The sequence below is a fragment of the Thalia democratica genome, chromosome 4, assembly GCF_965202585.1.
Source record: "Thalia democratica chromosome 4, ktThaDemo2.hap1.1, whole genome shotgun sequence".
Lineage (NCBI taxonomy): Eukaryota > Metazoa > Chordata > Thaliacea > Salpida > Salpidae > Thalia > Thalia democratica.
In genome coordinates this window covers 3082018-3154106 of record NC_139168.1, presented here as the reverse complement: position 1 = coordinate 3154106, position 72089 = coordinate 3082018, and the positions used below count along the sequence as shown (strand labels likewise).

At 27.2% G+C, this 72089-nt stretch overlaps 4 protein-coding genes across 4 annotated transcripts in view; 2 read left to right on the top strand and 2 right to left on the bottom strand.

Annotated features, from left to right (window-relative positions):
- The window catches only part of LOC145835124 (histone acetyltransferase KAT8-like), a 10686-nt gene extending 6117 nt beyond the window's left edge, over positions 1-4569 (top strand). Inside the window, exon 5 of the mRNA XM_082942673.1 lies at positions 4372-4569. Coding sequence (XP_082798799.1) covers positions 4372-4569 — 198 coding nt within the window. The remainder of the gene's footprint in view (positions 1-4371) is intronic.
- LOC145835121 (uncharacterized) lies at positions 3963-14966 on the bottom strand. Its single transcript, XM_082942669.1, has 11 exons — positions 14773-14966; positions 13604-14512; positions 12970-13294; positions 11943-12014; positions 11747-11754; positions 11506-11679; positions 11101-11236; positions 8687-8794; positions 7900-7950; positions 6395-6565; positions 3963-6010 (listed from the first exon to the last, which is right to left on the bottom strand). The coding sequence occupies exons 1-11, from the start codon at positions 14964-14966 to the stop codon at positions 4718-4720; spliced, it is 3441 nt and encodes a 1146-aa protein (XP_082798795.1). The 3' UTR covers positions 3963-4717.
- A 9477-nt stretch (positions 14967-24443) lies between these two features.
- LOC145834100 (uncharacterized) lies at positions 24444-27728 on the top strand. The gene is made up of 3 exons (XM_082941445.1): positions 24444-24650; positions 26014-26088; positions 27591-27728. Exons 1-3 carry the CDS (start codon positions 24479-24481, stop codon positions 27665-27667), a joined length of 324 nt encoding a protein of 107 aa, XP_082797571.1. The 5' UTR covers positions 24444-24478; the 3' UTR covers positions 27668-27728.
- A 33005-nt stretch (positions 27729-60733) lies between these two features.
- On the bottom strand, positions 60734-62671 carry LOC145835117 (uncharacterized). The gene is made up of 3 exons (XM_082942662.1): positions 62481-62671; positions 61290-62204; positions 60734-61094 (listed from the first exon to the last, which is right to left on the bottom strand). Exons 1-3 carry the CDS (start codon positions 62669-62671, stop codon positions 60734-60736), a joined length of 1467 nt encoding a protein of 488 aa, XP_082798788.1.
- Positions 62672-72089: the final 9418 nt, after the last annotated feature.

Genomic DNA, 72089 nt, shown 5'->3' with positions numbered 1-72089 from the left:
TTAATCTACACTCTATTGAATTTGGGAAACTTCTTTTATGATCTTTGATTGTCAAAAAAGCACTTTTTTGGTGCAGTTTTTTTACTTTTCCTCGTATGTTTAATTCCTTAAGAATAGATGCTGCGTTTAAATTAATCTGTTCAATGCAATTGTTTGGAGCTATCTTATAGTCGCTGGTCAAGCAGTTTTTCATGAGTCGATTGTAATCCTTTTTATCAATAGAATAGAGATTATCTGTTTTTCGCTAGAAATAATGACTTTATTTGAAGATTTTATCTTCTTAATATCAGAAACCATTCTTTTTTGGAAAGGTGATTTATATCTTCTGAATTCTATGGACTTAACTAAAAGGTAAACATCATGTTCAAAATGTTTAAGGTCTTCGCAATCAGGTGCAGAATTTCTAGTATTTTATTAAAAGCTTTTTAAATTGCCTGGAATATATAATTTTTTAATTTAGCAATTCAGTAGTCAAACAGAAGTTATTTAGTAGTTTACTTCAAAAAAGGTAAATATCAACTGAAACGGTACATTTTTTTGGTGTAAGTTTTCTAAAACTTTCCTAAGACTTCTTTTAGCATGCAAAGTGTCCTCAGACAGTCTTATACAATCATATATTTGTCAACTATAATATGTTAATTTAATGCTGTCTAAGTTGAAATTACTGGTTTTAAAAAGCTTTATTTGTACTCATAATTAGTACTTAACTTTAAAATGAAATGACTAAAAAAAGAAAAAAAGTTTTCTACGTTTTGTTTTTTTTTTCAGAAGTTAAAATAAGTGAAAACTTAAATTCTACTTTTAACAACCTTACTATCAAACTAAAGTTAACTAATATGTCAGGAGTTCGTCTTTTCTAATTTTGGAAGATTAGCTGCAAATTTATGAAAGTTGAAACAAACTTAAAACTTAAAAAATGGAATAAATTGTAGATTGTATGTAATTGTCATATTTGTATAAAAAGTCATAACGTTTCTGTCATTTGTTAATAAAAGAAACTGTTTACCAAAGTTCAGTCTTACAGAAACAATTGAAGTTATTTAAAATTATTTGACGAACGAACTTATAAGAAGTCTACAAAACTTTGCTTTATTTACAAAACAGCTTTTTAGAAAGTTTAAGAATACTAACATTTACTGTGCAAGTAGTTTAATTTTTTGATATTGTAAGCATTTTAAAAGTATTTTATTGCCATAAAAACTGAAAAGAAAACTATTACAGATGTTACATAACCAAATACGAGTACTAAGTAGACCTCAATAATAAACTGAAGTAAAAATGTGTACTTAACTAATTTAAAATTGATTTGACAGCCTGAAAATAACAAAAAGAAAAACTTTTTTTTAAGTATTTAGCACATCTTTAAAAAATCCTATTTAAGTTTTCTTAAAACTCACTAAAAAAACTAGTGAAAATAGGATAAATAATACTTGGAATTTGGAACATTTTTTTGTCAGATGTGTACATTAAAATAAAATTTTCATAATTTTAGTAACTTTTGGTAACCAATCTAAACCATAAGCTTTCTTAACTAATCAAACTGAATAATAACTTTAGTGATAAACTACTAATCATCAGGTTTGGTAAAACATTAATGGCTTAATTTTAGACTTACCCTTCAAAATATTTTGTTTGTTAATACTAACAGAAACGTCTTAATTCAAGTAGCAAGCCATCAAACTATTATAGATGTAGATGTTTCTACAATCTGAATATGACTAGAGTGTAGTACGATGAAACTTTAGAAAATATCTATTTCTCCAATGAACGCTCTGGAGTGAAATACACTTATCAGTTAGTTGCTTTTGAAAAATATAGTAGTTTTTTTTTGAAAATTAGAAACAAGGTGCTTTTTGTTGATTACAAAATATTATACATTGAAAAAGCGTATTGTACGAGCTTATTTTCGTTTTCTGTCTACTCATTGAGATTAAATGTTTTATAATTTTGTTTTAGTTATTTTTGAAAACTATTTCAAAATTATTTTCAACAAACTCCTTGGTTTGCATGTTACTAGAAAATAGTCATTTTTGATTGGATCCAAAATATTAATTTAAACTATTACGCATAAGTATTACAATATATCTAGAAATTATGTTTAAATTTTCCTTTCAACAGTTCGAATACGGCAGTCATGTTTTAGTTTGCCTAGAGGGACTTTGCTAAATTATATGTTTATATACTTAATGATTTCCTATAAATTGTGAATCGCAAAAGCTTTTATTAGTCATAAATTCTTATTCAAGTTTGTTCACCATGACACCTTAATTAGAAATAATTACATTTAAACGTTATGATAAACAAGTACCAACTTATCAGAATATACTTTTTCTAGTTATCTCACAAACCAATACGATCTTTTGAGTATTAAACAATAAATATTAATTCTTTGGCAGATGTTCTTCAATAATCCTTACATTTAATCTAAGTCTACCATTGTGTTACTTAGAAGCACATTTATAAATATGTTCTGTTGTCAAACTTGATTACAATGAACTGTTACTTACGGTATTATTATTTAATTAAACATTATACTTATTGAATCTTTTTCTATTGTCTTAGTGAGCTGTAATTTGGTTTCATTCAAACAAATTATTTACAAACTCACATATTACACTAACAATGATTTAAATAAATTTACAGTAGGGCCCAAATCAATTTCACCCCCTGGCAGTAATCAAATAATTTACATGATAATTACTCATTTGATCCCATAGTTGTTATTGTTTCCAAAATTCTATTTAAGTTGCGTGTTGACGACAATAGAAAACTTTTGTTTACATTTAAGATTGCATATTAACTTAAACAGCTACAAAACTAGTACTATCATTTATCTATACTAAAATAATCTGATGAAAAGTATATTAGCCGTTACCAGGGTTGCCAAATGTTTTATTAATTTTTTCTCCAGGTATTCAAAATTTCTTCCAGGTTTCTAAAATTGCACTTCTAAGGTTTTATTTTTAGATTAAAGTTAAGTTTAAGGTAAAACTGTGTTAAATAGTTTAACGACATTAAATGGACATCTTAAAGCTTCTTTTACTTTATTTTTTAATAAAAAATTTAGATGATGACAAACAATTTTATCTGTACGATAGAATTTTTTTTTCAAATCCAAGCTTTACTATTATCATGTAAAAGTTTTTTTTTTAATTCTAGGTTTTTAATGAATTTTGTTCAAAATTTCTCAAAATACAGGTAAAGTGGCAACCCTTGCAATGAGGAAATATTTATTTTGTACTAAAAACACTTAAATGTTAAAATACCCTACTAAAATCTTTAAATTACATCAGCTATTTTAAGTTAAATTATTATCTTATATATTTCAATTTATTTGAACTGAACTGAAAAACACTTAAACTTAAATTACTTTAGTTTAAGCCTAAATATTAAAATCTTATTTTTTTAAAACACCAAACATATGATCAATTAGCAAAAATTTTATTCTAAACGACATTAGCTAACGATACAAACTAAATATGAATGCAAAACTATTAAGACACACTAGCTTTTATGATGTTCCAAGAAAAAGAATATGAAAACAACTCTGAAAACGAGCTTGTGCAAAATGAAGAATTTATAAAAGAATTGCAAATGAATTATCAAACAACTCTGTAATACAAGTTAGAAAAAAAATTCAAACAGCGCATTAACCTCAGTATGTACCATAAATTGGAACTATTACAAATAAAATAAACACAAATTCGGCACTGTGTAAATTATTTTTCAAACATTTATATAAAAAAAGCATTATTTAGGGTGGAAATAAATTTAAATATTAAAAACAATTTAAACAATCATTTCAAATAACAAGCATTTTATTTGATTAATGTCATACTGATAATAAAATTTATTATACTTTTTATCTTTTTGTTTTCTTAAATGTTTATTTCATTCTGGGAATTAATAACTTTTTGTTTAATTTAACTTTTTATTAATTTTTACCAACTAAAATGCTTGTTATTTTTGTTCGAACCTTATATAAATTATTTCCATATGCATTTTAGGTTTGATAGCAAGAATTAAAATTATATTATCTGAAAACATTAACTATAAAACTGAAATACTACCCAAAAATACTTTTAGCTAGAGTTCTTCAGACTTGCTTGTTATTTTTCGTTTAAAAATCAAAAAATTTCCACCTTACTAAGCACATATTACATTGTAACACTTAAAAAACTATTTAATTTCATATCAAAGGCATTCAAACTTTAGCGGAACAAATGTCTACTTAAAATTCTTCCCTAATTATGTGCACGTGTCGTGCAGGCTTCATAACAGGACATCTGGCTATCAGAGAAGAGAGCTTTAAAAAAAATTAATTTTGCATCAAAAATCTAAAACTATACTTGTGCTCAACTTTGTGCGAAGGTAGATGTAGTAGATTGTAGAAGACTGAGCTGCTTGTCGGAAGAACTTTGTACGTCAGGAACATCTAAAAAGATCAGTTTGCACAATTTGTGCCGTTTGTGGGGAATAGACTACAAAGCAATACAAGGTATAGCAGTATCTTGTCGAAAATGCGCAGAAAAAGCGTGTGGTAACTGGAGAGAAGAATTTGGAACATGACAAATAAAAATAAAAAGTTTTGTGTGTAGTGTAGGAGTTTGCACAGAAGCACTTAAAAAGGGAACAAGTCCGTTTTGTATAGACGGAAGAATGAAGCTTGTCAGAGTTGAATAAAATTTCCCCTCAACTCTGGTCCTGCGCGAAGCAGTTAAAGACCTAGATCGTCATCTTCGGGACCCGCTTGACGGGGAGGGTTCCTCGCGTTTCCCCTTCCAAGCATCTGATTGACTGCCGGCTGGTCGAATTGCACTGGCCACCTTAGTATGGGTACAAGACGTCTGTTGGCTCCTTGCTGAGCCCTCAGAGCCCTCGCGCCCCTCCTTCCGATTCTGTCCAACGAAGGTCGTTGAGGCATCTGAGGTCTCCTCGTTTGTGGAGGGGGAGAGGCGAAGGATGAGGGGGGGAACGAGTTCCGTGGGTTTCTGGCGACGAGTGTGGAGGTGGATGGAACAGAATTCCTTCTGTCGATCCTCGCATTGCCAGGAGGAATACTTGTCGTGGGAGGGGGAGTAAATTGCAATGAGGGCATACTCGTCGTTGGAGGGGGAGTTACTTGCAATGGGGGCATATTCGTAGTGGGAGGGGGAGTAACTTGCAATGAGGGCGTACTTGTCGTGGGAGGGGGAGTTACTTGCAATGGGGGCATACTCATCGTAGGAGATGGAGTAACTTGCAATGGGGGCATACTCATCGTGGGAGGGGGAGTGACTTGCAATGAGGGCATTGAAGGGTTTTGCGGGCTCTTAAATGAACTGCCAGCGAAGTTATCCGTGGTTGGGTGTTGCTGTGTGTGCAAGATTTTACATCCTCCCGGTAATCGAGGCAGTGCTGCGTTGGTGGGTGTAGGAGGAGCAAGAATATCATCCATTGAAGATCGACTGTTCTGCATAGATTGCGTGAGGAATGAATTGTCAAACGGAATAGGAGCTCCAAGCAAAGCACCAGATCTCCTTTGAGCTTGCACTGATGATGTTGATATTGGTGATTGTGGAGTGTTCTGTGAAGAAGAAGCTCGCGGTGAATGAACGGAAGGACCCGTCTGCGAAACTCCACTTGGGCCAAAGTGCACTTTAAAAATATCCCCATCTTTAGCTTGTTGTCCCCCAGTTCCAGCTGAAGTGGTTGCGAGCGCGGCTTTCAACTTATCACCAAGAATCAGCCCTGGCTTCTGCTGGGATGACTTGATTGGAGTACCTTCGTTTGGCGTGGAGTCTCTAGAAGGCAAGAAAGAAGTTTGAGTACTGTAGTTCAACCCGTCTCTGATGTGGACAGAGGGATTCAAATGTTTCTGCCCCTGGTGGTCTTCAGGTACGACAGTGGTGTCTGAAGTTGAAGGCGTTGTGACGTCACCAAGCTCGATGACGTCATCAGAAACCGGAAGTGTCTTCCCTACCCTCTTTGTGTCGTCTTTTTTGACGACTTCAGAGGAGCTGCTTGCCACCTGTTGAGTAACAAAAATTTGTTATTTATCTTCGAATTAGTTTGTAAAATGTATTGATGCTTTGTAATGCAAAGCACGTTTGAATAAAAACTCATAATAAAATAACTACTGAAATTGTAATGCAACACCTGCAGTTTATCTTTAGCTGTTGTGAAGTCATAATTAAATATGTTTCTCATTTTCAATAGTATTTAGAATGACAAACAATAAAATTAGTCATTGAAACCATAATGCAACACCTGCAGTTTATCTTGAGCTGTTGTGACGTCATAATTAAAAAAAAGTTTCTCATTTTCAACAATAGTATTTAGAATGGCAATTAATAAAATTAGTCACTGAAATCACAATGCAACAAATATAAAAATTGAAATAATAATGCAGCACCTGTGGTTCATCTTTATTCTTTTTCAATTTGCCAGCAGGCTCGGTTTTTCGAGTTTCATTAGCGGCAGGTTTCTTCACGAACCTCTTAGTTATTGGATCCCTGTACCTGTATCCCGGATCTCCTGGTTTGAACTTCCTGGGTTTTTTGACTTCCTTCGAGTTGCTGGCAGCCTGTTGGTTTAATATAATTGGTCACATGTTTTAATGGTTTGTACTCTTAACTTAATTAACAAATACATTGAAATAGCTGTATAATTACACCACAAGCTTAGAAAAACTTTATCTTTTATTTTTTGTTTATTTTTTGGCAAAAGCTAGGATTTTTTGTCTTTAATAATATTTTAACCAAGGTTATTACTATAAAAAATAACATTAGAATGCACTTAATCGGTATGCAATGCGATTGGTTATTGGTAACTTTGTTAATACAAATACTTGACTAGCTTTTTTCTATGTCAGCATGAACAAAGAACTTTCATTCTACTAAACATAAAACTCTTGAGTAACTTGATCTAAGTTTATTATGTTTTTTTTTTGTTTTATTTATTCAGTGGAACTTCAAAAAAAAACTTCTTAATGAGTTTTGAAACATGAAACTAAATATTTTAAATATAAATCAAGAATATTTCAATGTAAGATAACATCTATAAAAATTTTAATTAAAAAAAAGAAACATAGCCATCTACTAATACAGTTTTATTTCAAATAGTGTTCTTACCTTATTAGTAATAATTCAATGAATGAAAAGTTTTTGCTGATACCTCAGTAGCCAGACTCAAGACCTCAACTTTTGCTCGATCTATTGTGGTATACTAATTTGTTGAAGAATTAAAAAAGTTAAAGAACATAAAAACTAGTTTGTTATCAATCTTGAAAAAAAAATTCAACTAACAAACAGATTATAATTATTTATATTCTAATCATGCACCTTAAACAAATTAAAAAAATTAAGTAAAAAAAATAATCACTGTTTGTTAATACTGAAAACTAATTTATATTTTAACACCAAACATCACTTGAAAACTATACGAATTATTTTTGTTAAACCTAATTATAACTTTCTCAAACACATGGACAAAACAACTTATGCTAAAAATAAAATAATCTGTACTGTCTATCATGTTGGAATTAAATAAAAAAGCTTAAAACAAATTTATATATTTATTTGCTGCTAAATATCAAACCCTGTAGACTTAATATATAAGTTATTAAAATATCTAGCTATTATAAATACATGTGCTCCAATGTTTTTAAAAAAAACGAACCTTAATTGACCTTAAGTGAATACCTTACACATTATACGTTAAACTTAAAAAACTTAGGAGTAAAAAATATCATGACAAAATATACAAATAATGTGCGGTTTTTGTTTTAACGCCTCATAAAAAATTAAAACAAGAAATCGACTGTTTGAATCAAACCAAATATAAATTTTTAACAAATTTCAAAACGATTAATTAAACTTTTATTTAAGTTTTCAAGTTCAGATAATAACTTCAACTTACTTTTTTAGTTTTCTTTTGACTACTGTTAGGCTCTTTCTTGATGCTGGTTTTCTGTAAAATTTTATAATTACTTCAATGTTGTAAAAACTTGAATATTAAGTGGGAATACTTATAAGTTATAAATTTTAGTTTTGAGTTGGCATATAATAGAAGCATATTAAACTTTTATTAAGTTGTACAGCGAGTTTATATATAACATGTTCAAACAATCAAAAATATTATTGACAAAATTACATTAGTTTTTTTATCCTTTTCATTTTTACTTTCATTATTTTTTGTTAAAACCGTCTGTTAAAACGACAAGAAAATATATAACTTAACATTTTTATCATTTAAAACAATCTCTACATTAGAATTACCTTAAATTTTTTTTTTAACAGCGAATTACATAATTAATTTTTGATGATGAAAATTTATTCTGTAAATATATAATTACAGTGTTTATACACAATTGCTCAGTACCATTGTGAAGTTAATTAAAGTTTTTTGTAGTAATTTATTTCCAGTTAGTGGGAAAGAGCCAGCCAAAGTTCAAAAATATATAATGTAGAAAACTTAAGTTGTTAAGAAATACAATATAATTGTAGCATAGATATGAAAGAGTCATTTATTACGTTTTTTAAACAATATATACTTTAGTGAATACCTGTTGCTCCCGTGTAATTGAAACTTAATACAATTAACAACAAAAATAGACATAAACCAACTTAAACATTATTATTCTCTGAAAAAATTCTACCATTATATTTAATTTTTGTCATAATAAAACCAAATAAAAAACATATACCTTAGATTTGTTCTTGATTTCTTCATCTAAAGACTTAATACCATCTGAAAATTCATCAATGGAAGGAGAATAATCGCAATCACTATCATTTGCTTTGTTCTTTACAGCCTGTTAAAAATACAAAAAAGTATTCAAATAATTGTTTCAAGAAAAATAATTATTAATCTGTCATTTGCCTTGAATTTTGTGTTCTGATATAAATAAGTAATAAAAAAAATATTAAACTAATTGTTACTAGAAAGAAGAGTATCTGTCTTGAAAAAAAAATTATTAGTTCTTAAACAATAATTGAAAATATATCAACTTAATGTTTTACTTAAGTGAGCTACAATAAGTAATTTTATAAATTTGTGTTGCGTTTGTGGTCTGTTGAAAATAACTATATGAAAAAAAAAAACAGTTGTGAAAAATATAAACTAAATTGTTTACAAGTAGTTCAACTAAACTGTTTATTTGTATGTGACAGAAAACAAAGAAAAACATTTAATTTTTTGTATAAATTTTTTAAATAGATAAATTAAATTATTTTTTCAAGTGTTTCTACTAAACCTGTTAATTTAATATGCGAGAAAAAACAACTAAAAATGTTTAATTTGTTGTGGAATCTTATACATTAACTAAATAATTATTATTATTTTTATATTCAGCCTCACTATCACAAAATAATTTCCGTCATTTGCTTTTTAAGACTTGCATAAAAATCTGTGAACAAAAAAAATAATATTTGTTGAGTAAAATTTGAAAATATATCAACTCAACAACTTCCAATAAGTGTTTTAGCTCAACTGGGTTAGAAAATACATATTTTGCCAAGTTTATGAAAATCAAGAAAAGGAAATATTATTTAGTTGTTGCACATAGATTGAAACATTTGCATGATTTTCATAAAAAGTTCTTTCTTCTCATTTACAGTGAGTTAGAGATAATACATTTGTATCTAGTTTGTTTTTGAAGTATGTATCATGTTGTTTTAACATAAATTATTGTTGTTTTAGTACGAAAAAACTTCAACTGTAATAGATTGTACAGATTAGTTTACAATTCTGTAGTTAATTAGTATTTGTTAACACTTATCGCTATTTACCAATACTTTATTATGTTAACTAGTATAAACTTCAAATATAAGGAAATATCTTAATTAAGCAAATTAAGCTTTAAAAAAAAAACTTTGTAGTAATTTTTAAAATACGTAGTTACATTGATAATACTTTATAAAGAATTATACATACGGCATTTACCACAAAATTTAAAATACATCAAACTATTTTGAAATTTTTTTATACTTATTTTGTGATAAAAAATTTAATAGCTTTAATTTAATTACAACGCGAAAACTACTGTTCATTTAATAACAACACGTGTAGTAAAAAACCCCAATTAAACAAAAACACAACAACACATAATATATTGTAAATGTGTAATATTTAAATAAGCAAATAAACAAATACACACAATATTTTAAAAATTGTAAATTTGTAATATTTAAATACTTAGTTAAACAAAGACATACAATATTTAATTGCAGAAATTAACTTTGTCTTGTATCATTTAAATATTAAATTAACTATTTCAATTATTTGCAGAAATTAACTTTTTTTTTAAACAACAGTTTCAAATTGGGCTCATACCAACGCTTTTTTTTAAATTTAGTGGATTTGAATTTAATCTTTCGTATCAAAAAACAAAATACTATTCATTGAGTTTATTTCTTTACAATTGTTTCAAGATGATCACAAAGTAATAAACTAACAAGTGACAATGGATTATGCATTTTAAGTGATAGGATACCACAAAGTGGGAGATATAGCAATAGTTAAGTTGGCTAAGTTTAAATGATAAATTGAGTGGTATAATAAAAAAAATTCTCCCCAGCTTTAACAAATGTTTATTAAAATGAGGTGAAAAGTTACAAAATTTCTCTGAGTAACTGTATATTTTTAAGTTCCTAAGTGTTTTATTAAAACCTTATTTGCACAATTAAGATACTTTCTTATAATAAAAGTTAATAAAAAGTTACTTATTTTTTAACAAGTTCAAAGTTAAAAACCTTTCAGATTAACTACATAATTTCAAATGTAAATAAAGTTTCATTGAAACTTTGTTTGAACAAATAAGATACTTCCTTATATTCTAAGTATATAAATAGTTATTTGACTAAAAGTTAATAATTGCTGATTTACTACAGAGTTGTAAGCTAATCTGTGTAACTACAGCTTTACTACAGTTAAGATTATTTTGCATAAAAACAACAATTTAAAATAAATTAAGATGAAACATACTTGAATAGTAAACTTGATAAATTAACTATTAAACTGAATTTCTAAAATTCCAGGTTTTTTCAGGTTATTTCTGCCTGGATTGTAACATTCCAGGTTATAAGCGACCCTGTTTTATGACTTTACAACCTAACCAACCTTCTTATCCTTGGTATTGGACGATTTTTGGTCATTCTTCCTACCTGCATCTACCCCCTTCTTGTCAGCTGCCTGTAGACTGTTTAGGAACTCCTGTTTGGCGATTTTCCCGCTTTTTTTACTTGACGACGGTTGCCTGGGTGAATACTGAGCGTACAAAATAGAGTTTTTAAGTTTATTAATGGTAACGGCACCAATACAAAAATAAATTATAACTATTAATTGTAACCAGCTAATTATATAATGTAGTACTATTGTAATATACATTAACATTTTAAAAACAGCTTATTAAAAAATTTCTTTTAAGACAAACCCAACCCATATACCTAATAAATTACAATTTAACATTAAATTATAATTACCACTTTTATAATTATAAAAAATTAAATTATAGCTTATAATTACCTGTCTTTTTGCCTCTGGAACCGATGGAGCCCTTTTTCTTTTCCTAGTACTCTGAGTCTGTCTGCTGGGAATACTGTTAGCTGATTGGCTCTTAATGATGGGCGCTGATTGGCTCTTAATACTAGATGTTGATTGGTTGGATTCCTGGCTGGAATTCTCGGATGATTGCTGTGTCTGGTTGAGCTGAAATTTTAGAAAAAAAAGAGTTGACAGTTGGGTTGAGGCTAGAATTGACATAAACATTATAACCTGTTTATTGACATAAATTTGTTGTGAAAATTAAACTTTTAAATGCATTCAAGGCCAGTCCTAAGGTAAAAGAAAAAATATTTTAAACGATTTAATAATAGATACTTTTAAACCTGCTTTTTGTAATATCAAAAAAGTTAACTCATTACAGAAAATGTGTTGAATATTCAAATGAAAAGAAATCTTACCTCGTTTACGTTGTTAGGAGCATCATTTGGAACTAGAGAAGTTGTTGATGCATCTGCAGTTGGGGTGGGATTCTACAATAATGTGTGTTTAAATTGATTTCTTAAATTAAAATACATATGTATAATATAACATAAAACTAAGCTACATAATATGAAATATTTAGCCAATAATTGAACAATACTCTTACTGCAGTTTTACGGATTTACAGTTAGTTTTAATGGTTTCCTGGTTTTTTGAACAGTTACAAACAATTGAATTAAGGCCATAGGGGGGTCCGACATTTCTTTTTACAAAAATTAACTTTGGCTTTTATATGAAAGCTTAAAATACAAACTACAAGCCTGTTTTTATAGAATTCAAAAATATCATTTAACTTTTGAGATATTTTATTTTTTGTAAACAGTTTCCGATGCAAACGTATGGACCGCAGATTTTTTGGGGTCAATTTTCTCGGAAATTTAAAAATTCACTAAAAATCTATCTTCTCCTTCATTTTTCAAGCAATCTTCTTCAAATTTTCAGGAAATGTTCCTTTTAATATTTTGAAGAATCCTATTGTTGGAATTTTTGAAATTTTGAAAAATAAAACTTATCCACAAAAAACTAAAAAAAAGGGTAGTTTTTTGACAAAATTTTTTTTTACTCAAAATTAAAAAAATTCCTACAATAGATCTCTTTAAAGTTTAATGATACACATTCTGTAAAAATTTCAGAAATATTACTCAAAAAATGAAGGAGGAGATAGATTTTTAGTGAAATAGTCTTTTTTCGCATTTTTAGTTTTTGCCTTCCATAAAAAACCTATTGAATGCCCTTTCTTTGATTGCTTATATCTCAAAAATTACTTTGAGTTTTTTTAAGCGGTTAAAAGTGTCTGATAGCTCAGATTAAATTCTACAAAATAAGATCAAGTTGTAAAAAACAAAGTGGACCCCCCCCCCTATGGCCTTAATACTATTAATTACTATTATTTATATTAATCTGCAACAAAAAAAAATCTGATATATTACTTATTTAAAGTCTAACCTGCACCTCATTTAAAACATTCTTTGGGGTATCTTTGGGCTTCTTGGCCGGGTGAACCTCAATGTAGGGAGCGTTGACAAAATCTAACTTATCCATGGAGATCCACCTCCTAGCCTCAAACTCTGGTTTCAATTCATCAACGATACTTCTCATTCTTTCCTCACTGACAGGCTTACCAATCTTCTTCCGAGTAATTTTAATCTTCCTTAAGGTGGATATGATATCTTCTTTAAGCATGCCAGTGTTTCTGGCAACGTCAGCATATTTGACCTCTTTTGTTGGCATGTTCTCGCTCAAGTACTTGGCTATTGCTGCTTTTCTATAGCTGTAAAAAAAGTTACGTTTGTAACATAACCAATAATTACAATAAGCTGTTTAATTAATTGAAACAAAAAATGTATTATACAACTCTATTAAGTGGAAAATTTAATTAAATCAAAATGTTTTATTTATTAAAATTAATTTTAAAAAACATCACTAATCTGGATATTAAAGACACCAGATAATTGAAGTTGCTTATTATAAAAACTCTAATAATTGGAAGTTATCAAAATCATTAAAAAAATTGTTAGTTGTTAATTTATAAAAGTGATTAACTCCTATATAGTTTTAAATATAACTTTTATGCCCTCACCTTTGATAAAGGTACCATCCGCTCTCACTAAAGGGAGTTTCAGGAGTTCCGCATTTCCCTTGTTTCATTCCAATCTTGTTGCTGAGATCAATCAACCAAAACGCAAAACCCCGTCTCACAAATGGCGGGAAGACCAGAATGACTGATAGGTTCTCTTTCAAATCACGATTGTAGGCAAAGTTGCGGTTCTTTGAAAAGTAGCCTACAGCCTGTTCCTTGTCACCTTCTGTTTGTGTTAGAATGTAAAAGAAAAAGTCCCGGACAGCATAACAAATAGTCTTGCTGTCAATGAAGAACTTTGCAAAGAGGCAGAGCTGCTGGCAGTACATTTGGTGCTTTAGGCCGTCCACTTCGTAGAAACGGTAAAGAACGTCTCCTTCCGCTTCTTGGTAGATGACTCTGCCGGGTTGCTTAAAATTTTTGCATTTATTCTCTAAGTGATCATATAGAAGGCCTTCTGTCGTATGAGGATAAAAGCATTTGTTGCACAGATACAGTATGGGTGCTATCCCATGGTGCATCATGTAGTCACTCCGGTAACAGGGTGTTAAGCGTATATTTAGACCCAAGTAGACTTCTTTCTGCATCTTAATTCTTTGAGGGTCTTTCAAAGATTTCTTTTTGTCTTCAAAGCTATACTTTTTGTCATAAATATTATCTGCTGACATATTCCATGTTTCGGCAGCTTTTTGAACAATCCTACTTTTCTCCTCATTGTCAAGTTCTTCAGCGGTTTTTACTAGAACCCCGTCCAAGTCAGCTTCTGTGCACTCACCTTGTATGTGACTTTTGGGTATCCAATGAGCAAAATTTGACTTGCAGTAGTGCACATAATACTCGTATGAGTTGTCTTCTGTCATCTGACGAATTTTGATGATCCTGGCAGGTTGGTAGCCCTCGTTCTGCAGTCTGCGTTTGTTAAAATTTCATTGTAAATAAATAGTGGTGAGGGACAATAGAGATCTAAAATTTATCAAAACAATCAGTAGGAAGAAACTGAAACAGTTAAACACAAAACATGTAAAAAACCTGAAGAAGTTTAATAAAATACTTCAGTAAAAAACAAAACTAATTAAGTTATACAAAAACATATCAAACCAGCATAACTTTATAATAAATAGTTTAGTGTTCAGATATTTCAACTAAGACTTATCAAAACATTTTAAAACCTGCAGTTGTACAGTCTATCTACCACGACTCCCTCTTTTTTTCCCACGCTTTCTTTGTCATAGACCATCTTGAATTTGTCACTAGTGCAAATTGTGTTGTTTCCTTGAGTGTCCATCTTTCTTTTCTTTTGACCAGCATCTTTCTTTTCTTTTTGTCCTTGCAGGTCTTTCTTTCTCTTTCTTTGATCCACCATTTTTTATTTTAATTAACCATAAACCTTAAAATACAAAAAAATATAAAAAATTATTTAGAAATTATTTATGAGCTTTTTTGAAATTGAAAATTAATCTTTAGCTACTAATATAATTGCTAACATTTTGCTAGGAAATAAATTTGTTAATATAATTTCTAATTTTTATAACTAAAAACCAAATATGAGCAAGCAAGAGTTTATAATCAAATTTATGACCAACTTAAAAAAAACTCCTGTAACTTTAAGCTCAACTTATGTATAACTTTAAGTTTGTAAACTTGTTTTCAAGCACCTGGTATGTTCACTAATAATTTGTTATGATATATAAAATATAAAATCTTTAATTCATATAACCTAGCTTCACATGTATATAAATTTACTAATCTGATTTATACATATTTTCATGTAACAATTTATATTGTGGTCTTCAACGTAACTTTTTATCTGGAAAAACATATATGCTAAGGCAAATACAGCATGGTTTAATAAAGCAATGTAATGTTCTCTTAACTTGATTTCCTGTATAGAGTACTGTCTGTAAATAAATGTTAAATGGTCATTTTGTTAAAATATTTTATAACATTTCTTTTACAAGTTTGGCCCTACAAGAATTTTATGGTAAGTCTTGCCTGACAACTAAAAAAAATGTGTCCTTACTCTGTGGCCTTAATAACTTTCCATTGTTATAAAACTTTTTGTTTAGTACGAAGTTAAGTTGTAAGAAAATCAAAAAACTTTTTATTGTAAGTACAGTCTAGAAAAATAAGTTAAGTTTATTTTGTTTTTTGTTTTTTTTTTTTTGGTATAAATTTTTTTTTTTAATTCTTTCTAACAGAATTTTCTAAATTTTGCAAGGAAAATTTCCTTAAAATTTGAGGTAGTTATCTTAAAAAAACATAGAAGGAGTTAAATTTTTAGTGATTTCTAGTTATTTGATGTTTTAGTTTGCACCTTCCATAAGGAACCTATGTTGCCTCAAAATTTGACCAGCTATATCTCAAAAATTATTTTGATTTTTTTAAACTTGTAATTAGCACCTTGTAGCTAAGTAAAAACTTTATAAATAAGATCAAATTTCAAAAAAAAAAAAAAGTGTTCCCCCCCTCCCCCTATGCCCTAAAGGTTATAAAACATTATTAGTAATTCTTCGTCTCTGCAGTAACAAAATTTTATTACAGCAAGCAATTTAGCAATATAATAAAAAAGATTGTTAAATTAAAGCATACTCCAAAACATTTCATAATTCAATATTTTCATATTGACATTCATTTTTTAATTCTTACAGATTAAAGTTTTCATTTGTGTGAGTTAACTAGATAATGATTTTGTCATTTCAACTAAATGCATTATATTGACTATAACTACATCCCAATGGTATAGCGGGGTCCAACATTTTTTTAATAAATATAACATCTTATATGAAAGCTTGAAGTACAAAACTACAAACCAGTTTTTATGGAACTTAAAAATCTTGATTAAATTTTGAGATATTGTAAACTACATAAAAAGTTTCTGATACAAACATATAGACTGCAAATTATTCAGGGTCAATTTTATTGGAAATTTAAAAATCAATAAAAATTTATGTTCTTCTTTATTTTTTGAGTTAGAGTCCTCAAACTTTCAAGAAACTTTCCTTTTATAGTTTAAAAGACTTTGAATGTTTGAATTTTAAAAAATTTAAAAAATTCAACTTTAGATTAAAAAAACAAAAATAATAGGAGGTTTTTTTTGTATATAAATTTTTGTTTTTAAATTTTTAAAAACTCTTTAATTCAATCATTTCAAAATTTAATAATAGACTTTCTGTGAAAATTTGAAGGAGATTGCTTAAAAAATGAAGGAGATGGATTTTTAATGAAACGGTCTTTTTTTGTGTTTTTAGTTTGTGCCTTCTATTAGGAACCTATTGAGGTCGTTAACTTTGATTGATCATATCTCAAAAATTACTTTAAATTTTTTTGAAGTGGTTATAAATGTTAATGATAGCTCAGATAAAGCTATAAAATAAGATCAACTTGCAAAATATAAGTTTTATTTATTAACATTTACTATAGTGGACCCCCCTATGCCCTCAACATAGTTTTTAATTAGACCATGCAATTTTACAAACTAATTTTGTTTCAATTTCAAACATACTTATCAAATTTTTAAAAAATCCAATCAAACTTAATTGTTTGTTAAAATGACAACTTTTAGGAAAAACCTTACTAGTTTTATGGTTGATAAAAATATTTTAGTTGTTTAACGACATTGTAAATTTTTTTACATAAAATTAGAAAATAACAATATCAAAAAAATATGGAGCTTAGAGTTGTGTAGGAAGTTGCTTTGTTATTGTCAAAATTTAACTGTTATAATAATTCACAGTAAATTTACAATTTTTAAAAACTAATAAATATAAATGTAAAGCATATTATTACACCTTTGTTTCAAATGGATTTTAATTGTATATTAGAGTTAAAACAAAAACATTTCATTTTTCATTTTCAACTATTTTACGTATCTGTGTCTTATACTTATGAAATTTTTTAAACTGTTTCTGTTTAAGAAAACTAACTATTCAATTTTAATAAGCCATTTACACTTGAAACTTTTTTAGTAAATGAAACAAAAGTTCTGGTTGGAAAATGGAATATAAATTTATAAACACTTGTGCACCTTTTTAATTAACAGCTTTCCAAATAAATTTATATTGACCCTTGCAAAAACTTGTAAAAATCAAGGTTGACCCCCCTACACCCTTAATTCTAGACTGTTGTACAAATTAAGAGTCATTCACAAAAACATTCTGCTTTATACAAGGGCAGCATGAGAAAGCAATAGGGCAGTTTGAATTATTTTGAACTTTATTAACAGAATATGCAATCATGTTAAAACTTTAAAAATCTCAACATTAAAGTTTAGAGTAATTAGCATTGTAGTTAATGTCAGCACAGGTGGCCATTTTTATTTTATTTCTTAAAATAAGTTTAATCCTTGCAAACTTATCAATCTGAACTGTTTGTGAAGGGCATAGGGGGGGGTAAACCACCTTTTTCACAATTTAGTCTTATTCTATTGAGTTCTACCTATGCTAGAAGTTTCTTTTAACAGATTTTTGAAACTCAAAATTTTTTTTGAGTTATAGTTGGTCAAACTTGGAGACTACAAAAGGTTCCTTATGGGATGAGCAAACTAAAACAGTAATTAACTATGATTACTGAAATTATCTTATGTTTTAAAGATAAATACTTAAAACTTTTAAGAAATATCCCTTGCAATATTTAGAACAACCTGAAAATTTGAAAAAATAAAATTTAATGACAAACAAACAAAAAAAAACTACTTTTTTTGTTTATCTTTTTTTGTAAATCTTATTTAGTAGATTTTTATTAAATTCTTTTTAACAGAATTTTTTATCATTGCAAATAACATTTTCTGTTGAATGTTTGAGGTGTTTATCTCATAAAATGTAGGAGGAAATAGAATTTTAGTGAAATAGTCTATTTATGCTGTTTTAGTTTGCTCCTCCCATAAAGAACCTGTTGTAGCCTAGTTAAAACTCTATAAAATTAGATCAAATTTTGAAAAAAAAAATTTCCTGGTTTTATCTGATAATATAACTGACTGATTTTTTCTTATACCTAGTTCTATCAAAATGTTTTCTATTATTGAAAATTTGTTTATTGTGGAAGAGGGAAGAGTAAGTCTGATGTCCTTCTACCATCAAAAACAACAAATCAAGTTAAATTTTAAGATATGACAACATCTTTTCTTCTTATTGAACTTAAAAAATTTTCTAGATATTTATAGGCTTTATAATATTAGTAAATTGAGAAAAATTTTAAATAGGTGCTGTGAAAATGACAAAAATTTAACAAAAGTATCAACAAAAACAGGTCAACACCAGGTTTCTCAAATCAAAACTTTTTGTATTCAAGTAAATAAAGTTTTGAGAATAATATTGTGGTGCTTGTATGCAAAAATTTGAAAAAAAATCAAACTTGCCCCAGTTTACACTAATATCAAAAAAATGTTAATTTTAATAGGATTCCCTTAATTGTGCACCCTTACATTACCAGCTTCATTTAGCCACCAGACCCAACAACCCAAATTTTAATCAACTTGCTGTTATACCCTTTTTTGTACCTTTTTATATTCTAAAACCTCCACCTGGGTTGGCTTACAACCAACTTAAAAAGACTTTTAAATTTGGTTTAGGTAACTCAAATGGATTGCTTACGATTTCTTTTACTTTTTTTGGTGATTTGTAAATCATGCAAGCATTAGCATAAAAATTGGAAATCATAACTGTTTAGTCAGCAAAAAAGCTTTTCTTTGTGATATCTTTGATTTTAATCATTGTATTTTTCGATTTTTTACTTATATCAATCAAAGGGATAATGGTATGTAAAGATACTAAAAAATTCAAAAACTATCTAACTTTAAAGCTTCTAAAATTTCTGCTGATACAGGAAATCTTAACATGATTAGCTAGTTGAATGCTAATTTAAGCATTTGCATGATTTTCAAGCTACCCAAAAAAAGTAGTGGTATATGATGCTACTAAATTCAAACTAGCCTTTTTATAATACTGTAATACTTCTCATATTTTTGTATTAGTTGAACGATGGGTTTTGCTTTTGAAATGTTCAATTCAGAGATTTTTCAATGCATTGCAGGAAACCCTCCGTCATTGGGTTACAATTTAATAGCCTGTTCAACAAATCGACTAATTCTCAAATTTGCTAAAAAAAATTGGTTCAAGGACCTGGATACTCAAAAAGACCTCTCGGTCATCAAGCTGCATATTCAATAAAAAGATTAGTTTTCATATTTGTTTTGAGTATCACTGCCACCAATAATTTCAGTTCTAAATTTCATTAAAATAACTTTTTAAAGGACAACTAAGTAATGCACGTTAAAAGACCAAATCATCTAAATAGTCCATAAGTAAGGAACTGTAGAACAGCCATAATTCAACATCTATTCAATTTGTTACTACAATCAGAGCATTATAGTCACCTTTTTTAAAACCCTAATCTACAACATTTGAAAACAAACTTATCAAAATGTTTGCATTGGTAAGTAATTATAAACTTATTCTTTAGTGTAGATGTTTAACATGTGTTAAAATATAAAGTTGAAGTAGCAATAAGGCATAATTGGTTTTAATCGACCATAATTATCCCTATGTAAAACAACAAGAGGTAAATGAAACTGGTATTTTGAATATTTCCACAAAAAAATAAAGACAAAATTATTTATTATGAATCTCATATAATTCAAATGTTTTTGAATTAAGAAATTGAATGATGAATTGGTCAAAAAATTACAAATTAGCCAAAAATTGCCAAAATTTACCTTTTTTGTTCATTTTAAAAGGTGGGGAAATTTGTCAAATAATATTTTTTTAATGAGTGGTTCTTATAAAATAAAACTTACTATATTTCCTTAATTAAGGTGACATATTTCGTGGATAATATATTAGATACACTTTAATTAAACCAGTTACCATGTAGTAATTTTAGATGCTATTTTAATTGAGAATTGAATGTTTCTTCACTTTAAAGTACTTAAAAATCACAGAAGAAACAAAATGGCTGATTTCCCACCAAAAACTTTTTTTTAGTTCACTATTCAGTGTGTTCATTTAATTCATTTGTAAAAATCATGACTTATTTTGAACCTATCATTTTTCTTTTATACCTGGGTAAAAAACTTAAATGATTTTTTTAGTGCAGTTATTTAGTAATAACCAACTATTTAGCATCAGTTTGATAATAATAGGTTTGATTTTATAAGAAATACAACAAAAAGTTTTTAGTTAAATTACAAAAGTTGTTTCACAAATCTTTGAAACTGAGTTAATCTCGTGATACAGATAAATGTTATTAATTTTTTTTAAATCTAACTAAATAAACTAATAAGTTACAAAACTTTTATTATATATTAGTTAAATATTATACAAAACATATAAAATTTTAATTGATTTGAATTGTTGTGTTGTGGTTAACATAATAAAAGTTTTATATCTATTCTTCAAGACTTTATCATGCAAACTAATTCAAGATCGGTCGAAGACCTCATCAGTGCTTAAATAAAAAAACTTAAATAATAAGGTATGTAACAGTCATGGAAAAACATTTTTTCACTTATAACTAAACTAATTTTATTTTAATGTTAAGGTTGAATTTATGGTAAAGTTTATATATTAATTAAGTTTCGAAATCAAAAAAATTAGAAATATTTTAATAGGAACCTATATCTAGGCTTCTTTTCTCTTCTAGTAAGTGTTCACTTAATAACTTATAAATAAACACTGCTGAAATAAAAATGTAGTAGTAAAACATCTTTAATATGAGATACATTTTAATGTAGATAATTTCCATTGTGAGCTAAAATTTAAAGAGTTTTATATTTGTACTAAGTATAAAATTTTTAATTTTTTGTCTTATTAGCAAAAACGAAAACTTTTAAAGTTTCATGTTTTTTCTTTTTTTTGAACTTATGTAAATGAAGATGACCAAATTAAATATTTTATTCACAATCGGGTTTCAGTGAAAAAACTGCTACCTCTTAAAGTTAAATAAAATACTAAAAATCTAAATACAATATATTTAAATACAGTTTCTAAATTTCTTAAATTAAATAGTACTAATCATTTTATATCATTAAAACAACATGAAAAAGAAATAACTATTTAGTACTTATGTATAAAAGTTTTAAAATATTTCTAACCATACTAATTAAAAATACTAATTAAGAATATCCATACTATCATATCATACAATAGCAATTGTTGTTACTAATTAAAATGACTACATATTTTTTATAAATTTGAAACTCATAAAAAAAATCTGTCTTGTAGAACATAACAAATACAGATTATTATTCTTTAGTCGACTAAGATGTGAGACTAAGTAAAATAGTCAAAAACTAATTTAAGTTTGTAGTATAATTTACTAAAATTGTTTACAGATTACGTCTATAGATTTCAATATACTTCAGTTTTGTTTTTTTAAAAAAACATACTAAAGGTTATTTTATTTTTCTATAAAGTTAAGGTTTATTTCTATAGTTTTATTATGAAGATGATAACCAAAAAATACTGGAACATTAAGACTAAACTAAGAAATATCTATTAAGTAATATTAATGTAACAATTTCAAACTCAGAGTCTTTTATTCAACACGATGTTTCATTCATAAAGCAATGATCACGAACTATAAAAATTCATAAAGCAAGGCAGACAAGGCTATATAAACTGTTATTTAAAGTTATTTATTAGCAGTAAATATATTCTAATTATTACTGATTAAGTTAATTAAGTCTCTTAAATTAGCTTCTTGATTAACAGTTAAATAATTATAATTAAACTATCTTTTGAGTTATTATAAGGGTTAGATAAATTTTATAATAACTACTTAAAATATAGTATATAATAAAAATAAAAATTAATATACAAAAAAAAAACAAAAGTACAACAAACGTATGAAAGGGTAAAAATTGCGAATATAGACATGGCAATGTTGTGATTTAACGAAAAAATTAGTAAAATGTCTGCATTTAATGACTAAATTAGTTCTTGAGTTAAGGGATGATTTTTGTCATCAAATTCTATTTCCAATCTTTCTATATCACATAGAGTGCATATTCTACTCGGTTTATTTAGTCCTGGACAAGACGTATAACCAAAAGGTTCTTTTTGCACCACGTCACAGAACCAAATATTTTGAGTGCTTTTTTCTGTCGTTCAGTAAACTATAAAGTTTAAGTTGATCGATTTTATGTAATATCTTCCATTTAACATTGTTTTTGATCATAATATGATGAACTTAGCAGTCTGAATAAATGAACTTAATATTGTGGATTCTTTCAAATTTTTGTTTCTGTAGCTATGCTATGTTTATTGTATCTTGTTTTGAAGTTTCTTGCGGTGGTTCCGATATAATAAAGTTCTTCATTATTATATGTGAAAGTAGCTTTATATACGACTCTTTTGGAAATTTATTTACCTTCTACTGGTCATGAGGTTATTATTCTACAATTCCAAATTAATTCATTTTTTTCTGGTTTTTACTTTTTCTTTGACTTTAAGATGTGTTTTGGAGGTTTCGGATTCGATGTTAAGCATAAATGAAATGGTTATTTTACTTGTGTTTCTGTTGAGAATTTTGTTGAAAGGTCCGTTTTTAGGGAAAAATTTGTCTAATAACTTTAGAAGTTTTTTATTTATGTCTTTATTGTCTTTAATGTTGAGCTAAAAAGAGGGTTGTAATAGATCACTTTTTTTTTATATTTTCTTCTTTGTATATAAGCCGTGCCATGATCTTGTTTTGAGTCTATTAATACATTATTGAAACCACTGTTTATTAAGTACTCAGAGTTCGTTTTCTTTTCTGGTAGCCTGTTTGTTAAAAGCACTGCCCTGCAAACTTCAAAAAAGTTTAGCTTAGGGAGTTTTATGAGATGACCATTTTGTTTAAAAAATTGAAGCAATGAACTACAATTGCATCAGCATAATCTCATTTATCATGTGATGTTAATAGATTAATATCATATGAACTATATGAGTTTGAGAAATTTTGAAACTGTTTAAGAATTCTGATTGCACTGTTTAAATTTGAGATAATATTTGAAATTAGTTAATCTCTAGTAAATAAATATTATAGTTTGATATCATGATTTATTTGTCAATGATAGTTTTATGAATGTTTTATATAAAGTTAAATAATTAGGAGATTCATTTTTCTTATGATGGTTTAACTTATATAAATTTTAGTTTTATTATTATTATTATTATTATTATTATTATTATTACTATTACATAGTTAAAAAATTTCTGCATAAGAATTGTTTATCAGGGATCCCTAAAGTTGTAGTTACTTTAATTTAACTTGATAAAGTGGATTACAATTTAAAATAAAAAATGTTAGATGTATATTCAAGTTTAAAAAAATAATGTTGGAATAAATTTATTGAATTTAAAATTGGAAATAAACTATTGTGTCTAGATCTCTTCATATACACTTTAAATGTACATGAAGAGTATAATGTTGGTTAGGTATATGTATGCAGAGTTGCCACTTTACCTGAAAACAAAACCTGGATTATTTAAACAAAAAAAAAACCTGGAATTTGAGAAATTAAGAAACAAACCTGAAGTTTTATTAGTTTTTAGTTCAATAGTAATATTTGTATTTGACTCAAGAATCTATTAAATTAGTAAAAAAAATTTATCATCTAAAATATTTTTTATACAAATATACATACAGTATCTCTTTATTGTTGTTCCACTATTTATCACTGTTTCTTACCTTAAACTTAATTTTAACATATAAATAGACCCAAAAATGTAAACATTTGAAAACTTTAAATTATTTTGAAAAACAAGTGGCAACCCTGTGTATTTAATGTGTTACAATATTACATCACTGTTATCTATACTGTAAAATTTACATTAAATATAAATGGTCAAATTCTTCCAGGTTGTATTTAATACGTTTTCGTGCATCACAGCTTAAACCATGCGTTACGTAGCAACCTACCTGTTAGCCGTCCTGGGAGGGAACACCAACCCAAGTGTGGAGGATCTGAAGACCATTCTGGCGTCCGTCGGAGTTGACGTGGATGAAGAGCGGATGCAGCTGGTTGTTGACAACCTCAAGGGAAAGAATGTCCAAGAGGTCCTTGCCAAAGGTTTGTGGCTAATTTTTAAGTTTAATTTTCCTATTATACATAAAAGCAAACAAAGTTTTTTGCCAGATTCCTTTACATTTGAATTATTTGGTTGCAAAAATTGTTTGCCATTATTTTTTTTTTGATTAGTTTATTCAATATGATAAAGTTGCTTATTTCTTACATATTTATATAAAGAGTCTTCAGTGTTGTAAACTTATTTTTCAAATAATTTCAATAATCCAAGTTTTTACACTGTTGAAATTTTTATTCATCATCAGTAGAGGTGTTATGATTAAATTATCATTTTACAAAATTATACACTAAGTAGAATAAAGAGTTAGGTTTAATAAAATCAAAGTTTCAGTCAATTGTCATCAGTTTTATTTTCATTAGGCTATTTATAATAAATCATTTTACAGAATTCACATTTTTTCAGTTTTGTAAAACTTTTTTACATATTTTGAAATCTGAACTGAAAATTGTCATCTATTTGTGATTTGGTCAAATATTAAAATTCTCTATTAGGTACCAATTCACCTTATTTTACAATTTGAATTATCTTTTTAATGCCTATTAAGATTTTGTGGTCATTTAGTTGTTAAAACAGCACATGTATAAGAAACAAAAATACTAATGGCTATAATATATATTATAGTCTTAATTTTGAAACAATTAAATACTTTTCTTTGCCATAACATATTACAATGACAATTTGAATCCAATAAACAAATGAACAAAGAAACTTGAAATTCTGTCACTTACATGGCTGACATCATGCCAGCAAATACTTAATTCACAATTTTCACAAAAACAGTTCATTTAACATTTAGAATAACATCCAGTACATTTTGTATTAACATGGCTATAAGTCACTGAAATATTTTCAAAAAAATAAAATATTCACATTACTATATTCACACTCATTTAAATTAATTCTAGAACTAAGCTCTTACCTTTATGGCCTTTAAAGGTATTTTTTTCATTTACTCTTCCACAAAAATATTTTTTCTAAATTTAGTTTTTCATTAAAAAAATTATCAGTTTTCTATAATTCAGTATATTTTGACTAAACTTTAACTTTCCACCAACATCCCAATTCTAGTTTTTGTGAAAAGTGTCCCCTTATTAGCCTCTAGTTTGTAAATGACAATTCATCTTATTGACTGTAAGTATATACTGATACGTATACTGATATGTATAGGAATATGTGAAAAATGAAGAAGCTAAGGAAGATTTTGGGAAAAATCTAGAAATAAATAAACTAATGGACAATTTTAAACAGTAAAAACCTTTAATTTTCTTTGTTTTATATATAAATAAAATTTAATTTTAATTAATTATTTTTATTAACTTGTATTAAATAAAATTTTTTTTATTTCAGGAATGGAACTTTTGGCTTCAGTTCCATCAGGAGGATCTGCTCCTGCCGCCTCATCTGATGCTGCTCCTGCAGAAGGTAAATTAAGTTTATATAAATAATAAATAAATAAATAAGAATTAGGTATGTTATATATATATTTATATTAAAATAATTTAATTAAATACAAATATTTATTAAAATAAAAGTAATATAGTTCGTATATTATGTGTATGTATGTAATAATTTTATTATATATAAATAGATAGAGCCCATTTGTGTGCAACTAAATTATAGAAAATTGAAAAATGTTTAGATCCTGCTTGATAATTTATTAGCTTATTTTCTGCCAACAAAATCTGGTAGTAAATTAAATATTTAATTTGCTAATCTTAGTTTGTAATAAAATATGTAATAAAGTATTATAATCTGCTCAAGCAGATGGTTAGTTATTTAAACATTTTAATCTATAAAAAAATCAAATTTTGTATGGTTTTTAAATATTAATAAATAAATTTGAACCCATTTATGTACAAATAATTTAAAAAATATTATAATTTCATCCAGCTGACTCCAACAATGTACTTTTCAACCAACCAAGTTTAAAATTTAAGTTTTATATTTGCACATGTTTCATATAAAAGCTAGAAAATATAAATTTAAATATTTTTAATCTTTTCAAAAAAAAAATAATTAAAAATTGTACCTCACCACTTGTTATGCAGAATTGAATAATATTTTAATACATTTCTTTAGTTTTGCTTAAGGTAAATCATAGTTGAATAATAAAATTTGTTTTTAATAATTTGAATTTATACTAGAAATTTTTTGATGTTATATCTGGTAGTTTTTACACTAGATTTTTATACAATTTGAATCAGATCAGATTAATTAATAATTATCATGTATACCCTTTAGTGCATGTTTATTTTAATATTTTAATTTCTAGTGATGTTTTATTTAATTACATTATTATAATTACATTACTTCCATTCATGTTAAAACTTCCAAGCTCTATTTATAACAAATTGAATTTACATGCAACAATATTTTTAAGTATTAGTTATATTATTAAAAGTCTTTATATTAATTACTAAAAAAAGTATCTTTTTTGTAGGGCCATACTAATTTTAAAAGTTGTCAAGTTGACTTATTAGCTTAAAAACGTCTTTGTTTAAGAATTATCTCATTAATAACATTATATATTTATTTAATTTAAACCATAAGTTATGTTTTTGACTCCACGAAATTAACTAGCCCCATTTATATAATTCTAGATGTATTTTTTGTTCACAAATTGATGTTTACTTATACACAAGTATTTGCCCTATGACTAATCAAAATAATAACAATTGTGTAAAATAGTAACTAACAGTATATATTATGACTCCACATAAACTAAGAAAAGTAGAAAGAATTTTTCAACACAATTTCAAATATAAGAAACTTGTAAAATGCAATAATTGTTGATCCATTTACTTCAAATTAACAAATTGTTTTATACTTAGACAGTGCTTGTGGTTCCAAAAGTTCATGATACTCTTTGTAACTTGTTTTTTATTTAATAAATATTAAATTAACATGTTATTATTACGTCACAGAAGCGAAAGAAGAGGAGAAGAAGGTGGAATCCGAATCGGAGTCCGACGATGACATGGGATTCGATCTTTTCGGCTAAAATTTTTTTGAAGGAGATTATGTAGTTTTTTAACTGTTTAATAAATTACCTGTCTTCTCAATTTCGCTTGTTTTGTTTATATATTTTGATTAATTGATTTTAAGTTGAGTTTATTCTACCATCAGTTTTGTGGACAGAATTTTTGAGTCCAATTGTTGAAAAAACTACACTTGATTTTAATGTAGATTGTCATTGATATCTTGAAATGGTTTTAAACGTCATAAATTATATGTCAAAAATATTTTCCCCACGCTTTTGCAATCTCTCTACATTTTTTTAATGAAGAAATAAAAAAGAGAATCCTAGTGGTTGGTTAGCGCCCGGTCTTTCTTTACCCCCAACAATATAGAATCTATAGTCATTCACCTCTCAAGCCGCACGATTAATTTATTCCTGACCCATACTGGACCTTGTATCATTTATCACATTGACACTAGGATCTATTATGATTGTCGGTTGAGTAAAAGAAGTCGTAAATCTTTTGAGGTTAGCGAGACTATCTTTAACCAGTAAACTAAAATTCAACTTGATAAATGCGTCCTTAAATTCATTACGAACCCAAGAATATCTAACGTAAGTTTTGTTTAAAAATCCATAACTACCTCTGAATTGAACGATTCCTCCCTGACTGGTTATTGCCTACCGAAAATTTTAAAACCACATCAACCAGTTTTGTACCATTAGACTGATTTGCAAAGCCCGTTTCTCAAGTACAATGTCTTTAGTTTGTTTGACATAGTAGCACTTTTAAAAATATACATGACATCATATTTATCCATGTTAAGTGATTACTTCATTATGGCCTTACAAATCCAATACTACTTATCTCCATGCCTGGGCAGTTATGTCTGCAGGGTTGTCACTTTACATGGAAATATTTGGGCAAAAAAAACCTGGAATTTTCACATGTTCAGTAGAAAAATTTGATTTGACTCAGAAAACTTATCATATAAACAATAAATTTTTGTAAATATCAAAAGTTTTTTTATTAAAAATCAGATTTAAAGTAGCCTTACAGTGTCTTTTCATTGTTTTTCTACTATCAAACATAGTTTCTTACCTTAAATTTAAATAAAAATGGACCCAAATATGTGGACATTTAAAAACCTGGAAGAAATTTGAACATCCTGGGAACATTTTGAAAAAACTAGTGGCAATTCTGTGACTGATCAGTGAAAAAATTTTAACCAAAGGAATCTTGTCCAGTGAGCCTTGCAATATTTATTGATCGTTTTTAATTTGTGGTTATGAGTTTTCGAACACTTTTATGGAGTTACTTTGACGACAATTTTCAAATTACAGACTAAATTAACATGCTAAAGTCTAAATCCGTTAATTTCAGTTTTTTTAAATAGTTTTTAACTGCAATTGAGCAAGTTACCATTTCTAAAATTTATTAAATTGTACCTGGTGACATATGATTTATTAGGGTTGCCAAAAAACTTGGAATTGTGAGCCAAAATAACTAAAAAACCTGGAACTTTGAAAACTTTTTGCATTTAAGTAATAAAATTTTAACTTGACACAAAAAATCTATCACATAGATTAAAAAACACATTGTGGATTTTTAATTTTGTCTTACTTCTTAGCACAGTTCTACCCTTAAAATAGCTTTAAACTAATCATAGACCCGAAAATGTCTACTTTTTGAAACGTGGAATAAATTTCTCAAAAAATATTGGCAACCCTGATCTATGCATTCACCACTTTAGGTACTGTTAAGTTGGCGGCTTGTCACCTAAATATCTTGAAAATATTTTAAGCCAAACCATGTCAATTTATGATTTTTAATCTGAATTGTAATCTTTTTGCTTCTTTAAACTATCATGTCGTTTAAGTTTTGGTTTCAGTATGTAAACAAATTTTTGCAAGAAAAAATCTGGCCAGTCTAGAAAAAAGTTGCCCGCCCCTAGTATAAGGAATTAAACTAAAAAACAGAAGTTAAGAAAGAAATTTTTATCATACATCAAATTTAAAGTCAAGTGGTAGAACCTTGTATGCTTTTATCGCCATCAGAGAAGTCACTTACATCTTAATTTTTTAATAATTGTTTTGCTTTATTCACCATTATTTTGTATGTACGAAAACTAAATCAATCAAGTCGTTTGTAGTTATTATAAATTTAGTCAGGTTTGGTAAAGAGATGTTTTATTCTTCGCACCAAATGCTTTGATCGTTATCACTAACTCTAGAATGTGTAGTGTAAGTTTCTAAGTTTAAAATATTCAAATTAGGATCCGTGCACATCAAAATAAATTACGTGCACACTAGTTTGCGCCGGTGTGCACACTTCTAAGACCATTGTTCACTACAATTTTAAACAAAGTTTGTTCAATAAACATACGTTTTAATTTGAATGTAAACTTAAAATTATTTTAAAGCTCAAATATACTTCCTGATAAGTTCGTTCATTAATGTCTTAACTATTTTAAAACTTGACTTTTAACAGTTATAAAACGTTAAAATTGATAAACTACAAATAGCTTAAACAATTTTAACAGTAGAATAGAATATATTCAATTGCCTTGAGGTGTTTTTTATTCATTATTTAACAATATATTTTGTGTTTAATTTTTAGGAATTAAACAAATTAATTTAATGTTAAAAATAGAAGGCTTCAGAAACACAAGCAGTGTTTTTGTCATTCCTGTAACAATTTGTTCTACAATAGTTTTTATTTTTATTTATTTTACACCTGCGTTCAGTATTGTGGCTTAGACTATTGTTTTGGTAAAATGCACTTATTGACCTCAATATTTGTGTTGAAACATATTTTAAAACTTATGTCTTTAAAGATCTCGACTTATTTATTATCGCTCGAATTGTTTGGATCTAGGACCTGATGCACAAAGGACCTGATGCACAAAAAACCTTACGGTTATCTAGTCGCACACCACGGACACCTTTTAATGTCTTGTCCAGCACAGTATAAGGAGTATAACATAATATTCAATATTTTAAGAATTTATTTTCAAAACAATGTTTTGCTCAAAAACAAAGGTCATCAGTTATAAATAAAACCTTATTCAAAAAGAAACTTGTTTGGTTAACTTTCATTTTAAAGTTAATTGTTTTTACTAAGTATAAGTATTTTTAAACGTATCTTAAACTATAAACCAGACTTGTTTAAATGCTACGAGTTACTATGGTGTTACAGCAATGAAGCGTATAAGCTTTAGTTTGTTTTAAATTAGTAATTTCACGCTCGAGTAAACAAAGTAGTGCTTTCTAACATGTTCGCTATACATTCTAAACTTTCAAACATTAGCCATTTCAACAAAAATAATCCCTCTTTTGGTCTTAAACATAAAAGTTATAATCCATAAAAGGACAAATTCTTAATGTTAATGCACATGTTAAATGGAAGTTTAATAATGGAGTGAGTTAAGGAACAAATACGAACTTTGCATGTATTAGTTGTTTATTATTAAACCTAAGAACAAATTGTTAAAAATCAAACTATAGTGGAACATTAGTTTTTAGTTTATATGAGATAGTTAATATTTTATAATGTCACTATATGCTAATATTTGAAATGACATGATTATTACCTAGTATAATCAAACAAATAAAATTAAACCAAAATAAAACTGAATGACAAAATGGGCTGAAAATGGGGTCTAATAGGCCATTGACTATTAAATAGTTTTGCAGATTAGAAGGTCAAATTAAGTGCTAAACATTAAGCTAGATAGATCTTGATTTATTTGTTTCAAAATTGGTCTAGCTACTTTTCTGCTTCAAATATTTATAAAGTTAAGTAAGTTAAAATCCAACCAGTTTTTGCCATATACAATGTAAAAACCACTCAAAGTTCTTCATGAAGTTTGTCAAAAATTTGCTTGCAGAAAAATACAGAAAATTAACTGAAACACTTATTTAAAAAAACCTTTTTTTACCATTTTTCTTAAACTTGATATAATGCATATCAGAAAATAGTATAAGTTGTTTTAAATCTAAAAAAAAACTTAATACTTTTTTTTAGATTTAAAACAGTTTATGGTATTTTGAATTTTTTGGAGATCTCAGGATATCTTCAGGATGGTACGAATTTTATTTTTGAGTTCAGTCGGACTCTGGGTATTTTTGTTTGTCAATAAAAAACACAAAATAGTTCTTTGCCGGGTTGCCACAAAACCTGGAATCCTTGAAAAACCTGGAATTTGAAAATTTAGGGTAAAAAACCTGAAAAACTTGGGATTTTTAACAATTTTTGCATGTTTAGTAATAAAATTCTTATTTGACACAAAACATTTATCATATAAATAATATTTTTTTGTCATTATCAAACTTTTTTTTCTTAGAAAAAAATACATTTAAAGTATCTTAACATTATCATTTCAACTTTTATATATTATTTAACACAGTTTGCTACCTTAAATATACCTTTTAATTATACAAAAGAAAATCCATTTACTTCCACAATTGTAGTAGAAATTTTAAAAACCTTGAGAAAATTTTTAAAAAAACAGTTGCTTCGTCTTTGATTTTTAGAAATTATCAGAACAGATTTTTTCTAGATTTTGAATGATATTGGGATGAAAATTTTGATTTGATATCAATGTGTTGGTTTTTATTATTTATTTTGTATTTGACTTTTACCAATTTTTAAAAGTTAAAACCTTTTTAAAGGATTTGAAAAAATCAGAATGATTTCAGGACAGTTTTTTGATTGAAAAAGAAGCAACCCTGACCCAATCCCTTAATTTAAATCATTAAGGTTTTTATTTTTTTTTATGCTATTAAGGTTTAAATTGCTTACTTAGATTTAAGATTTCCATCAGTTTGGATACAGGAATCTTTTTTTAAAACATTATGGCTTCGTGGTATATCATTTCTAAACATTATATTATTTCTAAACTAATCATTTCTAAACATGTTATAAACTAATCATTTCTATTTGAATAAAATTTATTTAAGCACTGACGAGGTCTTTGACCAAAACTTAGTTTGCAAAACAAATTTTTGAAAGAATAAATATATTTCTGAACATTGATAGATATAGGGTTATATGATAATTTTCAAATAAATTGGTAAATTTAAAGGATATAGAAGGAATGTAAATATTAAGATAATTTGGGGTCAAAGCTTTTTTCTAAAAAAAAACACATTGTCAGTGAAAGCTTAAAAAAAAGAAATAAAATATCAAGACTCTTAATGGCTTTCAAGTTATGCTTTTTACTTTTAGTAATATTTTCTTAAAATGAAATAGATAATTTCTTGTTAATCAGTTGTCATACAAATATAATTATCAGTCCTTTTTTCAAATTAAAAAATAATATTTAGGGTGTGGGTGTCTTTTTTGCAACAAATTTGTTAGCATAATTTCATTTTGAAATTCTAAAACAGGTTTGCCACACATTCAGGCCAAAAACTGTGTAGGTCTTTAATAAATTTGTTAGTTTTTATGATTCAAACTTTTTTAAATTATAAACAAAATTGTTAGACTTATAGTTATAGGCTAACTCAAAGGAGTTTGATGTAACTCAGACCTACATTTTTGCACTAAAAAAAGACATTCTTTCATTTTTTAAAGTGTCTTTTTTAACACAGAGCATCAAACTCAGGAAATTTCAGGAGAATTTGAAACTTGTTTGAAAATTTCAGGATGTCTCAGTGTTGACATTTTAGGCTAATTTAAAAAATCCAAAAAACTCAGAATGACTCAAGAGAGTTTAGTTTTTAATAAAATTCTCATGGTAGATTTAAGGTTTCTAAAAGTCTTTTTGTTAAATTTTTATGGGTTTAGTCAACATTTTGTTATATTACAATTAATTTTGTTAAAAAATTGAATTTTTATCATGTGTGAAAAGTTTTAAATCTCATCTTAAAAGTTTGAAAAAACTTAAAATAGTAAAAGGCATGAAAGTCATTTACATGAAAGTCTTTTCCTCAAAGAGTGGCAACCCAGCTTAAATTTAATTATTTTTTTTACATTTAGCATTTCATAATATATCACATAAAACCTCTATTGTATTATTTCAGAAAATAACAATTTCATAAGTTTTCTATTTTTAAATTTACGTATTTTTTTAGAAAGGACTAACACTTACAAGTTTTTAATTTTTTTCACAACTTTACTTAGTACTAACCAAATAGTTTTATAGCAGCATAAATGATAAAGGCTAAAGAATAGGGACACATTTTTTACTCTCAGGCAAGATTTACGAGGAAAATTTTATGGGATCAAAGTTGTAAAATAAATGTTTTAAAACATTTTAACAAAATTTAATTTATTTATAGACAGTACTCTATACAGGAAATTAAATTAAGATAACATTACATTGCTATGATAAACCATAATTCAGGGTTGCCAAAAAACCTGGAATTTTAAAATATAGGCAAAGAAACCTGAAAAAGCCTTGAATTTGAGATATTTGAAAAAACCCTGAAAAACCTGGATTTAGAACAAAAATTACTATAGAACCAGGATTCTGTAACAATTTTTACATTTAAGTATTAAAATTTTGACTTGACACAAAAAATCTATCATATAGATAATAAAAATTGAAATCATCAACATTTTTTTAAATAAAAAAGTTATTCAAAGTATCTTTTCAATTTTTTATACAATTTAACACAGTTTTTTTACCTAAAAATAATACTTATAAATTAATGATAGAATCAAAAATGTGTACTTTTAAAAACTAGAAAAAAATTAGTAAGCCTGAAGAAATTTTGCTAAATAAATGTGGTTACCCACTTAATTGTGTTTGCTTAGCATATCAGTTTTCTGACAAAACAAGATTATTACACAAAAATAAACATTAATGAATTAAATATTGATATATACATGTGAAGCTAGATTATATAAATTAAAGTTTTTTACTTTATATATCATAAAAAACCACTAGTGGACATAAGACATAATTAAAAACTCAAAAATTAAGCATGGATTTGGAAAAAAAATTTTTAAGTTTGTCATTAATAAAAAAAAAAAGGTTGATTGCTCATGTTTTGTTTATAGTTATAAATATTGAAAATTATAGGCAAATATATCTCATAGCAAAATACTAGCCATTATATTTACCATAATTTATCAGTAGCTAAAAATTAATTTACCATCTCGAAGAAGCTCATAACTAGTTTTTATTTTTTATTTTGTTTATCAAGGTTTATTGTTAATTAAAGTAAAAAATGGCAAATTATAGAAAGAGAAAGAAAGACCTGCAAGGACAAAAAGAAAAGAAAGATGCTGGTCAAAAGAAAAGAAAGATGGACACTCAAGGAAACAACAAAAACTGCACAAGTAACATATTCAGGATGGTCAATGACAATGAAAGCATAAGAAAAGAAGGAGTCTATCTAAACAGACTGTACAACTGCAGGTATTAACATTTTTGATAAGTCTTAGTTGAAATATTTGTACACTAGACTATTTATCATAAGGTTTATGCTTGTTTGTGGTTTTCGTATAACTTGAATACTTTTGTTCTTACTGAAATGTTTTTTTAAATTTTTACAGGTATTTACATTTTTTGTGTTTAATATATTATTTCAGTTTGTTCTTAATGATGCATTATTTATATACATTTTAGTCTAAAGATCTCTATCTAATGTCCCTCACAACTAAATTATTTTGATAAACGCAGGTTTCAGAATGAGAACCACGTTCCAGCCAAGGTCACCAGAATTCGTCAGATGACAAAAGACAACTCGTACGAGTATTATGTGGAATACTACAAGTCAAACTTTGCTCATTGGATACCCAGAAGTCACATACAGGGTGAGTGCACAGAAGCTGATTTGGATAGGAATCCTGTAGAAACTGCTGAAGAAGTTTTCATTGAGAAGAAAATTAAGGTTGTTAAAAAAGCTGCTTTAGAATGGAATCTGGTGGGCGAATACAACTTTGCAGAAGAAAATGATGAAAACAAAGAATTGAAGAAGCCTCAAAGAATCAAGATGCAGCAAGAAGTCTACTTAGGTCTCAACATACGCTTGACACCCTGTTACCCAAGTGATTACATGAGACACCATGGCGTGGCACCCACACTGTATCTGTGCAACAAATGTTTCTACCCTCATACGGAAGAAGGCCTTTTATATGATCACATGGAGAATAAATGCAACAATTTCAAGCAACCCGGCAGAATCATCTACCAAGAAGCCGAAGGAGACGTTCTTTACCGTTTCTACGAAGTGGACGGACTAAAACATGAAATGTACTGCCAGCAGCTCTGCCTCTTTGCAAAGTTCTTCATTGACAGCAAGACTCTTTGTTACACTGTCAGGGATTTCATGTTTTATATTTTAACAAAAACAGAAGATGACAAGGAGCAGGCTGTAGGCTACTTTTCAAAGAACCGCAAATTTGCCATCAACCCTGATGTGAAAGAGAACCTTTCAGTCATTCTGGTCTTCCCGCCATTTGTGAGAAAGGGTTTTGCGTTCTGGTTGATTGATCTCAGCAACAAGATTGGAATAAAACAAGGGAAATGCGGAACTCCTGAAACTCCCTTTAGTGAGAGCGGATGGTACCTTTATCAGAGGTTAGGATTTTAAATATTTATTTTACTAGGTGTCAATGCCTAAAAAATTTTTATAAAAGCGATTTTTATAGATTTAGTGATGTACAGAATTTTACTTCTTTATATTTATTGAGAGGAATAATTAACTGGGTGCTTAAATATTGATTACCCAAAAATAAATGTTATCTTATTTTTATATTTTTTACAGCTACAGGAAAGCGGCGATAGCCAAGTACCTGAGCGAGAACATGCCAACGACGGAGGTCAATTATGCTGACGTTGCCAGAAACACGGGCATGCTTGTAAAAGACATCATACCTACCTTCAGGTTGTTAAAAATCACTAGGAAGAGGAAGGGTAAGCCGGTCAGTGAGGAAAAAATGACAAGTATCGTTGAAGAATTGAGACCAAAGTTTGAGGCTAAGAGGTGGATCTCCATAGAGAAGTTAGACATCGAGGATTTCAAGAAGCTCGAAGATGCCCCAAAGAAAGTCATACATGACGTGCAGGTAAGACATTCAGGAATATATTTGAACTTTTGCACATTAATATTATTGATAGTAATGGTTCAAAAAACCAGGAAACTTTTAAAAATAACTGTAAATCCATAAAACTGCAATAAGTGTATTGTTCAATTATTGGCTAAATATTTCATATTATGTAGCTTTTATCTTCTTTTATACATATTAAGAAATTAGTTTAAACACACGTTATTGTAGAATCTCACCCCAACTGCAGATGCATCAACAACTTCCCTAGTTCCAAATGATGCTCCTAACGACGTAAACGGGGTAAGATTTCTTTTCATTTTAATATCCAACACACTTTCTGTAATTAATTAACTTTTTTGATATATAACAAAAATTAGGTTTAAAAGTATCTATTAGTAAATTGTTTGAAATATTTTTTGTATTACTTTTGGACTGACCTTGAATGCAGTTAAAATTTAATTTTCACAACAATTTTATGTCAGTAATTAGGTTTTAATGTTAATGTCAATTCTAGCCTCAACCCAACTGTCAACTCTTTTTTTCTAAAATTCAGCACAACCAGAAACAGCAATTATCCAAGAACTCCAGCCAGGAATCCAACCAATCGACATCAAGTATTAAGAGCCTATCAACGCCCAGCATTAAGAGCCAATCAGCTAACAGTATTCCAAGCAGACAGACTCAGAGTACTGGGAAAAGAAAAATGGCTCCATCGGTTTCAGATGAAAAAAGAGTGGTAGTTATACACTAAGATTAAATTTTTTATGATAATATAAACGGCAATTATAAATTAAAGTTAAATTGTATAAATTAGGAAATTGGGTTGGGTTTGTCTTCTAATAAAAGTTTTTAATAACCTGTTTTTAAAATGTTAATGTATATTACAATAATACTAAATTATGTAATAGTAGCCAGTAAGGTTACAGTAAAAAATCTTGAAAACTCTGCTTTGTACGCTCAGTATTCATCTAGGCAATCGTCGCTAAGTAAAAAAGGCGGGAAAATCGAGAAACAGGAGTTGTTTAAAGGTCTGACCCAACATGCAGCTGTCAAGAAGGGGGTAGATGCAGGTAGGAAGAAGAATGACCAGAAATCGTCCGATATCAAGGAAAAAAAGGTTGGTAAGGTTGTAAAGTCATAAAACAGGGTTGCTAGAAATCTGTAATGTGACAATCCAGGCAAAATAGCCGGAGAAAACCTGAAATTTTAGATTTATTGAAAACAATCTGGAGTTTTGTAGAAATCTCTCCAAAAAATTTTAAAAAGTTTTAGTTTTATATTTGATTCAGAAAAGTTTAATCCTAGGCAAGACTGATACTTTAATTAGGGGAGTTGGAAAAATATAATTTATCAAGTTTACTTTTCAAGTACGTTTCATCTTAATTTATCTTAAGTTGTTGTTTTTATACAAAATATTCTCAACTGTAGTAAAGCTGTAGTCACACAGAATAGCTTATAACTCTGTAGTAATCAGTATTTATTTATTTTTAATTAAATATAAGGAAGTATCTTATTTGTTCAAATAAAGTTACGATGAAACTTTATTTACATATGAAATTGTGTAGTTAATCTGAAAGATTTTTAACTTTGAACTTGTTAAAAAATAAGAAATTTATTTAAATACTTTAATTATTTATCATCTGTTTAAGCTTAACCACCTTATTTGTGGTATCTGTAAATAATTCCTACTAATTAAAATAAATTCGAGTAACAACAGTAAATATCCATTGTTACTTATTACTTTGCATTACGTTAAACAATAAATTCATTAAAAAAGTAAGTTTTATTTATACTGAATTAGTTACCAAAAACAAATGTTGAAGTTTTCCAGTACTTTTAAATTTCAAAAAACAATTTTGATAAACTACTTATTTAAAACCACTGCTAAAAAAATAACAAAATAAAATTCTGCAAATGATTGAAGAAAGTTTTTTTTATTTCATTAGTTAAATGATACAATATAAATTTACCACTTATTTTAGTTTATTATTGTGTTGTTTGTTTATCTATGGATATTTGAAGTTATTATTAAGTTCTTATAAAACTTTATTAGATACTTCCTTCTATTAAAAGTTTATAAAAAGCTACTTAATCAAGTGTTGATAATTATCAGCTTACTACTAAATTCTAAAATAATCTGTACAATTTTTACTTTACTAGATGTGAGATTTGTTCACAATAAAAGAACAATAACTTAAATTAAAATAACATGATGCATACTTAAAAAATACAATCTATTTAGTTCACTAAACTAAAATTAATAACATCTTGTTGCAGTCATTCCGTTTTTATAAAGTTAAATGCTTCAAAATACATTCAAAAACTAAGTAATATTGCTTTACTTGTTTTTTTTTTATAATTAGAAAAAAAAAATATTAAACCAATTTAATTAATTTACTCAATAGATATCATTCAACTAAATACTTTAATTTTACTCAACATTATTTTCTATCTAACAGACTTTTATACAGGCCGTAAAAAGCAACGCAAATGACGGAAGTTATTTTGCTGTAGTGAGGGTGAAAATATAGTTATTGAAATTTTTGGTTTATGTATAATTTTCCACCAAAAAATAAAAAAAAAATTGATTGTTTTTTTTCACAGATTTTGTTTAAACACTTTAGCTGAAACACTTGAAAATTATTTAGTTTATAAATTTTCAAAATTTTCACAAAAAATTAAATATTTTTCATTGTTATTTGTCACATGTCAAATTAACAGTTTAGTTGAAATACTCGAAATTAATTTAGTTTATATTTTTCACAACTGTTTTTTTTACATTGTTTTTTTTTTCATTTTACATTCAGTTAAGTTTGATTTTAGAAATTCTTTAGTTTATGTATAATTTTCCACAACAAATTAAATGTTTTTGATTATTTTTTGTCACATTACAATTTAACAGTTTAGTTGAAATACTTGAAAAAATTTTAGTTTGTATTTTTCACAACTGTTTTTATTTCATATTGTTATTTTTAACAGGTCACAAACGCAACACAAATATATAAAATTATTTATTTTAGCCCACATAAGTTAAAACACTACAAATAAATAGTTCAACAGATTAACTTTTCAATTATTGTTCAAGAACTAGTAAACAAATATTTTTTGTTTTTTATTACGTATTTATTTTAAGGCCATAGGGGGGGGTTCACTTTGTTTTTTACAACTTGATCTTATTTTGTAGAATTTAATTTGAGCTATCAGACACTTTTAACCGCTTAAAAAAACTCAAAGTAACTTTTGGGATATAAGCGATCAAAGAAAGGGCGTTCAATACGTTCCTTATGGAAGGCGAAAACTAAAAAAGCTAAAAAAGACTATTTCACTAAAAATCTATCTCCTCCTTCATTTTTTGAGTAATCTTTCTCAAATAGACCATAAAACGTAAGGCAAAAAACAGATTAATGTTCATTTTTCTAGTAAAATTAGTTTAATACTTAAACAATTTTAATATTTTTAATTTTAACAGGCTTTAAAATGCAAGGCAAATGACAGATTAATAATTGTCTTTTTTTTTTCAATTAATTTAATTCTTTGTTTCTTTTTTTTTTATATATTTAATTTTAACAGGCTGTAAAGAACAAAGCAAATGATAGTGACTCCGATTATTCTCCAAGTGATGAATTATCAGATGAAATGAAGTCTTTAGATGAAGAAATCAAGAACAAATCTAAGGTATATGTTTTGTATTTGGTTTCATTATGATAATAATTAAGTATTATGGTTGAATTTTTTCAGAGAGTAATGTGTAAGTTGGTTTTATGTCTATTTTTGTTCTTAATTGTATTAAGTTTCAATTACATGAGAGCAACAGATATTCACTAAAGTATAGATTGTTTAAAAAACGTAATAAATACCTTACTCATATCCATGCTACAATTATATTGTATTTTCTTAAGAACTTAAGTTTTTATTCATTGTGTATTTATGAACTTTGGATAGCTTTTTTCCCACAAACTGGAAATAAATTACCACAAAAAACTTTAATTAGCTTCACAATGGTGTAATAGGCACTAAAAAAAAATTGAACATTGTAAAACTTTTTTTAAGGGAACTCTAATGTGAAGATTGTTTTTATTGATAAAAGTAATAAGTTATTTTATATTTTATTTTAACAGTTTTAACTTTGAAAAGAAAAAAGCAAGGTACTTTTTTATAAATATATATTTGATCGTTCGGCTAAGAAGTATACAAAAATGTATTCTAAAAACTCAAGTTACTGTAGTATATGGGCAACGTTTTTCAATCAACGGGCCGGATCCGAAAAATTTTAGTCTTTGGTGGTCTGGAACATTCCCGAAACACTGATATATTAAATCCAGTATCCAGTTCCAGCTTGTTAATGATTTTTGAATTCGGATCGAGCCGGATGCTATTTTAAAAATTTTATCCGGATCCGACTGGATACTAATTTTAAATCAAGATACAATTATATCGTTCAATTATTGTTCAAGAACTAATAATTGAATATATTTTGTTATTTTTAAAGATTTAATATTCAGCAGACCCCAAAGCGCAAGGCAAATGACATATTAATAATTGTCTTTTTTATTTCTATTAATTTGAAATATTTTTTCTATATATTTAATTTTATCAGGCTGTAAAGCGGAAAGTAAATGATAGTGATTTCGATTATTCTCCTTCAAGTGATGAATTATCAGATGATATGAAGTCTTTAGGTGAAGAAATCAAGAACAAATCTAAGGTATATGTTTTGTATTTGTTTTTATTATGACACTAATTAAGTATTATGGTTGAATTTTTTCAGGGAATAATGTTTATGTTGGTTTTATGTCTATTTTTGTATTAAGTTTCAATTACATGAGAGCAACAGGCATTCACTAAAGTATAGATTGTTTAAAAAACGTAATAAATTCCTTACTCATATCCATGCTACAATTATATTGTATTTTCTTAAGAACTTAAGTTTTTATTCATTGTGTGTTTATGAACTTGGGATAGCTTTTTTCCCACTAACTGAAAATATATTACCACAAAAAACTTTAATTAGCTTCACAATGGTGTGATAGGCACTAAAAAAAAAATTTGAACATTGTAAAACTTTTTATAAGGGAAACTATATTGTGAAGATTGTTTTTATTAATTAAAGTAATAAGTTACACTACAAATAAATAATTCAGCAGATTAGTTTTTCAACTATTGTTCAAGAACAAATAAATAAATATTTTTTGTTTTTTATTACGTATTTATTTTTAACAGACCACAAACCGTAAGGCAAAAGACAGATTTATATTCATTTTTGTAGTAAAATTAGTTGATAACTTAAACAATTTTAACATATTTAATTTTAACAGGCTTTAAAATGCAAGGAAAATGACAGATAAATAATTGTCTTATTTCAATTTATTTAATACTTTTTTTCTTTTTTTTATATATTTAATTTTAACAGGCTGTAAAGCGGAAAGCAAATGATAGTGATTCCGATTATTCTCCAAGTGATAAGTCATCAGATGATATGAAGTCTTTAGATGAAGAAATCAAGAACAAATCTAAGGTATGTGTTTTGTATTTGATTTCAATATGATAAAATTTTTATAATTTCGGTTGAACTTTTTTCAAAAAGTAGAGTTTAAGTTGGTATTATGTAAATTTTTGTTCTTAATTGTGTCAAGTTACAATTACATGAGAGCAACAGGTATTCACTAAAATATAGATTGTTTAAAAAACGTAATAATTGCTACAATTATAATGTATTTTGTTAAGAATTTAAGTTTTTCTTCATTATGTGTTTATGAACTTTGGATAGCTTTTTTCCCACAAACTGGAAATAAATTACCACAAAAAACTTTAATTAGCTACACAATGGTGTAATAGGCACTCGAAAAAAAAAATATTTTGAACTTTGTGAAACTTTTTATAAGGGAACTCTAATGTGAAGATTGTTTTTATTGATAAAAGTAATAAGTTATTTTATATTTTATTTTAACAGTTTTAACTTTGAAAAGAAAAAAGCAAGGTACTTTTTTATAAATATATATTTGAATATATCGGCTAAGAAGTATACAAAAACTCAAGTTGTGGGTAGTATATGAATGGGCAACGTTTTTCAATCAACGGGCCGGATCCGAAAAATTTTAGTCTTTGGTGGTCCGAAGCATTTCGAATATCTGACATGTTGGATCCAGTATCCAGATCCAGCTTGTTAATGATTTTTTAAACTCGGATCTAGCCGGATACTATTTTGAAAATTTTATCCGGATCCGACTGGATACTAATTGTAAACCAAGATATTAATATATCTTTCAATTATTGTTCAAGAACTAATAAATAAATATATTTTGTTAATAAAAAAAAATCAGCAGACCCCAAAGCGCAAGGCAAATGACAGATTAATATTTGTCTTTTTTATTTCAATTATTTTAGTCCTTTTTTTTATACATATTTATTATTAACAGGCAAATGATAGTGATTCCGATTATTCTCCTTCCAGTGATGAGTCATCAGATGATATGAAGTCTTTAGATGAAGAAATCAAGAACAAATCTAAGGTATATGTGTTGTACTTAGTTTCATTATGACAAAATTTTTATGATTTTGGTTGAAATTTTTTCAAAGAGTAGTGTTTAAGTTGGTATTATGTCTACTTTTTGTTGATAAAGTTTTAATTATATGATAGCAACAGGAATTTATTAATGTATAAATTGTTTAAAAACTACATAAAAAGTAGCTTACTCATATCTATGCTACAATTATATTGTATTTCTTAACAACTTAAGTTTTCTACATTATATATTTTTGAGCTTTGGCTGGCTTTTTTCTACAAACTGGAAATAAAAAATAACAAAATACTTTAATTACCTTCACAATGGTATGTAGCAATTGTTTATAAATATTGTAATTAACACCTGAAATCTATATCTACAATAAAATATAATATAATAAATTTTCATCATCAAAAAATAGTTATGTACTATGAACTTAGTGAAACTTTTTATAAACGAACTCTAATGTGAAGATTGTTTTTATTGATAAAAGTAATAAGTTATTGTATATTTTGTTTTAACAAACGGTGAAAACGAAAAAGGATGAAAGTGAAAAGAAAAAAGCAAAGGTACTTTTTATTAAATATAGGTTTGATTTTTCCGCTAAGAAATATATACAAACTTTACAACTTTATTAAAACTCAAGTTGCGTCTAGTATGTGCTAACTCAAATCTAAAATTTATAAACTTATAAGTATTCCCACTTAATATTCAAGTTTTTACAACATTGAAGTAATCATAAAATTTTACAGAAAACCGGCAACAAGAAAGAGCCTAACAATGGTCAAAAGAAAACTAAAAAAGTATGTTTAGTAGAATGAAAGCTCTTTGTTCATGCTGATGTTAGAAAAAAACTAGTCAAGTATTTACTAAATTTAAATTTAGGGCCAGTAATAAAATTGCAATAAACCTATGAAATGCATTCTAATGTTGATATAAAAATAACTTTAATAAAAATATTTTTAAAGACCACAAATCCGAAAATGATAAAAGAAAATAACCACAAATTTAAAAAAAAACAAAGTTTATTGTAGCTTGTAGTTTAATTATACATTTATTGTTTCAATGTATTTTTTCATTAAATTAAGCATGAAAAACCATTTAAACATGTGACCAATTGTACTAAAACAACAGGCTGCCAGCAACTCAGAGGAAGACAAAAAACCCAAGCTCGAACCGGGAGATCCGCGATTTAGGTACAGGGATCCAAAAACTAATAAGTTCATTAAGAACCCTAATTCTGTTACTAATGTAACACGAAAAACCAAGCCCGTCGCAAAATCGAAAAAGAACCCAGATGAACCCCAGGTGTTGCATTGCGATTTCAATAATTATTTATGTTGTTTGTCATTCTATTTATTGTAGTTGATAATTAGAAACTCTTTTAAATCATGACGTCACAACAGCTCAAGATAAATTGCATGTTTTAAAAGTTAATAAATTATGAGTTTTTATTTAATTCTCTAAACTTTGCGTTACAATGTGTTAAACGAGCGTTAAATAAGCTCAATTAGCATTTTTTGCAATTTTTAAAAAGGTCCAAACTTAAGATAAAATAATTTTACTACCTTCGAAAAAAACAGATTTTTTTTATTCTAGAGCTCCATTGCCTTTGATTATTAAAAAATCAATTGAATTGGGGCTTAACTTTTTAAGTGGGGCCCCTTAAAAATTTTTTTATTTGGATTTTTTAATGCAACCAATTTTTTAGCCAGAATTTTTGTTTTAAACATTTTTACTTTGCTGCGTTTTTAAGGGTGGGTGTTTTTTCTTTCCAAATTTCTAGTTTCTTAATGATATATACAAGTATGCCCGATTGTTAATTTTAAAGACCCTCAATTTTTCAAGCCTCACTGTTGCATAAAAAAATATGTTTTTAATACACTTGATTATGACTATTTTAAAGGGTGAACGCTTTTTTTATCTAAACTGTTTTAATGTGAAACATGAACTATGCATATTTACTAAAATTATCAATATTTGAAAATGAATAATCTCCTTTTTCCTTCATGAATATGCAAAGTAAGAATATAGTATTAAATTTAAAAAATAACAAAATTTTCTTGCTAAAACATCGGTTGGAGAAAAATATCCAAAAAAAAAATTTTTTTAAGGGGCCTACTCGAAAATTCTAAGCCCAATCCAACAGATTTGAAAAAAGGCAAAGAGCCTTATCTTGAGCATAAAAATAAAATCTTCGTTAGGCTAAAGATAAGGAAAATAATTGGATCTAAAGTTTAGACATTTTTAAAAATTGCAAAAAAGTGCTATTTAATTTAAAATATGTCCAAGTTGCCCAAGACATTACCGAGTATCAACTTAACCAAAGAAATACAAAGTTTCTTGAAGCTTGTGGTGTAATTATACATTTATTTTTTCAATGTATTTCTTAACTAAGTTAAGAATCACAAACCATTTAAGCATGTGACCAATTATATTAAACCAACAGGCTGCCAGCAACTCAGAGGTAGTCAAAAAACCCAAGTTCAAACCAGGGGATGCGGGGTACAGGTACAGGGATCCAAAAACTAATAGGTTCATCAAGAACCCTAATTCTGTTACTAATGAAACACTAAAAACCAAGCCCGCCGCAAAATCGAAGAAGAATCCAGATGAATCACAGGTACTGCATTGCGATTTCAATAATTATTTCTGTTGTTTTTAATTTATATATTAAAGTTGAAAATGATAAATTAATTTTATTTATGACGTCACAACAGCTCAAGATAAACTGCATGTGGTGCGAAATTATTTTAATACTTATTTTATTGTAAGTTTTTATATAAACATGTTTTGCATTGCAATGTATTAATTTATTTTACAAACTAATTAAAAAATAAGAACAATTTGTTTTTTTACTCAACAGGTGGCAAGCAGCTCCTCAGTAGTCGTCAAAAATAACGTCACAAAGAAGGTAGGGGAGACACTTCCGGTTTCCGATGACGTCATCGAGCTTGGTGACGTCACAACGCCTTCAACTTCAGACATCACTGTCGCACCTGAAGATCACCAGGGCCAGAAACGTTTGGATCCCTCCGTCCATATCAGAGACGGGTTGAACTACAGTACTCAGAATTCAGACTCCAAACCCAATGAAGGTACTCCAATCAAGAGTTCCGAAGACGACGAACAAGATCATTAGCCGTTTCGCGCAGGACCAGGGTTGAAGGGAAAATTTTAACAACTCTGACGAGCGTCATCCTTCCCTCTAAACTAAACAGATTTGTTCCCTTAAGTGCTTTTGTGCATATTCGTACCCTACTCTGCACTTTTTATTTTTTCATTTGTGATGTTCCTTGCTACATACTCATTCTCAATTGTTCCAAAATTCTTCTCTTCAGTTATCACACGCCTTTTCTGCGCATTTTCAACAAAATCTTGCTATATCTTGTATTGCTTTGTAGTCTATTTGTCTCCCCACAAACAGCACAAATTGATCTTTATAGACATTCCTGATGTGCATAGTTCTTCCAAAAAGCTGCTCAATCTACTACAATCTATTACAGGCTCCTTTGCACAAAGTTGAGTTATAGATTTTGATGCATAACTGTTCTGTTCTCTTCTCTGGGATGTTCCTTTTACGAAGCTGTTCGAAATTTGCACAGAATGGGGAAGAATTTTAAGTTTCGATTTTTGCGTGTCACTACATTTTTGTGCTTTTTTATAGTGTTACAATATGTGCTTAGTAAGGTGGAATTTTTGATTTTTAAATGAAAAATAACAAGCAAGTCTGAAGTAAAAAAATATTTTGGGTAGTATTTGAGTTTTAAACATGTAAATTAACATAGTTAATGTTTTCAGATGACTATAATTTTTATTCATATTATCAACATAAAATGCACACGGAAATGCAAATAATTTATATAAAGTTTAGAATTTATCAAACAAAAATAACGAGTCTCATTTAAGAAACCATTATAAAAAGTTTTCTTGAAAGAAAATTTATTAAATTCAAAATAATATAAACATTTAAGAAAACAAACCATAAAATTATAATAATTTTTATTATCTGAATAAAATTAAATAAATAAAATGCATGTTATTTAAAATGATTGTTTAATTCTTTTTGAAGTTCAAATTATTTCCACCTTGACTAATGTGTTTTACATATATGCTTAAAATATATTGTACACAGTGCCAAATTTGTGTTAATTTTATATGTAATAGTTCCAATTTATATTACATACTAGTGTTAAAATGCTGTTTGAAAGAGTGTTGTTTTATAGAGTTGTTTGGTAAAATCTTGCAATTCATATTCAAATTCTTCACTTTGCACAAGCTCTTTTTCAGAGTTGTTTTCATATTCTTTTTCTTGGAACATCATAAAAGCTAGTGTGTCTTAATAATTTTGCATTCATATTTAGTTTGCATCCTTAGTTAATGTCGTTTAGAATAAAATTGAGCTAATTGATTAAATGTTTGGCGTATTATAATAATAATTATTTTAACATTTAGGTTTAAACTAAGGAAAATTAAGTTTAGGCTGTTATAAATTCAGTAAATATAAATTGAAATATTTAAGATAATAAGTATTTAAATTAAAATAGCTGATATATTTTAAAGATTTTAGTAGGGTATTCTATCATTTAAAAGTTTTTAGTACAAAATAAATACATAGTTTTAATTAATAACTTGAATAAAATTAGATTGAGTTCTTTCTTAATATGTTGGTGTATTTTTTAGTTATTTAAGCTGTATCTAGATAAGAAAATCAAATACAGGGTTTATCAATGCAGTTTAAAAATGTGGAATAGTACAATTAAAAATTTAATTTGTAATGGCTACATACTTTTTAGCAGGGTATTTAACTTACGGGCAACACTCTGCCTTAATAACATTTTGGAGACAATAATTAATATAGGATTAAAAAGCAAATGGGGAATCTAATCTAGTAAATAGTTTAATTACTATCAGGGGTGAAATTGATTTGTGGAAACCCTACTGTAAATTTATTTAAATCATAACTACTGAGAAAAGTTTTGTAAATAACTTGCTTGATTGAAACCAATTAAAACCAAAAAGATTTATCAAATGTAATAACTAACCAAACAGTACCGTATTTAATCATTATTATCAGTACATATTAATAAAAGCATTTTTAAGTTACATAGTGGCAGACCTAAACCAGGATTTTATAAAGGATTTTATATTTATTTGATATAAATGATTCTAAAGAATATTTTCTAAAAAAATAACATTCATTGTTTAGTTTTAAAAGATCGTATTGGTTTGTAAGATAACTAGAAAAAGCATATTCTGATAAATGGGTATTTGTTTATTAGAACGTTTAAATGTAATTATTTTAAATTAAGGTGTCATGGTAAATAAGTTTGAATAAGAATTTATGACTAGTAAGAGCTTTTGTGATTTGCAAATTATGGGAAGTTAAAAAGAGTATAAAGTTAAAATACCAATGTAAGCTCTCGTGAGTAAAGTAAAATATGACTGCCATGTTACAAGTAATTTCAAATTGTATGTAGATTCAGAAAGAAATATTTAAGCATAGTTCCTAGATATATTATACTACTGATGAGTGTTAGTAATATCTTAAATAGATATCAATCGTGTCAAAAATTATTTTTTCTAGTAACGTACAGACCAAAGAAATAACTGTTGATAATAACTTTGAAACACTGCTAATTAACACCAGTACCAAATTCTAAAACTTTTAAGCTCAATAAGTAGACAGAAAAGGGAAATAAGTTTGAAAATATGCTTGTTTAATGTATTAGATGTTGTTATCAAGCAAAAACCACCTTGTTAATAATTATCAAAATCTGTTATATTTTTCAGAAGTAATTGTTAATAACAAATTTAAAATACTTCTAAATAACACCAGTACCAAATTTTAAAACACTGAAGTTCAATAAGTAGACTGAAAAGTAAAATAAGTTTGTACAATATGCTTGTTTAATGTATAAGATTTTGTAATAAAAGAAAAAGGACCTTGTTAATAATTATCAAAATAACTTCTAAATTTTTGAGAAGTAACTAACTGATAAGTGTATTTTGTTTCAGAGCGTTCATTGCAAAATGAATATTTTCTGAAGTAGATTCATACCACACCCCAGTCACATTCAGATTGTGGTAACATCCATCTAAATGTTTCAAATTGGTTATCTACTTAGAATAACACGTTTCTGGTAGTAGTCATTAAAAATATACTTTTGAAGATAAAAAAGTAAAACTAAAATTATATTAATAATATTTTATAACTCCGTATTATTAGTAGTTTACCATCTCTTTTACAAAACCCTGTAGTTTCCTTAAAATCATTAAGATTTCTTTTATTTCATGCAATTTATTTTTATAGCAAAAAACTTCTTTAAACAAAAGTTTTTATCATCTTATTTTATTAAACAGTCTAAAGTATTTTTGTCTGGTTTTTACCAACATTTATAGTGCTTAAAATCATTTACTTTTAAATAAAATATGCAAACAATATTTTACTGAAACTTTTTTTTTAATTTATCATTAACGTTTAATTGGTACTGCATCAGATTAGGTGTTATGTAGATAACTTCATTAATTTTCCTTAAGGTGAAAAAAATACGTTAGTTTTTAGAAAACAACTTTTATAATAGCCTGCTACAGTCGAAAATTAATTGATTTGCGCTGAAAATTATTTTAATCTTAGACGTTCTAACAAGCTTATTATTCAAACCACCTGATTTTAAAAAACTAAGTTGTATAGACTTAACATGTTCCTTTGTTTTTCGTAAAAGTTGTTTGTTTTTGAAAAGGTTTTTAGTGGCTACAGTTTTTTCTATAAAATAAGTTTTTCAGATTTTACAGTAAAAAGTTTACTTTATAAGTTTCAGAAACAATACGATATATTTTGTTAAAATAACAAGTTTAGAGCCTATTATTTGTTGTGCTTCCTAAGTTTTAAAGTTGTTTTAATCTTAATACAAATGCGATTTGTCCGCACAAGATTAGTAAGGACTTCTAAGTACTGATATTTGTAACGAAGTTAATAAAGTTTAAGTTAAAAATAAAGTTTTAATTTACGCACACATATTTAAAATACTAAGGTAAAAATTTAAAGTGTTAAACGTTTTTTTTTTCAAGTTCCAGCTAGTACAATTACCTGTAATTATCAAACTATCAAACTATCGATTTGAGTTAAAATAAAAATTAATTTGTTCAGCAAAAAACAAAACGTTTTAAAGAAGTAAATTAAATAAAATAGATAAAAATCTGTAAATATTTATAAATTATAAAGATAGCATAGCAGTTATACAGTACTCACAGGTAACACAACAAATACACTAATTGGTCCATTTAACTTTTGAAATTTATAACAATGTTAGAGTTCAGATTTATCTTTTGTCAAAAAGTGACTTAAGATTTCTAAAATAAATAAGTTCATATACTGATTATTATTTTTATCTTAACATTAATTCAATAGCAGATATTTTTGATGCATTTATTACTCTAATAGATTAAGTTACTAATTACTAAATCTATTAGACTTAGAGTAATAAATGCTTCAAAAAGATCTGCTATTGCTGAACACTTAGTAAATAACCTTGAATGTGCTAGTAATTATAATTTTAAAAGATTTAAAATTATTAAAAGTTGTTTTCATATTTCGAATTTAATTGAACTTGAATCTATTTGTATTTTGTTAAGAAAACCTAAGTTGTGTAAACATAAAGATTTTGATTATACTGTTTCGTTGTTTTCTTTAATTGTTTTATAAGTTGTTGCTCTGTTTTATTATTATTTTTTTAGTTGCATTGTAATTATAAGTACTTATGTATTGTTAATTACTCTTTGCTTTATTATTATTAATTACGTTGATTGCATTTTCACTATATTAGCTAGATTTTAAATTTTATTTTTATTGTTTAGTATACAACTGACGAAAGAAGCATGAAATATATTTTGTTCTGAAAAATTGTGTCTTATTTATATTGTTTGAAAAAATTGATATAAACCTTAACAAAGACTAAAAAATATTAAAATAAATTCAGTAGAATTTTTAAGTAACACACGATATATTCAGATAGCTGAATATTTTTTAACAGTGTTCATTTTGTTGCCGATACTTGTAACAAAATTAAAACATTTAAAGATTAAAACGAGTTTAATTTACAAATTAACAAAAAAAAAAAATAACTTACTCGTCGACGCCATTGTGAGCATCAGTAAACATTTGGATGTTTTGTTGTTTGACTTGAAACAACTTTAGTTGGGATTGGATTCTAAAAAAAATATTATGTGAAAAATACAATATTAAACGTATGCTTTAGAAATTTTCAGATGGAGTGAGCTTATACAATGTCAAAAATGTATGAGTAAAACTTATTTTTTAAATTAGAAACATATGCTTTTTCACAATATAAACATCAAGTTGTAATTGAAACTAATTCAGCGTTTAAAGATAAGATACATTTATTACATTTAAACTGACTGAAAAACTTCCAGAACTTTTTTGACCATTTGCTATTAATTTTTCAATATTATAATAGTTTATTGTTAAATATTTTTAATTATCTCACCTGCAGCTTCTTTAAGGATGATCTTCGTAGTATGGATAATTTGTTGAAGTCGAATCTTTAGATGACGGTTCAAAAATTACAACAGTTTAAATCTATTTACTTACTTTTTCTTTAATTTCTCTATAAAAAAATATATTAGTCAGCAACTATAAACGTTTTTTGGGCAATACCGACAGTTAAAATTCTTAAAAAAATTTTAGTTGGTTTCATTTTAAACACGCAATATATATTCGAAAAAAAAGCTTTTGTAGATATAAATAGTAAGATCTAATGGCAAAAAAAACATATTTAAAATACATACTTATAAAAACAAAAAATTGTGAATAACTAAAAATTAGCCAAACTAAATAAGTTTTAAAACTTTTTTAGCCATATATCAAAAAAAAATTAAAAGTTAAATAAATAAAATAATCTTGCAGGTCTGATTAATAAAATTATTACGGTAAAATACTTATTTTTAAACATTTACTAAATGAGATGATAGACAGTAATTAAGACTTATCCATTTCTTCAAAATCCAGTTTAAAAGTCTTAAAGAAAATTATAATGGTAAATTATTACAGTTCTTTTTTTTATTAATTTAATGAAAAGAAATCTTTCAAAAAAATTTTAAACAAATATCGTAAATTGACTTTCAATTAGGTAACTTTTAATAAATAGATAAAACTTTATTATTTTGTTATTTTATTTGATTAAAATATTTGAAGGTTTGCATGGAAAGTAAACCCTGAACAGTATGAAACTTACAAAGTTAACTAAGTTTGAAATAGTTATTCTCTTAAATACAAAAATTCTAGGTTTTTCCACAATATTTGCTGAGTCAGCATAAAACATTTATTAAATTTTTGTTTTTTATGTTTGGGTAAGGTGGGTCAGGGTTAAGGTTATAAATAAAAAAATAAATAATTTGGGTAAGGAGGGTTAGGATTAAGGTTCTAAATTTCAAAAAAAAGATTAGAAAATGCTGACTTAGCAAATATTTTAGGGGAATTACGTTCATTTTAAATCAGTCCCGAAAACAACATGTTTTTTAGCTGAGCGAATATTTAAAAACAGATTAAACTTTAAATATAATAGTTCTAAGATAGCGGAATGAAAAAAAAAGATCGAAAAATAATTTTACTCGCAATTGTGGAAACCGTTATTTTAAGCTAAAAAAATAATTAGTTATGTCCATGTACGGAAACAACTGAGTATTACCACTAAAATGTTATACAATGGAAAAATATTCCGAGTATATTTCAAAGTTCCGTAAAAAAAAACGTAAAAAAGTAATCTTATAAATTACTTATTAATTTAAAAAAAATAAAAATCGTACCGTAAAATACAAAATCTTTTTCTAAAAAAAGTTATATACAGCTTGGCAACAGAATTAATGTTTTATGCTTAATTTTTTAGGCCTATACATTTTGTAAAAGAATTTTTTTAACAATTGTAAAAAAAAATTAAAGAAAAAATTTGCTTCGACATTTCGTTGAGTCGCTATTGTTCAATAAATATAACTTAATACTATACTTATTTAAAGAAAAAACTAGAAATATTTTATATTGTAATTTAGTACATTCTTACAATACTTTTATTGACGCCAAATTATTGCGATTAATTTTCAGAAAATGATAATCATAATAAAATTTTGGGAATAAACATTGTAAGTCGACCTCGCAATGAGAGTAATTACAATACAGGCGTGTCTAGACTTTTTCAAAGGGGGTTCACATTTTTTTTTGTTCTTAATTTACCGCTTAAGTACGTATTTCTTAGGTATGCACTGCCAGTTAAGTACGCAATATTTAGTCGAAAAACTCTGTGTTCAAAATGCTTATTTCTGCTTACAAATAAAAAAAAAACATATAAAAGTAATAGAAAAAGATTATTACTTTTTATTTATTATACTGTATTAAAACTAGTTAAATTAAAACTAAACGAACCAGAAAAAAGTTACTTACAAATTTTGATTTAAATATTAGTAAAGATTGAGTTCTTATAAACTTTTCTTTTAAATTTTAAACTCTTTACATTTACATATCTATTTATAATAAAAATAATTTTTTCAAGTAATTCAATCTATAAAAACTAAAACTTCACGAAAAAAATGTTTAGTTATACAATTAAATTTAAAAAAATTTAAATCATAACTAAATGATTGCCTGATGGTGCAGAGATTCTAATGATGGTTTTTAAGTATCTTTGAGTTAAAATTTCAAAAAATCAAGAATCAACTTTGTGACCAACACATATACAAAAGTAAAATAATTTAAATAAAAATTGAAATTTCAATTAAAAAAATGTTTAGACTTATACAATTGTACAAGTCTTATACAACTTTGTGGCCAACAGATATACAAAATTAAAACAATTTAAATAAAAATTGAAATTCCACTAAAAAAATGTTTAGACTATTACAATTAAATTACATTTGTAATTACTTAATTAAAACTATAAATTGAAATATTTTTAATTATAATTAAATGTTTGCCTGATAGTGCAGGATTTCTAACAATGGTTTTAAAATCTCTTTGAGCGGAAAACTTCAAAAAATCAAGAATCAACTTTGTGGCCAACAGATATTAAAAAATTAAATAATTTAAACAAAAATATTAAAATACCATTAAATGATAAAATAATAAATTGCTAGGTGGTGTAGTGGTCTAAAGATGATTTTGAAAACTCTCTGCATTAAACTTTTCAAGGTTCAATAGCTTCACACAACATTATTATATACAATCAACTAAGTAAAATACAACTTAAGTGGTGATATTGGACATTTAAAAAAAAAATTGTTCTTACTAGTTGAAAAACAATACTTAATAAAAAATTAATTACACTAAGTAACAATTAATAATGGGAACTAAGAGCAACTAAGTAAAAAGTTTTCCAGAAAAAAATGCTACTTTAAAACTTTTACCTATTGTCACGTCACAATTAAAATTTTATTTGAAATCTATTTCAGCTGGGCAAAATACGTTTAAAACTTGCATGTAACTTGTTAGCTACATATTGCTCATTTCAATCATATTAAAATTATCAAAAAACCATATTAATTAATCTTTAGAAAATCCAAGTTTCATATGTAAATAGAATATGAAAATTTAATTTTCTTTAAATACTCTAAGGCAGTGCTTCTGAAATGGGGTTCCGTAGAACCCTAGGGTTTCGCGACTACTCTCAGGGGTTCCGCGAAGCATATCGAAATTTAAAAATTTATGTAAATATTATTTACATTTTATGTAAAATTAAGATTAGGGGTTCCGCGGAGAAGTTGAACTTTGGAAAAGGGTTCCGCCACTAGAAAAAGGTACAGAAGCACTGCTCTAAGGTATTATGAAATAAAAAAAATAATATGTAAAAAAATTGTAAATTTTTATTATAAACAGTTACTAAAAATTGTCCAAGAAACACACATATAAAACTATTGTAAGTTCTAAGAACAACACCTTTTAGGAACTTTTCATAACTTTTGACTTTATAGTTTTTTTTTTATATGTATTTCGACCTTGTAAAATTCTACTCAAAGAAAAATTTTTACATTCAATATATTCAGTCTGTTTACATTAAGCTCATTTTCCAATGTATTATGTTTAACGACTCATTTTTGATTCACATAGTGCTGCAACTTATGCAGCTCAAAAAATAAGCTTTTCAACAACTTTTTGTATGGAAAACTTTATATGTTTAAAACGCAGCTGACACAGATTGAGCTTGCATCTCAAATTTACCGAACATTTAAAGGTCCATTGAAAAACTTTAAAAATTGACAAATTTATCATTAAATTCAATGAAAAAGAGCAAAAAATTTACAATTTTTAGATATTTATTTGACCAGATATAATAACAGCTCCAGTATGCCGCGGGACGCCTCTGATTTTAGGTATCTGGTCAATAGAACTATCATTAATGAATAGTTTATTAGGTAAAACTAATTTTACATAGCCACAAGTAAAAAAATTATTAAAGAAATAAATTTAGATATTATTTTTCTACAACCTTAGTTTTTTAGGCTTGTATACGTTTTTTAAAAGTATTTTTTGATATATAGTAACAAAACAAATTATAAATAAAACTTGCTTTTCAACATTTCGTAAAGTTGTTATTGCAGGGTTGCCACTTGTTTTTAGTAAATTTTTTCCAGGTTTTCAAGAGTGCACGTTTTTGGTTCTATTTTTAGTCTGAATTTACGTTTAAGGTAAAAACCTGTCTTAATTAGTATAACAACATTGATAAGATATTGTTAAGCTATTATAAAATGTTTCTCAATAATAAAAAAATAATGATGATGACAAAAACTTTTTATTAAATTTTTTTGCGGAAAATATGATTTCACTACTGAACATGTAAAAATAGTTTATTTGTTCGAGGTTTTTTAATGATTTTTGTTCAAAGTGCCAGGTTTTTTCATAATTTCTCTAATTCCACGTTTTTTAGTTTAAATTTTTAAACTTCAGATTTTTCTAGGATTCTAGGTTTTGTTGCAACCCTGTTATTGTATCTACAGGTAGCCAGAAAGTTTACTAGAAATATTTGATATTTATATTAAAAGAAATTTTAATATCCATTTCTTTGTTAGTTAAATTGATCGCATTAATTTCGTCTAAACTATTTTAGCGAAAAATAAAAATCGTTGAAAGAACGACGTTCAAAAATATTTATCGCAAATCATTTTTTAAATTACGGTAATAAGGTTGTAGTATAATACTTGTAATTGTGTTTGGAAAGTAAGTACTGAACTTAAGTTTATAAAAATAATTATACTGACAATAACTGACAAATACAATATTGGAAAAAAAGCATCGTAATTCGTTTATTTTAGTATTGAGTGGCCACTGGTTTTTAAACCATTTGTTCCAGGTTTTGTAAACTACACGTTTTTGGGTCTAATTTTAGTTTAAAATAAAGTTTAAAGTTAAAACTGAGAAATATACCACAATTATAAAGATGTTGACAAAACGACTTTAAATGTGTTTCTCAATAAAAAAAACTTTTGATTATGATGTTTTTTATTTGTATGATAGATTTTCATGTCAAATCAAAACGTTTCTACTAACATGTGAAAATTATTTAAAGTTCCAGGTATTTCCAGTGATTTTTGTTCAAAATTCCATGTTTTTTTTTTCAATATTTCTAAAATAACAGATTTTTACAGGTTTTATAGTCTAGATTGTCAAATTCCAGGTTTTTCAAATATTCCAGGTTTTGTGGATACACTGTAAAAAATAGAAGAATAAGTATTAATGCTTAAAATTAATTTCAGTACTTATTTCGGTGAGTAAAAAATACTAAGTACTGCAACTAAATAAACCTTCACTGAGATAACCTCCTAAGTATTAGTAATTTCCAAAAATTGAAATATTTTTGATAAATACCCTAATGATAGAAAACTTTTTTTTCAACTTACTAAAACATCTTTTTTGTTCAAAATTGTACGTGAAGTGTTCTAGATTTTAGCACAATGTTACAGTCCGTTTTCTTATTGCCATGTTTATACGGTCTATTGCAAGGGAAAAAATACGTTCAAGTGCGACTTTTGGAAATGCACATTGTAAATAGAATTTTCTCAAAATTACGTGAACATTAATATACGAAAAAAAAAACTATACTGTCTGTATATAAACTAAATACTATTAATAAATATCGCAGAAATTATTTACAGTGGAAAAAAACCACCGAATTTTAATTTTAAGTCGCAAAAATAAAAATAACCGTAAGAAAAGTTTACAATCGAAAAAGCATTTTTTAACGGCTAAAAATCCTCTGTTTTTTATAAACTTTATAAACGCCTATTTAAACTCTTTAAACAATTTATTTACGATTTCTTTAATTTTCATACCATAACGCAATAAAACGCGTTAAATATCACATAATGTTTAAAAAAAAGGTTTTTATTGCCACATTAAAACTAAAAGATATATTACTGACATATCTACCAGACTTATCTTTTTTGACCCACAAACTCTTTAAAAAAATCCTAACAATATTGTTTTAAGTTTTTTTTCTAATCAAACAAATCATTTTTGGATGTGCACTAAAAGTCTGGTGAAAATTTTGATATTAAAAAATAATCAAAAATTGTATGTATACCATACTTAATAAAATGATTATTGCAAAAATAATATACCTTACTATACACAAAATTTTGTTCTGTGTCTGACAATACTTTTAAATGGCACTACATCACTATTTGTACAAAAAAAAAATTATAGCTAAAAGCTTTAAAAATCTGTTCTTCATAGTTTGTCAGTTTTTATTTAATTCACAACAATTAGATTAGTATCATCAAAATAGAACCCAGTAAGAAACTGTAATCATTTGCAAAACTTAGTTAAGTAAAAATTCTTATATTATTTCTAATGCGAACCAATGTTAAAAAACTGTTGGTCTGTTTCTGCAGAAAAACTTATACTCAAAGAACATTTTTTGAATGAAATAAAATTAATCCTTCAAAGGTTAAGATAAAGTCTGATAGCTTTAATCTTTACAATTTGTATCCCTATGGGAAAGCTTACAATAGGTAAAAAATCAAAAGAGTGAGGTTTTAAAACTTTTTCATTTAACTTTTTAAATATTTTAACCAAAGCAAAGAGCATTTAATTCTGATATAGTAGTAATTTAGATCATTTTCAAACAAGTTAAGTGCTTTAGGTACATCATAGTTGTATTTAACCTCATGAATGCTAACAATAAAACTACAACACATTGATAATTCAGTTAAGTTAGGGGCACTAAAATTTTCTAACACTAAAGACACTAATTTTCTAACACATCTTAAAATACTGATGTTGGCAAAGATAATTTTTACTAACAATATTTACCAACAAATGTGCATTTTGTTTTAACCTTGTAATTTAAAGACATGTTTCAAAGAAAATAAAACAAATTTTAATTACATAAAAGCCTTAGATATAGAAGTATGGAATTGTGTACAAGCTCAAGTTTAAGTTAGAAAACTAAACAAGTTTTAGGTTGCTTGGTTGCTAAACACATATACTCCATATAAACATACTTTAATTTATTTTAGTGTTGTATAGTTTTCTACATTTATCAATAGCTAAATGTATCTGTAGAAAGACAGTAAACAAACAAAGTTCAACATTTGATTTACAGTTTTTGTAGTGCTAGAACGTTGATGCATATATAGGGATTTTATATGAAGAGGTGAAAACAAAAGATTCAGCTTAAAAGAAGCAACAACAAAAGTAAAAAACTTTAACATTTTTCTTACTTTGTTTTTAATGGTCAGTAAGTTTTGTCTTAATCAAAATTTCAGTTATAGCTTTTTTTCGTCAAAACTTGGTTTGTCTTAAACTATTTGTCAAAATATCAGTTTTAAATTTGTTTTAAAATAAACGCTTCACAAAATTTTTGTTATGAAATTTTTTAATTTATACCTTGCTTTATTATAGTTTAGAATGGATAACTTTTTTTAATTTTAAAGTTTTTTTTTGTATTTGTTTCATACCATGAACAAACCTAATAGCTTGATTAGACGTTCAAATCAGTAAAATTTGCATTCAAAACATAAGTTGGCATAAAATAAATATAGTATAAAATAAATATAAATATATAAAATAAACAATGTTAATTTATTTAAATTATACATATTTAAAATAATACTTTTTGACTAAATTTTCATGATTAAAAACATTTGATTTAAGTGTAAAATTCAAAGTATCATGAAAATTCAAATTCAAAAAATTTAAATGGTTGTCACAAATAAGTTTGTTACAAGTAACTATTGTAAGTAAATAATTCATATAAACGTGCTTTAAAACACACAAACTAATAATTATTTTTATATTTAAAATCTTCTTTTTTTACATCAAATGAAAACGTTTACAACCAAAAATCTAAAAAGATCAACTTATAGCAACTATGTTCGGAATTCGGATTCTTAGAGTTGTCAACTCTTTTTTCTCAATATTAAGTATTGCATTAATGTTTACAATACGAGTATATTTAAGTATATTTAATTAGTTAATCTAAGGAATAAAACAAAACTTATATTAGTACATATACTTTTAAGCAACACGAAACAAGTCAACTTAAGTAAGTTACCAGAACAAAGTATTGGAAGCAAAATAAAATCTCAAAAATATTAAAATTTTTTGCCAACTTAATTTTTGATTTAAAGTTCTTAGATCAGACTTTTAAAGTAGAAATTGAAAGTTATCACCTGTAAATAAAAAAATTCAATCAAGTTAGAGTGCGTATCAGCCAAACCAATCAGATTATAAACTTGGGTATCAGAAAGTCGCTTTCGCAATCAAAAACTTTAAAAAAACTAGTAAACAATCTTGTAATATTGAAAATAAAAAAGTTAAAGCTTGTGTAAACTCTCCGTGCAGTTGTGACCCGATTCTCTATAAATTTGGATAAGTTCGATTTTAAAAAGTGTAAAGTAAAATCTCTTGATACTATTTTTTATAATGGAAGTATTTTTAACTAGTCGCATTAAATAAGAAAAAAGGTGATTAAAACTTAAGTTTTGAAAATTCCAGCATTAAAAATAAACGGTTTAAGTTTGATAATATATTTATACCTAAACATCATCATTTTGTTAGACTTAATTTAAGATTAGTATTTTTGATAACCATTTATTATTTATTTACCGGGACTTATTTCGTTTAATAAGTTATTTACATTTGTAAAACTTCCATAATCTATAGAAGAAAAATTATCTCTAAGTTCATAGTCTTAAATATAAAATTCTATTTATTTCTTGAACATTAATTAACTTTGTAAGTGGTATAATACTATTAAAAAGATACTGTTAAGCTACTTTGAATTTTATTTTTTTAATGATAAAATTATGTCGAAAATTTAAGTATTTGATAAAATAGCTCTAGTAGGTAAAGAAAATTTATTTTATATATGAAAATAAAAACACAAAAATTGCAATTACCAAAAATTCAAACTTATTTCAACCATTTAACTTAAAAAATACTCTAAACTTCTAATTGACTAAAAATGATATTGCAGGTCTAATTTATAAGAATTTGATGGTAAAGCACTTACGTTTATAAAAAGACAATTAACAATAACACAAAAAACATTGTTTAGTTGCATTGTCCCAATTGGCGTTAACGTGAGCCAAATACCTTTAAGGAGGCGTACTTCTTTTCAAACCACGGTTCGTCAAAGATCTTAAAGGATAAGAATGATTCATCTCAACCGTTATTGCTGGATCTTTGGGCTTCTTGACGGGATGGTCCTCGATATTTAACTTCTCAATGGAGATCCACCTCTTAGCCTCAAACTTTGGCCTCAATTCTTCAACGATACTTGTTATTTTTTCCTCACTGACCGGCTTACCCTTCCTCTTACTAGTGATTTTCATCCTTCTGAAGGTAGGTATGATGTCTTTTTCAAGCATGCCCGTGTTTCTGGCAACGTCAGCATAATTGACCTCCGTCGTTGGCATGTTCTCGCTCAGGTACTTGGCTATCGCCGCTTTCCTGTAGCTGTAAAAAATATAAAAATAAAATAACATTTATTTTTGGTTAATTAATATTTAAGCACCAACTTATTAATTATTCCTCTCAATAAATCTAAATAATCAAGTAAGATTATTGTACTTCACTAAATCTATAAAAATCACTTTAATTAAATATCTTTAGGTATTGACACCTAATAAAATAAATATTAAAAATCCTCACCTCTGATAAAGGTACCATCCGCTCTCACTAAAGGGAGTTTCAGGAGTTCCGCATTTCCCTTGTTTTACTCCAATCTTGTTGCTGAGATCAATCAACCAGAACGCAAAACCCTTTCTCACAAATGGCGGGAAGACCAGAATGACTGAAAGGTTCTCTTTCACATCAGGATTGATGGCAAATTTGCGGTTCTTTGAAAAGTAGCCTACAGCCTGCTCCGTGCCACCTTCAGTTTTTGTTAGAATATAAAACATGAAATCCCTGACAGTGTAACCAACAGTCTTGCTGTCGACGAAGAACTTTGCAAAGAGGCAGAGCTGCTGGCAGTACATTTCGTGTTTTAGTCCGTCCACTTCGTAGAAACGGTAAAGAACTTCTCCTTCCGCTTCTTGGTAGATGACTCTGCCAGGTTGATTGAAATTGTTGCACTCATTCTCCATGTGATCATACAGAAGGCCTTCTTCCGTATGAGGATAGAAACATTTTCTACAAATATAAAGCACAGGCGCTTTTTCATGGTGTCTTGTGTAATCACTTGGATAACAGGGTATTAAGCGTATGTTTAGACCCAAGTAGACTTCTTTCTGCCACTTGATTCTTGGAGGGTTGTTTAACTTTAAGTATTTCTTTTTCTCCTCAAAGCTATAATTTTTGTCATGAATATTATCTATTGACATATTCCATTCTATAGCAGCTTTTTCAACAATCTTAATTTTCTTCTCAATGAAAACTTCTTCAGCAGTTTTTACAAGAATCCCATCCAAGTCAGCTTCTGTGCATTCACCCTGTATGTGACTACTGGGTATCCAATGAGCTAAATGTGACTTGCAGTACTCCACATAATACTCGTATGAGTTGTCTTCTGTCATCTGACGTATTGCGATTACCCAGGCGGGATGGTGATCCTCGTTCTGCAGCCTGCGTTTGGTAAATAACTTAATTGTGAGAGACATTAGATAGACATTAGATAGGGATCTTTACACTAAAGTGTATCAAAACAATGCATCAGTAAGAACAAACTGAAATAATACATTTAACACAAAACATTTATAAAACCTTAATAAGTTTGAATTACTTCAGTTAGAACAGAACTTATTTAAATTATACGAAAAACATATCAAACTAGCATAAACTTATAATAAGAAGATTAGTATACAGATATTTCAACTAAGACTTATCAAAACATTTTAAAACCTGCAGTTGTACAGTCTATCTACGTAGACTCCCTCTTTTTTCATGCTTTTTTTGTCGTAGACCATCCTGAATATGTCACTAGTGCATTTTGTGTTGTTTGCTAGAGTGTACATCTTTCTTTTCTTTTTACCAGCATCTTTCTTTTCTTTTTGTCCTTGCAGGCCTCCCTTTGTTTTTCTATGATCCACCATTTTTTACTTCAATTAACAATAAACCTTGATAAACAAAATAAAAAGTAAAAACTATTTATGAGCTTCTTTGAGATGGTAATTTTATCTTTAAACACAAATGCAATTGACAACATTTTGCCATGAGATAAATTTGCTTTATATAGTATTTTATTTTTATAACATAAAACCCAATACGAGCAATCAACAATTTTTTTTATTTTAGTTAAAGACAAACCTTAAAAGTTTTTTTTTGTAAATCCACGCTTAGTTTATGTGTCACTATGTTTTAAATTTCATTTTAAACACTTGATATGTCAACTAGTGATTTTTTAATATTTATAACATATAATAACTTTAATTTATATAACTTAAAATCATATGTATATGTTTTTACTAACTTTATTTTTAATTATTTTTGTATATCAACTTATGCTATGGTCTTTAATGTACTTTTTATCTGGAAAACAACTTGTGCTAAGCAAATACAATTAACAGGGTAGCGACTTATTAATTGAGCAAAATTTATCCAGGCATTCTGAGTTTCTTCCAGGATTTTAAAAGTACACGTTTCGGAGTTTATTTTTAGTTTAAAAATTATATTTTACGGTATACTGTGTCAAGTAGTACAACAACATAGAAAAATTACTGTAAATCTACTTTAAATGTATTATTTAGTTCAGGGTTGCCAAATGTTTTTGGCAAACTTTTTCCAGGTTTCAGAGTTTCTTCAGGATTTGAAAATAACACCTTTTAGATTTTTAGTTTGAAACTAACTTTAAGGTAATAACTGTGTTATAGAGTTCTAAGATAATACTTTTTCCACTAAATGATTATGAGAATCAAGTAAAGTTCACTATTAAATGACAATTCAAATTCTTTAAAAAAGCTAAACACCACAACTCAAAAAAAAATACAAACACTTAAAAAAATATATCGAGTTAAGATAGTTAATACGATTTTGATAGTAAAAAAAATTGTAAAAAGCTTTTGTTAGAATTTGTCAGTAATACTAAAAATTACTACATTTTAAAGCCAATTTTAGCCATTTCTGAAAAACATTTAAAATTCTTGTAACAATAGTAAAAAGTGTCTGACAAAAATGTTCGTTAAAAGAGATAATAAACTGCATCTAAAACTTTTTTAAATCGAATTGTTTAAATTCTTATCATCAAAAATAGAGTAGTTGTGCACCCTATTTTTACAGTGCTTAGAACCAAAAATTTACAAAAAACTCATCTTATACCAACTATAATCAGACTCTCAGCAACTTTTTCTTAACTTTTAGTAATATATTAATACTTACAAAACAAATGTAATTAAGTAAATTATATTCCTTGTATAATTACAATACAAACATAATTTGTGGTGTACGACTCGATAACCGAAAGGTTCCTTTAAAAACCAGGGTTTTAGACCTACATTTAGAATTTTCAAGCGCTTTTTTTAATGTTCAACAATAAAAATAAAATGTTCTTAATTATTTTACCGAATAAAAAAAAATATTGTTACATATTTTCTGAGCAACTTGAAACCAAAAAAGTTTGGCAACTCAAATAAGTTCCATACCAAAAAAAAAGGAGAAGCAAAACAAACTCTCTAAAAATATTAGATTTAGTACAATCATTAAAAATATTTTTAAGCTTAATTATTGATCCAAGCCTCTTAGATGTGGTTTTGGAAATATTAAACGAAAGCTATGAGCTGTTTGAATTATAAAACCGAATTAATACCTCAACCAAACAACCATATCATAAATTTAGGTAAATATCAGAAATTCACGGAGCGTCAATTTTTTGAATCAGAAATTTCCTGAGTTTAATAAACTTAAAAGATTTTTTTTTAAACCACTTTTTTATAATACAAGTGTTTTCAACGAGAATATTGCTAGAATTGAGGTGATTAAACTTAAAACTTGTGAAAACTTCTATATTTTAAAATACAAATGGTTTTATTTGGAAGCCAAACTTCTACTTAATCTTCATAACTTTTTTAGAAACTTTAGTATTTGATAACAGACTCAGTTAATAAAGATGGATTTAAAAAATCATTAACTCACGAAATTATCTAAACAACAACTCAATTAATAATATATTGAGATTCTCGATTATAATAAACACCTTATCTAGTTATAATAAACCAATGAATTTATGTTTTATATCAATCGTTTCAGTTCCATTGATTAGAGAAATAGTCAAAACTTGTTATAAAATATTAAATAGTGTGCAAAAACTTATTTGTTTAAAAAAATCATTGAAATGTAACACTCTACATATAAAAAGTATAGGTTCTATATAGTTCTATAATTTTAGTTTTTGTAAATCTGTATATAATGAATATACTGCGTTTTTATACCTGAGTCCACTGTGCCTAGTTTCGAGGAACTAATTGAAAAAAAAGTTTTAGAACCGCTGTATTTAGAGAACAATTGTTTAAAGCCACTCTGCTTTGATGGAAGTTTATATTTAGCTGTGTAATTTTAGTCAAATGAAATCTGCGCTACTAGTTGATTCGATAGTAAATATTCAATTCTTGAGAATAATTAAGCTGTTGGACATTTATGTGAAATTATACTTATTTCACTTCAATTGTCCATATGTCGATGCATGAATTAGAATAAATTTTAAAACTTTTTTTAATTAAATTTTTTTTCTAAAAAGACAAGTTTCAAATAAATAAAACAACAGTTCCCTAATTTATATTTTAAATTCTGCTCGATATTTTTTGATTGACAAAGGCAAAATAAATACAATTTTGTATTCATTAATTGCTGTGTGCATAACCAGGTAAGTATGTGAGCTGGCTATTAAAACCGTGCCGAGACACCTGCAAATTCAAACATGCATATTCCAACATGCCGAGACACCTGCAGATTCCAACATGCATATACCAACATGCCGAAACACTTGCAGCTTCCAACATGCAACGAGACACCTGCAACTGTCAACATGTCAAGCCACCTGCAAAAGAGAGAGTAAAAATGTATATAAACGATGAAGCACATCTACAATTAGGTTATTATACCTCAACTACCCTACGGAGCGGACCTAGGCCGCTTCAACGGGGCGACTCTTCCTTCGTGGAAGTAGTTGCAGCTTTTCACGTGAGACTTCGAGGTCGGAGACGTGAATGGCAGTAAGATACAAAATAGTTGGCTTGGGACTGCGCGGCCGCAGAGGTTAACTAGAGAACGATATAAAACAGCTTACGTGAGACTTCGAGGCCGAAGACGTAAGCTGTGGTACGATATGAAACAATTTTGATAGGATTTCTACGTTGATAAGTATTGTTTTTTCAACTTTTATCGATATTGAAGTTCGTATAAGATTATTGTGTAGAAAACTTAAGCGTCGCGCACCATTTTGAATCGTTCGTTTGTGAAAGCAATAAATTGTACATAGTTTTTGTTGTTTATTTTATAACTAAATTAAGTTGCTATGCCTATTTATTTCCGATAAAGATAGAGATATTTTTATATCCTATTAATTACTTATAAATAAATATGGTATACAATAAAGTAATTAACTGTAGGCATATAAAAAAGTGTATAATTAGGCTGGTATTATAGTAGTTTTATTGGAAAATACTAGCATACGATTGAGTTTTACAATTAAGATGATACTTTAGTGAATTAAAATAAAAGCATATATGCTTTTATGAAATATGTATAGTATTTATTTTTTACTAGTTTGAGTTTAAAAGTAAAACTGCTTTTAAAACTAACTATTTTACATCAAAGTAAAATAAAAGAAAAAAACCTTATTCGCAGGTTTAACATATTAGCGTAAGACAATAAAATAGTAATATAAAAACAATATCCTGTTTAAGTAAAGTTAATTGTATACTGTTATGAGTTTCTTAAAAAGATACAAAATAAATTCAAGTGATAAAGTAAAAATAATAACTACCTAGATTATTGTTGATTATGTTTGGATTCAAATTTAATTTATATTAAAAAAGTTTGATATAAAAACTACTCACTAAAAGTTTGTTAGCTGTGTAGATTGCTATTCTAAAAATTAGTATATCTTATGCAAACAAAATAATATGACGTAATAATTAAAGCTAAATTTACATATAAGTCTTCAGATATCATTGTTCAATACTTTAAAGCAAAAAGTACGCAGATATCATTGTTTACCAGTTACATTTGAAAAAGTACTAAACTTGTTGTGTTGTTTAAAACTTACAAAGTTTGTTTTACTTCAAAATTAGAAGTCTCTTTAATAACCAAGTAGGCCGGGTACCAAGAGCTTTAAAAGTTATTAAGAAACTATATAAACAAAAGGTTAGATCTTTTACATTTAGTTTTGGTAAACTAAAAGGTAATTACCATTTCAAAAATAATGAAAAGCATCTTCTTTTGTAATCAGCAGATCAAAAGTTTCTTCATTACGAAACTTCATGTGTAAAATAATTTATTAACTAGTCTAGACCATTCTGAGTTTATATAACAAACTATAACATTTAATTTCACAATTTTTCTTGTAATTTTCCTCTTTTTTATTCGTCTACACAAGTTTCAAGCAGTCTGTATTTATAATTCTTAATATTTTCTTACTTTTAAATAAACTGTTTTTGGAAGTATCAATAAAACTATTTACTTACTATTGAGTTATCAGTCGGTTACTGTAATGGCTTGTCTAAATTTAATGTTACCCGAATAAAGTAACATGTTTTTATACGTAAGTTTAGTTGATAGGTAATAAAAACAATTGGTATTTTTATGAGAGTTATAAATTAATTCTGCTAATCAACAGCATCAGCTTTTTTCACAACGTTTGTTTAATTTCAGTTCAACCGAAAAGCTACATTAGTATTACTGAAATAAAAACAAATTATACAGTAATCTTCCTTTATTCTACCAACATATGTTTCTGTGTGTCAACGAATCAACACACTTCAACTGGGTTCTGTAAAAATTTAATTACTGTAATAAGAGAATAGAAGCATAGAATAAAGTAGGTGTATATATGTTTTCATTAAAATAAGATATATTCTACAGATAATAGTTATTAATATGTGAAATACTTAACATTAAATCCGACTGTTATAAAACTATATGATATTTGTAATTATTAAGTCTAAAATAAATAAGTAAGCTAAATTACACAACAAAATATAATATAAACAAACAACTTACGTTAATAGGAAAGATAACTAAATCAAAATTTACCGTTGTTAACTAACGAAAAAAAATACATTCGTTACAACTTATAATTACATAATTATATAAACTTATTGTTAAACTTTTATTGCGTTACGCCGTTTCCCTGCAGAGCAGTTCATCAGACGCTAAAAAAAGCTGAAAACAAAAGTATACAGAGCGATGAATTGGAAAATAAAAATACACACATAAATGAAAATAATATTTACATTTGAAATATGAGTTTTAAATAATATGTAGTTTACAAAAGTTAAATTTTAAAGCTAAGTTAAATTAAAATGCAATATAGGTAAGTTTGGTTTAAATAATTTATTAACTATAGATTTTATATATTTTGAAAGTTTATTTACTAAGCATTTAATATATTAGGATTTTGAAAAAATGTAAATACTAAGATTTGTAGGGGATTTTTGGAGAACAGAAATGGTCTTTTTACGGGAATGTTGTAACTTTAAAACAAAATCTTTACACAATACAAACATAAATACAATGTAACAATATAATTAAATAGAATGAAATAAACTAAATAAACTAAGTTAATGCGATAAAAAATAAACTAAAAGTATTCCTTAGGGTAATGAGGGCATTGGGTGACTAGTTCATTTCTTTTATTAAGGATTTTTCTCTGGTTAGCATTTGCTATAAACAGTCTTTCAAGGTTACATATCGAGCACATGAAGTTTGGTTTAAATCTGCTTTTTGTCTGTCGGAGAATTTTCCATTCAATAGTGGGTTTCTCGCCTTTTTCATATAATTTCCACATATATTTGGCGAGTTGTGTGCAGTTGGCGGGTTTCTTCTTGTTGGGTTTTGGGAATGATACTCTATGTTCGTACAATCTATTTTTGAATGCTCTTCGGGTGGATCCAATATATGACATTCTCTTATTTTTCTCAGATGAGACGATTGCTTCGTATATTACATTTTCCAATTTACATTTATTCATTACTGGACATTGCTCTCTGTTTCTGCAGTTGCATAGCTCCGGTTCTATTTGTGGTTTTTCTAGCAGTTTCTTATTATGTCCACTTATTAGTGCTTTAATGTTTGGGGAACAACAGTATGATATTTTGGTGGAATTTCTATTGAAGATTTTGTGTAATTCTGTTGATTGTGGGAAGTGTTTGTCAAGCAGTTTTAAAAAGAGGTTTCCGAATTTGGTTTTCACTGATTCACAGAAAGGTGGGTTGTAAAATATACATTTTCTTTTTCTGTTTTTTGCTTTGTTGTTATTGATTGTTGGATTATATTCGAGCTTATGATGGAAGTTTCTTTTGCTTAAAGCGTTTTGGTAGATTTGTTTCGCGTTATCAAATGATTCTTTGCTTTTTGTTAGTTTTGAAATTCTATTTTCGATCATTTTTGGGATATTTTTCTTAATTGTTCTAGGATGGTTAGAATCTTTGTCAATATAGATGGTCTTTGCGTTTGGCTTTACATATGGGCAATAATCATCAGTTAGGAGGTTTAAATGTATGTCTAAGAAGTTGGTGGAGGTTTCACCTGCGCTAATTGTAATGTCGAATCCTATGTCTGCTAGTTTTTTTGTAATCTTGTTTTTTATTTTGCAAATATTACTCTTATTTGTTTGATTGATAACGGCAAGTCCATCATCTCTGTAGAGTCCAATTGACTCAATGTTTATAATCGTGGACAAATGGTGTAATAGGTATAAACCTACAAGGTCACATATTTCGGCGCCATGAAATGATCCCATAGGTACATCGAAGTTGTCATCGGAGTTGGTTTTTTTCCACATATTATTATCGTAAAACATTACTGATTTGCATGTGTGCAAAATTGTCTCTATCTCAAACTCTGTGAACCTTGAATAAGAGTTGGAAAAGTTGATTGCATCTATTAAGTGCTTTCTTTTAATAGTTGGGTAGAAGTTCTTAATGTCAAAATTAACGAAGCATTTGTGGTTTTTGTTTTTTGAATGCTCTTCGGGTGGATCCAATATATGACATTCTCTTATTTTTCTCAGATGAGACGATTGCTTCGTATATTACATTTTCTAATTTACATTTATTCATTACTGGACATTGCTCTCTGTTTCTGCAGTTGCATAGCTCCGGTTCTATTTGTGGTTTTTCTAGCAGTTTCTTATTATGTCCACTTATTAGTGCTTTAATGTTTGGGGAACAACAGTATGATATTTTGGTGGAATTTCTATTGAAGATTTTGTGTAATTCTGTTGATTGTGGGAAGTGCTTGTCAAGCAGTTTTAAAAAGAGGTTTCCGAATTTGGTTTTCACTGATTCACAGAAAGGTGGGTTGTAAAATATACATTTTCTGTTTTTTGCTTTGTTGTTATTGATTGTTGGATTATATTCGAGCTTATGATGGAAGTTGCTTTTGCTTAAAGCGTTTTGGTAGATTTGTTTCGCGTTATCAAATGATTCTTTGCTTTTTGTTAGTTTTGAAATTCTATTTAAAAAAAAAAAAAACTTATAATTACGTCACAATGTAAATGAGGCCACCTAAACTATTCAAATTGTACTGCAAGAACATTAATTTTGTTTTTATGTAATCTATTTTGAACAAAAATAAAACATTAACCATCAGTTAGATTAGGTGGTTTTGAATAGTTTAGGTGGCCTCATTTACATCGTGACGTAATCATAAGTTGTAACGAATGTATTTTTTTCGTTAGTTAACAACGGTAAATTTTGATTTAGTTATCTTTCCTATTAACGTAAGTTGTTTGTTTATATTATATTTTGTTGTGTAATTTAGCTTATTTATTTTAGACTTAATAATTACAAATATCATATAGTTTTATAACAGTCGGATTTAATGTTAAGTATTTCACATATTAATAACTATTATCTGTAGAATATATCTTATTTTAATGAAAACATATATACACCTACTTTATTCTATGCTTCTATTCTCTTATTACAGTAATTATTTTTTTTACAGAACCCAGTTGAAGTGTGTTGATTCGTTTACACACAGAAACATATGTTGGTAGAATAAAGGAAGATTACTGTATAATTTGTTTTTATTTATATTCCAGTGAAGTTACTTTACTAGGATCTTTTGTTAGCAAACAATTAAAACTATATTTTGAACAGTTATTACTGAAATAGTAACTTGAATGACTATCAAACAGTAAGATGCTTATCTGTCTTTAAAAAGTTAAATTTAGTTACCGAAATTTGGGATTTTTCAACTAAATCGCTCTAGTATACATTTCTTTACCCTTTCATTGCAACTAAGTTAATCCAAAAAAACTTTTGGAAGATAGTTTCTCTTGATCCTTACTTCTTTGAATTTATATTGACACAAATATAACTATTACTTGTTTCATACTACACATTTGTTTTCAAGGTCATTATAACACAATTTTCTGAGAATACAGCATAGATTGAAAAAAACTTAAATTTATTTTGTAACTCCTTTTCTTTTTTACTGGATTGTTCTGGCATACATCTTTTAATCCGCTGAACCCTCCTTCTGTCCTACAATGCTTCAGAAGTGCCTGTGTTGCTTCCCAGCCCAGAGTACAGTATGAATTAAAAACTAAAATTTATTATTTAAGAACAAGTTCAATTTTTTCACTTCAATGGAAGAACTCTTTTTTTTCGTCCAGCTCGACACAGTTCGGGGACTTCAATGTGTTCTTCTGCTTGAGCGTCACCTGAGCGTACGGGTGGTCATCCTCGTCTGTAAACCTGAGGAATCTGCGATTACATATAGTATCATGCATGTTTGGGATGCCTAAACCTCCTTTTGCAACGAATCCATTGAATAAGATGTTAGGGCAATCGTATGCGAAGCCATTTTCGCACGTACTTGTTGAAGAGGCGGTCAAATTTTCCCATCAAGTTTTTTGCGGCTCAGTGTTTTCAGTTTACTCTCCACGTCTTCTAGGCTGATTGGGGAAATTTTACCTCCCACCGTGTTGATTATAGCACCGAGATACTCGTATTCTGACATGCACTCCGTCTGAGGATACCATTGTTAATGCAAGGTTCTTGTTGTCGATTGTGTGTTTGCTTCTTGTAAAAACAAGGTGGCACGCTCTTTTCTGCGATGATTTGTAGACTCAGCAATCTTTTAGCTAGGATTTAGATTTGTGTGTCGCTGTTAGCACAAATCACGAGGTCGTCTGCGAAAGCAATGTGGCCGGTTCTCGTCTTACCAAAAGAAACTTCTCCTTGATAACAACAGTTGGGAGAGGGGATTTCCCTGAAGAGCTCCCCTTTGTAGTTTGATCAGACCACCGTTCTGAAATTCCGCCTTGTTCCATATATCTGCTTTGAGATA

Bases quoted from the DNA above. Each gene is read 5' to 3' on its own strand.
- LOC145835121 (XM_082942669.1), bottom strand. From the start codon at position 14,966: ATGGTGGATCAAAGAAAGAGAAAGAAAGACCTGCAAGGACAAAAAGAA. The intron at 8,795-11,100 runs GTTGGTTAGGTT...TATTTTTAACAG, and splicing joins CCAATACCAAGGATAAGAAG to GCTGTAAAGAACAAAGCAAA. The intron at 6,011-6,394 runs GTGCTGCATTAT...GTTACTCAACAG, and splicing joins AGAATAAAGATGAACCACAG to GTGGCAAGCAGCTCCTCTGA.
- LOC145834100 (XM_082941445.1), top strand. From the start codon at position 24,479: ATGCGTTACGTAGCAACCTACCTGTTAGCCGTCCTGGGAGGGAACACC. The intron at 24,651-26,013 runs GTTTGTGGCTAA...TTTTTATTTCAG, and splicing joins CCAAGAGGTCCTTGCCAAAG to GAATGGAACTTTTGGCTTCA. The intron at 26,089-27,590 runs GTAAATTAAGTT...ATTACGTCACAG, and splicing joins TGATGCTGCTCCTGCAGAAG to AAGCGAAAGAAGAGGAGAAG.
- LOC145835117 (XM_082942662.1), bottom strand. From the start codon at position 62,671: ATGGTGGATCATAGAAAAACAAAGGGAGGCCTGCAAGGACAAAAAGAA. The intron at 62,205-62,480 runs GTTTTAAAATGT...TACCAAACGCAG, and splicing joins GATAGACTGTACAACTGCAG to GCTGCAGAACGAGGATCACC. The intron at 61,095-61,289 runs GTGAGGATTTTT...TATTTTTTACAG, and splicing joins GGATGGTACCTTTATCAGAG to CTACAGGAAAGCGGCGATAG.